General features: G+C 45.3%; 1 non-coding gene and 1 pseudogene across 1 annotated transcript; one reads left to right on the forward strand and one right to left on the reverse strand.

Moving 5' to 3' along the window:
- The first annotated feature begins 22,479 nt into the window (after positions 1 to 22,479).
- On the forward strand, positions 22,480 to 22,699 carry LOC144501614 (U2 spliceosomal RNA; annotated as a pseudogene).
- Positions 22,700 to 31,403: 8,704 nt separating this feature from the next.
- Positions 31,404 to 31,475, reverse strand: trnaq-cug (transfer RNA glutamine (anticodon CUG)). The gene has a single exon. It is a non-coding gene; the product is annotated as a tRNA-Gln (tRNA).
- Between the last annotated feature and the right edge of the window lie 40,614 nt (positions 31,476 to 72,089).

Raw genomic sequence — 72,089 nt, forward strand, 5'->3', positions numbered from 1 at the left:
GTGCCCCTCATTATTTTATAGGCCTCTATAAGATCACCACTCAGCCTCCTATGCTCCAGAGAAAAAAGTCCCAGTCTATCTTGATTCGTAAGTTTGCGGACGACACAAAGGTTGGTGGATTTGCAGATAGCGATGAGGACCATCAGAGGATACAGCAAGATATAGATCAGTTGGAGACTTGGGCGGAGAGATGGCAGATGGAGTTTAATCCGGACAAATGTGAGGTAATGCATTTTGGAAGGTCTAATACAGGTAGGAAATATACAGTAAATGGCAGAACCCTTAAGAGTATTGATAGGCAAAGGGATCTGGGTGTACAAGTACCCAGGTCACTGAAAGTGGCAATGCAGGTGGAGAAGGTAGTCAAGAAGGCATACGGCATGCTTGCCTTCATCGGCCAGGGTATTGAGTTTAAAAATTGGCAAGTCATGTTGCAGCTTTATAGAACTTTAGTTAGGCCACACTTGGAATATAGTGTTCAATTCTGATCGCCCAACTACCAGAAGGATGTGGAGGCTTTGGCGAGGGTACAGAAGACTTATTAGGATGTTGCCTGGTATGGAGGGCATTAGCTATGATGAGCGGTTGGAGAAACTTGTTTGTTCTCACTGGAACGATGGAGGTTGAGGGGCAACCTGATAGAAGTCTACAAGATTATGAGAGGCGTGGACAGAGTGGATAGTCAGAAGCTTTTTCCCAGAATGGAAGAGTCAATTACCAGGGGGCATAGGTTTCAAGTGCAAGGGGCAAGGTTTAAAGGAGATGTACGAGGCAGACTTTTTACACAGAGAGTAGTGGGTGCCTGGAACTCGTTGACGGGGGAGGTAGTGGAAGCGGATTCGGTAGTGACTTTTAAGGGGCGTCTTGACAAGTACATGAATAGGATGGGAATAGAGGGATATGGTCGCCAGAAGGGTAGTGGGTTTTAGTTCATTCAGGCAGCATGGTCGGTGCAGGCTTGGAAGGCTGAAGGGCCTGTTCCTGTGCTGTAATTTTCTTTGTTCTTTGTTCTTTTTCCAGCCTCTCCTTATAACTCAATCCATCAAGTCCTGGTAGCATCCTCGTAAATCTTTTCTGCACTCTTTCTAGTTTAATAATATCCTTTCTATAATAGGGTGACCAGAACTGCACACAGTATTCCAAGTGTGGCCTTACCAATGTCTTGTACAACTTCAACAAGACATTCCAACTCCTGTATTCAATGTTCTGACCGATGAAACCAAGAATATCGAATGCCTTCTTCACCACTCTGCCCACTTGTGATTCCACTTTCAAGGAGCTATGAACATGTACCCCTAGATCTCTTTGTCCTGTTACTCTCCCCAATGCCCTACCATTTACTGAGTAAGTCCTGCCCTGGTTCAATCTACCAAAATGCATCACCTCGCACTTGTCTAAATTAAACTCCATCTGCCATTCATCAGCCCATTGGCCCAATTGATCAAGATCCCATTGCAATTGGAGATATCTTGCTTCACTGTCCACTATGCCACCAATCTTGGTGCCATCTGCAAACTTACTAACCATGCCTCCTATATTCTCATCCAAATAATTAATATGAATAACAAATAATAATGGACCCAGCACTGATCCCTGAGGCACACCCCTGGTCACAGGCCTCCAGTTTGAAAAACAACCTTCTACAACCACCCTCTGACTTCTGTCAAGAAGCCAATTTTTGACAAGCCAAGGCAAGTGAGCACTTGTAGGTGTGCTGATGGGTGGGGTGGTGGATCAGTGCCTCAATGATTGGGGACAGGGGAAAGAGGGGGAGGTGTCAGAAAGCCATCAGAGTCTGGAGGAGATGGGATCTTGTGCAGGAGGGTCCGGGGTGGGGGGGAGGGGGATCACTCTGCCTGAGATCAGTGGGGGGGGGGAAGGTGAGTCTGCTGTTACTCTGCCTGAGATCAATGGGGGGAAGGGGGGAGGGGCCCATGATTGGTGTGGGTCGCGAAGGGGTGGGGGGATAAGTTGGTGTTGTGTAATGTTGTGGGGCAATGTCTGTGGGGGCCAGGGGGAGGCATTAGCCAGCCCTGGAGGGATGTGGCAGGGGAGCGGCATTCTATCATTTTTTTCTGCGCATGCACAGTTGGAGGTGCCAATCAGAGCTGCAGGATCTCGGGCAGGTTAAGCCCCACCCATAGGCTTGTGCAGCGTGATTCGGACTTGCTGATATTTTTGCAGGCAGAGTGCATACGGGGCACCTCAGAACGGGCCTAAAAGCCAGATCTGAAACATACCCTGTTTCAACTTAGAATCAAAATGATAAAATAGGGCCCTTAGAATCATTCTTGAAAAATACCACCCTATATGTGTTTAGTCATTCATATACTTAATTGTCTTAGGGTATTATAGACCTATTCGTGTGTATTGTCTTTTCTTTAATTTAATACATAGTCTTTCTTAATTGTTACACAATGATGGCATTGGTTATACTCACAGGGGTTTCACATGACTCCTCACACCATTCCAAAACTAAAACTACACACCACTATGAAGTGGTGTTTCAAGTTGAGGTGCCCTTGCAGATAACATCCATGTGGTTTGTGACAGCTCTCTCGCTGACTCCTGGAATCCTAGAATATTCTCCCGAACAGTATTATGGGTGTACCTACACCACATGGGACTGCAGCGGTTCAAGAAGGCAATTCACCAGCACCTTCTTAAGGGCAATAAATGCTTGTCTAGCCCACAATGCCCAGACACCATGAACAACAAAAAGAAAGTCTTCAAATTTTGCAAGTATTCTGTTACAGGGAAAATATCTTTGCCAAATCATTTTTCTTTTGAAGATGACTGTTTAAAAGAGTTCCCTCTTCAGTGGGCTTAAATTACATCAGTTATGGATGGGATGGATGACCTTTTCTCTATTATCTTTTATTTTAACAAAGGTTTGTTGCACAGACCAAGGCCACTCAGCTGATTGCACTTAAGAACAAAGAACAAAGAAAATTACAGCACAGGAACAGGCCCTTTGGCCTCTAAATCTGCACCGACCATGCTGCCCGACTTAACTAACCCCCTCCCCTTCCGGGAACCATAGCCCTCTATTTATTGGAATAGTGTAGATTAGAGGGGCTTATTGGAATAGTGTAGATTAGAGGGGCTTTAGATTGGTTCTACTGGTCGGCGCAACATCGAGGGCCGAAGGGCCTGTACTGCGCTGTAATGTTCTATGTTCTATTCCCATCCTATTCATGTATTTGTCAAGGCGCCCTTTAAAAGTCACTACTGCATCTCCTTCCACTACCTCCCCTGGCAATGAGTTCCAGGCGCCCACCACTCTCTGTGTAAAAAATCTGCCTTGTACATCTCCTTTAAACCTTGCCCCTCGCACCTTAAACCTGTGCCCTCTAGTAATTGACCCTTCCACCCTGGGAAAAAGCTTCTGACTATCCATTCTGTCCATGCTTTTCATAATCTTGTAGACTTCCTTCAGGTCACTCAGCAACCTCCGTCGTTCCAGTGAGAACAAACCAAGTTTCTCCAACCACTCCTCATAGCGAATGCCCTCCGTACCAGGCAACATCCTAATAAATCTTTCCTGTACCCTCTCCAAAGCCTCCACATCCTTCTGGTAGTGTGGCGACCAGAATTGAACACTATATTCCAAGTGCAGTCTAACTAAGGTTCTATAAAGTTGCAACATGACTTGCCAATTTTTAAACTCAATGCCCCGGCCAATGAAGGCAAGCATGCCGTATGCCTTCTTGACTACCTCCTCCACCTGCATTGCCACTTTCAGTGACCTGTGTACCTCGAACACTCAGATCATAGAAATCATAGAAATCATAGAAACCCTACAGTGCAGAAGGAGGCCATTCGGCCCATCGAGTCTGCACCGACCACAATCCCACCCAGGCCCGACCCCCACATATTTACCCGCTAATCCCTCTAACCTACGCATCTCAGGACTCTAAGGGGCAATTTTTAACCTGGCCAATCAACCTAACCCGCACATCTTTGGACTGTGGGAGGAAACCGGAGCACCCGGAGGAAACCCACGCAGACACGAGGAGAATGTGCAAACTCCACACAGACAGTGACCCGAGCCGGGAATCGAACCTGGGACCCTGGAGCTGTGAAGCAGCAGTGCTAACCACTGTGCTACCGTGCCGCCCCTTTGCCTATCAATACTCTTAAGGTTTCTGCCATTTACTGTATATTTCCTATCTGTATTAGACCTTCCAAAATGCATTACCTCACATTCATCCGGATTAAACTCCATCTGCCATCTCTCCGCCCAAGTCTCCAACTGATCTATATCTTGCTGTATCCTCTGATGGTCCTCATCGCTATCCGCAAATCCACCAACCTTTGTGTCGTCCGCAAACTTACGAATCAAACCAGTTACATTTTTCTCCAAATCATTTATATATATTACAAACAGCAAGGTCCCAGCACTGATCCCTGAGGAATGCCACTTGTCACAGCCCTCCATTCAGAAACCTTTCCACTGCTACCCTCTGTCTTCTTTGACCGAGCCAGTTTTGTATCCACCTTACCAGCTCACCTCTGATCCCATGCGATTTCACCTTCTGCACCAGTCTGCCATGAGAGACCTTGTCAAAGGCCTTATTGAAGTCCACGTAGACAACATCCACTGTCCTGCCCTCATCAATAATTTTCATCACTTCCTCGAAGAACCCGATCAAATTAGTGAGATAGGACGTCCTTCACAGAACCATGTTGCCTCTCACTAATACGTCCACTTATTTCCAAGTGGGAATAAATCCTGTCTCGAAGAATCCTCTCCAATAGTTTCTCTGCCAGTGATGTAAGGCTCACCGGCCTGTAATTACCTGGATTATTCTTGCTACCCTTCTTAAACAAATGAACAACATTGGCTATTCTTCAATCCTCTGGGGCCTCCCCTGTAGTCATGATGTGGAGATGCCGGCGTTGGACTGGGGTGAACACAGTAAGAAGTCTCACAACACCAGGTTAAAGTCCAACAGGTTTATTTGGTAGCAAATACTATAAGCTTTCGGAGCGCTGCTCCTTCGTCAGATGGAGTGGAAATGTGCTCTCAAACAGTGCACAGAGACACAAAATCAAGTTACAGAATACTGATTAGAATGCGAATCCCTACGGGATCCCTAGGGGTGTTTTTCCCTACTTTAATGTTTCTCAAGAACCCCAATACCTCCGTCTTTTTGATCTCAACATGACTCAAACTATCTAACCATCCTTTCCCAGACTCATCATCCACCAAGTCCTTCTCTTTGGTGAATACTGACGCAAAGTACTCATTTAATATCATGCCCATTTCCTCTGGCTCCACGCATAGGTTCCCTCCCTTGTCCTTGGGTGAGCCAACCCTCTCCCTGGTTACCCTCTTGCTCTTTGTATAAAAAGCCTTGGGATTTTCCTTAATCCTGTTGGCCAATGTATTTTCATGACCCCTTTTAGCCTTCCTTACTCCTTGCTTAAGTTTCTTTCTACTTTCCTTGTATTCCACAGTTGCTTCGTGTGTTCCCAGCGTCCTAGCTTTGACAAATGCTTCCTTTTTCTCTTTGACTAGACTCACAATATCTCTAGTCATCCAAGGTTCCCAAAAATTACCATACTTATCCTTCATCCTTTCAGGAATGTGCTGGTCCTGAATCCCTATCAACTTACACTTGAAAGCCTCCCACATGCCAGATGTTGATTTGCCCTCAAACATCTGCCCCCAATCTACATTCTTCAGTTCCCGCCTAATATTGTTGTAATTAGTCTTCCCCCAGTTTAGCACCTTAAGTTGAGGACTACACTCCTCTACACTTTATCCATCAGTACTTTAAAGCTTACTGAATTGTGGTCACTGTTCCCAAACTGCTCCCCTATTGAAACATTGACCACCTGGCCGGGCTCATTCCTCAATACCAGGTCCAGTATTTCCTAGTTGGACTGTCTACATACTGTTTCAAGCTCTCCAGGACGTTCCTTACAAACTCTGTCCCGTCCACATCCCTGGCACTACGTGAGCCCTCGTCAATATCAGGGAAGTTAAAATCTCCCAACACAACAACCCTGTTACTTTTACATCTTGCCAAAATCTGCCTACATATCTGTTCCTCTATCTCCCACTGGCAGCTGGGCGGCCAATAGTAAACCCCCAACATTGTGACTACAGCTTTCCTATTCCTGAGCTCTACCCATATTGCCTCATTGTATGAGCCCTCTGAGGTATCTTCCCGCAGAACAGTTGTGATATTCTCCTTAACCCAATAGTGCAACTCACCCACCCATTTTACACCCCCTTTATTCCGCCTGAAACATCTGTTTCCTGGAATGTTAAGCTGCCAATCCTGTCCTTCCCTTAACCAAGTCTCTGTAATGGCAACAACATCATAGTTCCTAGTATCAATCCAAGCTCTAAGTTCATCTGCCTTACTAATTATACTTCTTGCATTGAAACAAATGCACTTCAGTCCACCGGACCCTCTTTGATTAGCAACCTTACCCTGCCTGCTGTTTCTCTGAGTCTTACTGGCCCTACTCTCTATTCCCCTTCATCTAATTCACCTTTGCTTTGGTTCCCACCCCCCTGCCAAACTAGTTTAAATCCTCCCGTGTGACACCAGCAAACCTCCCAGCCAGAATATTTATGCCCTTCCAGTTTAGATGCAACCCGTCCTTCTTGTACATATCCCACTTGCCCCGGAAGAGACCCCAATGGTCCAGATATCTGAAGCCCTCCCTCCTACACCAGCTGTTTAGTCACATGTTGCACTATCTTCCTATTCCTAGCCTCACTGGCACATGGCACAGGGAGTAATCCTGAGATTACAACCCTAAAGGACCTGCTTTTTAACTTTCCACCTAGCTTCCTAAACTGCTGCTGCAAGACCTCATCACTCTTCCTATCTATGTCGTTAGTACTAATATGTACCATAACCTCTGGCTGTTCACCCACTCCCTTCAGAATGCTTTCTGCCCATTCAGAAACATCCTGAACCCTGGCACCAGGGAGGCAACGTACCATCCTGGAGTCTCTTTCATGTCCACAGAAGTGCCTATCTGCACCCCCTAACTATAGAGTCCCCTGTAGCTATTGCTCTAGTCCTCTTTGTCCCTCTCTGCTTAATCACAGATGTGGAGATGCCGGCGTTGGACTGGGGTAAACACAGTAAGAAGTTTAACAACACCAGGTTAAAGTCCAACAGGTTTATTTGGTAGCAAAAGCCACACAAGCTTTCGGAGCTGCAAGCCCCTTCTTCAGGTGAGTGGGAATTCTGTTCACAAACAGAGCATATATGCTCTGTTTGTGAACAGAATTCCCACTCACCTGAAGAAGGGGCTTGCAGCTCCGACAGCTTGTGTGGCTTTTGCTACCAAATAAACCTGTTGGACTTTAACCTGGTGTTGCTAAACTTCTTACTTAATAACAGAGCCAGACATGGTGCCACTGCTCTGGCTGCTGCTGCTGTTTTGATGTGGAGATGTCGGCGTTGGACTGGGGTAAACACAGTAAGAAGTCGCACAACACCAGGTTAAAGTCCAACAGGTTTATTTGGTAGCAAAAGCCACTAGCTTTCACAGCGCTTGCTGCCCCTTCGTCAGGTGAGTGGGAGTTCTGTTCACAAACAGGGCATATAAAGACACAAACTCAATTTACAAGATAATGGTTGGAATGCAAGTCTTTACAGGTAATCAAGTCTTAAAGATACAGACAATGTGAGTGGAGAGAGCGTTAAGCACAGGTTAAAGAGATGTGTATTGTCTCCAGACAAAACAGTTAGTGAGACTTTGCAAGTCCAGGCAAGTCGTGGGGGTTACAGATAGTGTGACATGAATCCAAGATCCCGGTTTAGGCCGTCCTCATGTGTGCGGAACTTGGCTATTAGTCTCTGCTCAGCGACTCTGCACTGTCGTGTAGGCCGCCTTGGAGAACGCTTACCCGAAGATCAGAGGCCGAATGCCCGTGACCGCTGAAGTGCTCCCCAACAGGAAGAGAACAGTCTTGCCTGGTGATTGTCGAGCGGTGTTCATTCATCTGTTGTCGTAGCGTCTGCATGGTTTCCCCAATGTACCATGCCTCGGGACATCCTTTCCTGCAGCGTATCAGGTAGACAACGTTGGCCGAGTTGCAAGAGTATGTACCGTGTACCTGGTGGATGGTGTTCTCACGTGAGATGATGGCATCCGTGTCGATGATCCGGCACGTCTTGCAGAGGTTGCTGTGGCAGGGTTGTGTGGCGTCGTGGTCACTGTTCTCCTGAAGGCTGGGTAGTTTGCTGCGGACAATGGTCTGTTTGAGGTTGTGCGGTTGTTTGAAGGCAAGAAGTGGGGGTGTGGGGATGCCCTTGACGAGATGTTCGTCTTCGTCAATGACATGTTGAAGACTCCAGAGAAGATGTCGTAGCTTCTCCGTTCCGGGGATGTACTGGACGACGAAGGGTACTCTGTCCACTGTGTCCCATGTTTGTCTTCTGAGGAGGTCGGTGCGGTTTTTCGCTGTGGCGCGTCGGAACTGTCGATCGATGAGTCGAGCGCCATATCCTGCTCTTATGAGGCATCTTTCAGCGTCTGGAGGTGTCTGTTGTGATCCTCCTCATCTGAGCAGATCCTGTGTCTACGGAGGGCTTGTCCGTAGGGGATGGCTTCTTTAACGTGTTTAGGGTGGAAGCTGGAGAAGTGGAGCATCGTGAGGTTATTCGTGGGCTTGCGGTGCAGTGAGGTGCTGAGGTGACCGTCCTTAATGGAGATGTGTGTGTCCAAGAATGCAACTGATTCCGGAGAGTAGTCCATGGTGAGTCTGATGGTGGGATGGAACTTCATGATGTCATCATATAGTTGTTTCAGTGATTGTTCACCATGAGTCCAAAGGAAGAAAATGTCATCGATGTATTTAGTGTATAGCATCAGTTGAAGGTCCTGTGCAGTGAAGAGGTCTTGTTCAAACCTGTGCATGAAGATGTTGGCATATTGAGGTGCGAATTTGGTCCCCATGGCTGTTCCATGTGTCTGGATGAAGAACTGGTTGTTGAAGGTGAAGACATTGTGGTCCAGGATGAAGCGGATGAGTTGTAAAATTGCATCTGGAAACTGGCAGTTGTCGGTGTTGAGTACTGAGGCAGTTGCAGCAATGCCATCGTCGTGGGGGATGCTGGTGTAGAGTGTCGAGACATCCATTGTGACGAGGAGTGCTCCTGGTTCAACTGCTCCATGTGTGCTGAGTTTCTGTAGGAAGTCCGTAGTGTTGCGACAAAAGCTGGGGGTTCTTTGTACAATGGGTTTCAGGATGCCCTCGACGTAGCCGGAGAGGTTCTCGCACAGGGTCCCATTGCCCGATACGATGGGACGGCCAGGTGTGTTTGCCTTGTGTATCTTTGGGAGGCAGTAGAGATCTCCAACGCGTGGAGTACGTGGGATGAGAGCACGGAGGGTGCTCTGAAGGTCCGGATCAAAGGTCTTGATCAGAGTGTTGAGTTGATGGGTGTGTTCTTTGATCGGATCTGCGGGTAACTGTCTGTAGTGTTCCCCATTGTTCAGTTGTCGGTACACTTCTTTGCAGTAATCTGTTCTGTTCAGTATGACGATGGCCCCCCCTTTGTCTGCCCATCACTTGCGTGGACTTGCAAAATCTCACTAACTGTCCTGTCTGGAGACAATACACAGCTCTTTAACCTGTGCTTAACGCTCTCTCCAACTCACATTGTCTGTATCTTTAAGACTTGATGACCTGTAAAGACTCGCATTCCAATCATTATTTTGTAAATTGAGTTTGTGTCTTTATATGTCCTGTTTGTGATCAGAACTCCCTGACGAAGGAGCAGCAAGCGCTGTGAAAGCGAGTGGCTTTTGCTACCAAATAAACCTGTTGGACTTTAACCTGGTGTTGTGAGACTTCTTGCTGCTGTTTTGTACAGTTTTCTGAAGAAGTTAGCGTTCATTTGCCTTATCCTCAAACTGCCATGAGTTTTTGTTTTCTCAAGGTTATAATATACTGCTACTTCTCCTGAATTTGAATTTTAATTGTGCCTTTAGTGCAGATTAGTTGGAGCAATAAACACGGCAATATTGAACAAGAAGGTTGTAGAATGTATGATGGAGAGACTGTGTGCATGTGAGGGGGAGAGAATGCATGTGTGTGTGTGCGCGTGCGTGTGCGTGCGTGCGTGCGTATGTGTGTGTGTGAAAATGCGCGTGAGGGAGAGAGAGTGTACGTGTGCATGAGGGGGACAGAAAATGTGTGTGTGAACGTAAGTGTGTGTGTGAGAGAGGGAAAGATAATGTGTGTGTATGTGAGAGAAATGTGAGTTTGTTGTGTGTGAGAGAATGTGTGCATGAGGGAGAGTGTGAGCATACATGAGAGAATATGTGTGTGAACGCGAGTGTGTGTGTGAGAGAAAGAATGTATATGTGTGCATCAGAGGAAGAGAGAATGTGTATGTGCATGAGATAGAGAGTGTGTGTGTCTGAAAATGTGTGTGTGTATATGTGTGTGTGTGTGTGTGTGTGTGAGAGAATGTGTGCGTGTGTGTGTGAGAGAGAGAGAATGTGTGTATACATGAGAGAATGTGTGAGTGTGTACGCATGTAAGAAAGCGCGAGCAAGTGCTGTGTGAGAGAGAGTGAGTGGGCCTGATTTTACCATCAAGATGCATCCGTTTTAGGGCATGAAGACCTGGTAAAGTCGGGTGTGAGGCGAGTAGCGCAATCTGCACCCGCCGCCGCGCCAGTTCCCCCTTCACCAAAGGCTGAAAACGGCCGCCGTCAGGTCCGCGCCCGAAACGGGCGCAACGTCAATTTAAATGTATTTGCATGTATTTAATTTGACTTAATGGGCTAAATGCCCAAACTTACCGGCACTTCCCCCTTCACCACCGTGTTCGCCCGTCCAGATTCGGCGCGAAACAGACATAGTCTGCAAAGGTCCGATTCGGGTGCTCTAGCTTCTGAGGAGGGAGGTTCCGAGCGTCCGGCGGCTCTCTGCTTCAGATGGGTGGGGGGGTGGGGAATGGGGGGAGCAAGTCAGATGGCCCTCTGACTCAGATCAGTGGGCGGGGGGGGGGGGGGGGGGGGGGGGGGGGGGAGGTGGGGTGGGTCAGATGCCTCCTCTCAGATCAGTGGGGGTTTGGTGGGGGTGGCAGGTGGGGTCCATTGCCACTCTTCGTGTGATTGGTGGGGGGAAGTGGCATGTCCGCTGCCATTCTGCGTGTGATCGGTGGGGGGAAGGGGGGCAGGGGGCTGCGATCGTTCTGGATAGCTGGGGGTGGGGGCATACGGGGGTCATTAATGTTGTGGGGGTGGGGCAATGTCTGTGGGGGCCAGGGGATGGCATTATCCAGCGTTGGAGCGACAGTGGAGATTTTTTCTTTTTTTTTACCCTTCATGTGCAGTTGAAAGCACCAATCGAAGCTGCGGTGTTTCGGGGGCATTAAGCCCTGCCCACAGGCTTCTGCAGCGTGATTCAGAATCGCTGTTATTTTTTCAGGCAGAGTGCATATGGGGGCATCTGAGAATGGGTCTAAGAGTCGGATCTGAAACACTCTCAGTTTCAAGTTCGCCCAGCACTTTGAATGAAAATGGTAAAATAGGGCCCAGTGCGTTTGTGTATGAGAGAGAGATAGAGTATGCATGTAAGAGTGTGTGAGTGTGCATGAGGGAGTGAGCAAGTGTGCATGTGAGAGAGTGAGCCAATGTGCACATGAGAGTGAACGGGTGTGTGTGTGGGAAGGTGAATGTGAGGGAGAAGGTGAGCGAGTGTGTGTGTGTATGTGTGAGTGGCAGGGGGTGCATTTGTGAGTGGGAGTTGTGGGAAGAGGGGCGTGGGGGAGTGGCTCTCATCAGCTTTCCCACCTTCCTGATGTTCAGTCCCTTGATCAAGCACTGAATGCCTTTGATCGAGGAACCCATCCAACCCCCTGGAGGTGATTAGCTGGCCACATGCTTTTAGCTGTCATGCACGCTTGATGGCAGGTTGCCTGAGCTGGGGTAATACCAGCAGCAGCAGGATGAAGTCCCTAAGTGGTGATTAATTATTTACTTAAAGGCCTCAATTGGTGGCAGGGTGGGAAGGTCGACTGTATGCCTTTCCATTCAGAACTAATTCTGGTGGAAGCAGGAAGATAGCAGGGAGTTCAGAGACTCCACCATCCACTTTCTGCCGATGTCCCCTAATACTTGGGGAGGGCAGGGGGTGATTCTCCCAAAAGTGCTGAATTGATGGGAAAACTATTCTAAATCCCGAATGTTCTGACAGTTCAGCTGCTCACCTGAATCTCTGCACTCTGTGCGCTGAGGAGGTCCCAGTCGTGAATCTCATTAAAACCCAGGGGGGTTATTCGCACTGGCGTTTGACAGTTCTGGAGCTCTGCACATGCGCAGTGGCCCCAAACTGTCAAACTTCCGTTTGCTGGCCCGCCTGATCGCTGGCCAGTTCAGGAACCCCGCAGTGCTGGCCTCTGGGCCCCCCCACGGCCCGATCACAGTCCCCACAGCAATTCCCAGGCCAGCCCTGACCCCCCCTCGTCTCAGGGTACCCCAATGCCCAGGCCCACCCCCCTGCAGTGGCAATCCCCCCACACCCCTCACCCCGGCAAACCCCCCCTTGGGGGCTCCGATTGCCCCCCCTTCATTCCGGCAGGGTCTCCCGTTAGCTCCCCGAACGTGGAGAGCTAGTCTGAACCCTGCCAGAATGACGTACTCCTGGCGTGGGAGACTCGATCAAGGCCTGAAATTTACATATTTAAAATAGATTAAAAGCAGATTTAAATTGCTTACCTGCCTTCCCGTCGGTTTCCAGTGTGGTCTGGCCGGCGACTGTCTGTCGGCTCCGGGAGATGCGCATATGTTCCCGGCGCATGTGCAAATTCCCGTTCAAGACTGCGGACACGCGTCTCCCAGTCGGACCTGCCAGAAATGTGGCAGGCCACAATGGGAGAATCGCAGCCTTGATTTCCTGAGAGACCAAAAATCTGACTATCTCAGCCTTAAATTTATTCAATCATGGAACAACTCTCTGGAGTAGAGAATTCCAAAATTCACAACACTCTGAGTGAATAAATTCCTCCTCGTCTCAGTCCTAAATGATCGTCCCCTCATCTGGAGACAGTATCACCTCCTTGCCGCCCCCCCACCCCATGTTCCAGATTACCCAGCCAAGGAAAATAACCCCTCAGTTTCTATTTATCAACCCTTTTTGAATCTTGTCTAATTAAACGCCTTTCCTGATTCCAATCTCGCCATCAGAGAGCAGAAGTATCTGCCTTTCATCTTCACCTGAATACATTAGAACTGAAGTTGCTGCTGTATTGTAGGCTGAAGCAGCACACCGTTTGCACATTGCCTGATTCCATCGTAGCAAATATGATGACAGCTCATCTGTTTTTGGTAACATTACTGGAGGATGAGAATTGACCAGATCACAAAGAAAATTCCCCACTCTTTGAAGAATGCCATAACCTCGCAAATTTGCCATGGCTAATCCACCTAATCTGCACATTTTTGGACACGAAGGGGCAATTTAGCATGGTCAATCCACCTAACCTGCACACGAAGGAGACACACGGGACACAGGGAGGACATACAGATTCCATACAGAGAGTCACCCAAGGCTGGAATCGAACCCCAAGTCACTGAATCTCTGAGGCAACAGTGCTAACCACTGTGCCACAATGCCACACCAGAAGGAAACCCCTGCAGACATGGGGAGAACATGCAAACTCCACACAGACATCCACCCATTGCCAGAATCAAACCAGGCTTCTTGGGGCTATGAGGCAGCAGTGTTATCCACCATGTTCACCACTGTGCCACTATACCAACCCTCTTTATAGAAAATGCTGGTCATGAATAGATATATCGTTTGGGGGATTTCAGGTACATTTCTGTAATCTATCCTACCACACTACATTTCTGAATGTGTGAGTATACTGACAAAGAATATGTTTTTCTACTAAATAGCCATTAAATCATTCAGTGTTAACCAATCCATTCTGATGACTGTATTTCTGGAAGGTTCGAATGATGTTACTTTCAAATGGTTATGATTCGTGGTCAAACCATTCAGCAGAGTCCAAATTATCTCATATTAGGAGCACCAAAGACCAGTAACTCTTACTTAGTTGGTTCTGTTGGTTGATGGATAGGGATGTAGTCCAGCAGCATAAATGATCCAATGATGTGTCATGGCAGTTCATTAATTACTTTGAGGGCATTTCAACCCCATTGAGGATTCTGGAAACCATTCTGCAGCATAAATAATTAACAACTGATGTTCTTATTCTTTACTGGGGAACAGAATAGGTCAACTTAGTAGATTGGGGCTATACTCATTGGAATTCAGAAGAATGAGGGGAGATCTTATAGAAACATATAAGATTATGAAGGGAATAGATAAGATAGAAGCAGGGAAGTTGTTTCCACTGGCAGGTGAAACTAGAACTAGGGGGCATCGCTTCAAAATAAGGGGAAGCAGATTTAGGACTGAGTTGAGGAGGATCTTCTTCACACAAAGGGTTGTGAATCTGTGGAATTCCCTGCCCAGTGAAGCAGTTGAGGCTACCTCATTGAATGTTTTTAAGGCAAGCATAGATACATTTTTGAACAGTAAAGGAATTAAGGGTTATGGTGAGTGGGCGGGTAAGTGGAGCTGAGTCCACAAAAAGATCAGCCATGATCATATTGAATGGCAGAGCAGGCTCGAGAGGCCAGATGGCCTACTCCTGCTCCTAGTTCTTATGTTCTTATGTTCAACTGAAGGACAAGATTTCCAAATTAATGAAATTATTTCAATTTCCTGATGAAGCTCTGACTTGAGGTCAATTTGGCAAGAAAACTTATTGACTCAACATGTATGGTCAAGGTATGATCCCATCTCACAAATACACTTCTCAGTAACGATACAACCACCAGCTTCACAACCTCAACACACGCTAGAACATAAGAAAGAAAGACATAGGAACAGGAGTATACCCTTGAGTCCCCTAGAGCTTGAAGTGCCATTCAATATGACCCTGACTGATCATCAGCCTTAACTGCACTTTCCTGTCCACTTCCCATTGTCTATCTTAACTTTAAATCTATTCAATAATGGAACACCCACAACACTCTGGAATAGAGAATTCCAAAGATTCACAACCTGTGAGTGAATAAATCTTTCCCCATCTCGGTCCTAAATGATTGTCCCCTCATCCTGAGACATGTGTTCTAGATTTCCCAACAAGGGAAAACAGCCTCTTAGGGCCCACCTTTAAAGCCCTTCAGAATCTCGTATTTTTCTATGAGATCACCTTTCATTCTCCTAAACTCCAGAGTATGGGCCCAATTTACTCAATCTGTCATGATAGGACAACTCTCTCATCGAAGGTGCCAATTTAGTGAACATTTGATGCATCACCTCCAATGCAAGAATATCCTTCCTTCAATGTAGAGACCAAAGTTGCCCATGGATTCCAGCAATGATCTCACCAAAGTCCTGTACATTTATAGCAATACCTCCTTATTCCTGTACTCCAAATGCAATAATGTCAACATACTATTTGCTATACTTGCATGCTAACTTTCTGCATTTCTTTTACAAGTATACCTAAGTCACTATTAAAATAAACCAATAGAAATTCCACTTCTTTTAAAAATATTCTGCCTTTCCATTGTTCCTACTTCCCCAAATTATGCTCCAACTGCACCTTGTTGCCCACAATTAACTTGTCAACATTTTTTTACAGCTACTTTCTGTCCTCCGGAGAGCCTAATTTTACATTATCAGCAAATTCAGGTAGATTACTCTATCTCTTTGCCTAACCCAGGGGTCTCCAAACTTTTCAGTATGAGGGCCACATCGTATATTTTACACATTTTCGGGGGCCAAAGAAAAAAAATGAGTTTTATAAATGAATAAATAAAATTTAAATAAAGGAATAAGTTTTACTTGGATCATCTTTGTAATCAGCATGATATGATTCAGAACAAAAGAGAAATGTGACAATTACAAAGAAACAATGCCATGCTTACACTGAGAAATGATACAAAACGAGTAAAAATGTCAAACATTAGCAAATGTTCTGACAAAACAATCAATTACTTAACTGCAGATGAGAAAAGCAGGCTATTCATTTTTTAATTAATTTTATTTTACTGAAATTTTACAAATATTTACTTGAAATGAGAATTTGCCCAATTTTGTGGCACACAATAAGAAAAATAAACACGCCCCAAGAAAGAACTTCAGCAAAACAAAGCAAAGAACTTCAAAATAAACTTGAACCATTAATAAAGGTCGAACAAAAAAAAATTCAGTCTGCACCTTTCTACACAATTCTGGCAATTGGAGTTTTCAATCGTAACCAACAAATCATGAAGTTTTGCACAAGATTAATGGGAATGATGGAACTGCTTTTTTAATTTCAAAATATTGCTGATCTGAGGTTTCAAGCTTGAGGAGCCAATTATTAGAATGGACTTCAAATGCTCATCAGATAAATTTGCTCGATATTTGGACTTGACATACTTCATTTTTGAAAATATTTGTTCACCCGGGTACGTTGTACCAAAAACTGATACAAATCCACAAGCAAATCGCTTCAAATTTGGAAACTGCTCAGGCTGCAAAGATTTATAAAGTTGGATCAGATTTCCTTCTTTACACTTGTCTTTCAGCATGTCATCTGATTGGAGATCAATAATTTCCATTTGAAACTGACTTGTGAGTGTTTCAACATTGCAGCCAAATGGATTTTGAAACAGCTTTATTTCATCTGTGTTTCCATCAAGATCAGAAAATCATTCCTGAAATTGTTTTGCAAGTCCTTAATGATTTCTGTTGCAAATGAAGAAGGAAATTCTGCTTCACTTTCTTCATGAAATTTTTCACAACATGGAAAATGAACCCAGTTATGAACTTTCAACTGTCCTTGAAATAGCATCAGTTTTGCCCTAATGCTTTGACATGCGCAAATAGATCACAAATCAAATTTGTTTCACCTTGCAACTTCAGATTCAATTGATTCATATGGCCTGTCACGTCTGCAAAAAATGCCAATTTCCAAAGCCAGTCAGTGTTTGATAAAAGTGGTTCAAGTCGACTCTTCTCTGTGAGAAAGGAATCAATTTCCTCTCTGAGCTGAAAGAACCGTGATAGAACCTTTCCACAACTAAGCCATCGAACTGCTGTATAATAAGGCAAGTCACCGAACTCAGAATCAGTTTCTCTCAGAAAATCACGAAACTGGCGATGATTAAGCCCGTGAGATCGAATGAAATTCACTGTTGAAACAACAGGTTTCAGAACGCAAGACATATCCACATATTTTCCGCACAATGCTTGTTGATGGATAATGCAATGCAGAAACATGGGCTTTGAGAATCCACCAACCTCACAAGCTTTTGTGATTTGTCCAACCAAACCTTTCTTCACCCCAGACATGTTCTTTCCTCCATCAATTGTCACGCATTGCAGTTTATTCCACTCCAGGTTATATTCTAACACAGTTTTTTGCAATTCTTTGAAGAAGTCTTCTCCAGTTACTGTCCTGTGCATGGTATGCACTGATGCTAATTCTTGTGTCACCTTAAATTCACTGTCGACGCCACGGATGAATACGAGGAGTTGTGATGTGTCACACACATCAGTCGATTCATCAAGTGCAAGAGAATACAACTGAAAATTTCTTGCTTTGTCTGCAATTTGATGATATATATTGCTTCCTATATCCTCAATTCTACGAGTAACAGTATTTGGCACAAGACTGATGATTTTGAACAGATTTGCTTTTTCTGGGCATAACTCTTCCACTGCTTCCATTATACACTCTTTGATGAGATCTCCATCGGTGAATGGCTTTCCTCTTTTCGCCAACACATAAGCTAGTTTGTAACTGGCCCTGGTTAAAGCTTCATTTTCAGTTATCTTCTGCGTAAAAAAAGCTCGTTGGGAAAGCAACCTGTGTTGCATTGATTCAAATTTTTCCGAACGCTGTGTTCCTGTGAATTGGGAATAACTTGGTTCATATTTGGTCTCATAGTGCCGACGTACATTGTACTCCTTCAAAACTGCAACAGTTTTGTTGCATATGACACACAAGGCTTTATCGCCTGCTTGTACACAGAAGTACTTTACACCCCATTCTTCATTAAACAGGCGGCACTCACTGTCCACTTTTCTTTTCTTTTTCCCGTCCATACCTGAATTGGTCTGAATTGCCGCCATCATTGTCATTGTTCTCGCTCATTTCAGACAGATGGAGCTTACGGATTAGATAGAGCAGCTGTCACTCAGTCAATGCAGAGCGGCAATTGGATAACAGATGTCTCAATTGCTGATTCGTCTAATGAACTGTCAGTCACAGGATGGCAGCTCTGATTGGACAATAGGCTGGTAAAGAGGGCGGGGATTCCCATGGGTCCATCAGACACCATGCGGGGCAGCAGCAAATGTCCGACCTGTGGCTTCCGTCCCCGTGTCCGGATCCTGAGTCAGCGGCGGGGTTCCGGACGCGGGAGTGTTTTCGGCAGCGGGAATCCCGTCCCGCCCCACTGGCTGCAGGCCAGATGTAGCCCGCTGCGGGCCGGATGTGGCCCGCGGGCCGTAGTTTGGAGACCCCTGGCCTAAACCATCAATATAAATTGTAAATAGGTAAGTCCCTGGAACTGATCTTTGCGGCACTCCACTAATCATAGCCTGACAATGGAAAATGCCCCATTTATCCCTTCTCTCTCTGCTTCCTGTCTGTTAACCAATCCTCCATCCACACTAAGATATTACTGTCATCTCCATGAATCCTTGTCTTGTGTATTAACCTTTTGTGTGGCATCTTATTAAGAATGCCTTCTGGAAATTCAAGTACATCACATCAATTGGTGTGCTTTTATCTATCCTAGTAGTTGCACCCTCAAAAACTCCAGTAGATTTGCCAAACGTGATTTTCCTTTTGCAAGACCTTGTTGACTTTGTCTGACCATACAATGATTTTCTAAGTGCATTTTTTAAGACTTCCTTAATATTAGATTCCAGCATTTTCTCAGTAACTGATGTCAGGCAAACTGGCCTGTAGTTCATTGTTTTTTTCTGCCTCCATTCTTGAATATTATGGTACATTTGCTAACTACCAATCAACTTGGGATCCATTTTAGAATCTATGTAACTTTGGGAAATAATAATCAATGCATCCATTATCTCTGCAGCTATCTCTTTTAAAATCCTAACTCATATTTTATTTTTCCCCTATCGACTCTTTGGTGGCCTTTTGCTGAGTTCTAAAACACTCTTGGTTTTCAGGTTTACTACATTCTTTGCCATATTATAAACTTCTAATTTTAATTCAATACTATCTTAAACCTCCTTAAGCTACTTAAGAGAATGAATTTTGTTGAACATTTTGAATTGTGCCTTTAAATGTTTCCACTGTTTGCTTATCGCCACATTTTTAGTCAAATATGTAATTGGTTTTGCTTAAGTTTTAAGATTCTTGATTTGTTGTTTTCAAATTTAACATGCAATTCTGTTGTATTATGCTTACATTTTACCATGAGATTACTAATTAACCCTGTGTAATTGCACAAAACTAGATTTAAATTTCTGAGTTGATTTCACAATGTATTGCTCCAGGAAACTGTCACAAAAGCTCATCTAGAACTTGCCTTCCAGATCATCTTTGCCAATTTGATTGCTCCAGTCTTTGTGAAGATTAAAGGAACATCCCGCCAGTGTTAACAGCCGGAAAACTCCTGCCTAAGTGTGCAGATGGAACCAAAATCAGTGTTGAACCTGTTCATTAGCATGTGGGGTGAACTTCGGACATTAGAAAGCTCTCAGCTCCTTGCTTATTTAAGCATATGCAATGCAACAAATCTTGGACTAGAGCGGGCAAATAGTGGACGCTGCCTCTGCTACCTCATGGGTTCCACGGCCTGGGCATTGTACTTAAAGGGCACCCAGACAGGTAAATCATTGCCTGCCATCCAAGAATGTCTCTCTTCATCACCAAGCGCAACATTTGCTCCCTACCCCCTGCATTTTGCTGTCTGACAACGTGCAGCCCATGTCTTGGCAATGTCTTGCTGTGAATTCTCCTTCAAGCTGTCTGGGAAAGGAGCATACAAACATACAAATTAGGAGCAGGAATAGGCCACTCGGTCCCTTGAGATTGCTCTGCCAGTTAGGAAGATCAGGGCTGATCTGATTGTAACTTCAACCCCACAGTCCTTCATACCCCTGATTATCTTTCACCCCCTTGTTAATCAGGAATCTATCTAGCTCTGCCATAAACATATCCACAGACTCTGCTTCCACAGCCTTTTGAGGAAGAGAGTTCCAAAGACTCATGCCCTCAGAGAAAAACTTTCTTCTCACCTCTGTCTTAAATGAGTGACCCTGTAGTTTGAAACAATGACCCTTAGTTCTAGATTCTCCAACAAGATGAAACATCCTCTCCAAGCCCACCCTGTCAATACCCCTCAGATTCTTAAAGGTTTCAATCAAGTCATCTCTTACTCTTTTCAGTTACTTAATACATTCAAGGGAAATACCAGACAACAGTGGATGCATTATCAAGAATATGGAAAGAGTCAAGCTGGAAGGTTTAAATTTTATCAAGGAGATGGAAGCATATACTTCACACATTATCACTTACCGGCCACTGAGAAGAGGTTACAAGACATTAAGCAAGCACAACAGCAGGATGACAAGTGCATCAAAATAAAATTGTATTGCCAGAACAAATAGCCAGAGTACATTCCTAACAACATCACAATCATTGATGATTTCTTAGTTTTTAATGACAAGTCATTCCTAAAACATTTTGACTTGACTTTCTCCAGAAAATATATTGGGGTCACTTGAGAATAGCAAAATGCTGAGCAAGAGCCCAATAGTCAGTCTGGTGACCAGGCATCAGTCACTCATTGAAAAGTTAATCACAAATTGCCTTATTGTGCAATGAATATCCAACAGCAGAGCGAACCACTGGCACCCTCTACTTTTCCTTCAAGGCCACTCCCAGAGCCTGTGAATGGATTTATTTGGGTTCAAAGGCAAAGTTTTCATCATTGTCATTGATTGTACCAGATGGTTTGAAGTGAGTAAAAAGGCACAGCACTACAGCAAAGGCAGCCATTATGCCACTTCCCAATCGTCCCAGCACATGACATCCCGGATATTGTGGTGTCAGACAATGGCCCTCAGTTTACTAATGAGCTGTTCTGCAACTTTGCACAGGAATATGGTTCATGCAATCAAGCAAAAAAGTAGAAAGAGGATTTCAAACAGTCAATGAATTGATGAAAAAGAATGAATCTATTAATATAGCCCTTCTTAACTAGAACGTTACACCTAAAAAACAGTATTAGAGTCATAGAGGTTTAGAGCACGGAAACAGGCCCTTCGGCCCAACTTGTCCATGTTGCCCTTTCTTTTTTAAAACCCGTAAACTAATCCCAATTGCCCGCATTTGGCCCATATCCCTCTATACCCAAGTGGAAAGATGACTGTGAACTCAACTTCCAGCTCTACAAGAAACACTACAACCTAACATTACTTCAGATAATTGTGAGAAAGTTAGGAGGTGTGTGGAAAAACAAAGACACAGTCAAGCTACTAATTTCAACTTCAGGCCCAAATTATGAGACCGCAGCCTGGGTAGAGAATGTCAAAATGAGATCAATAGAAAGAAGGCATTGTAATAGAAAGATTTTCACAGCTGAGATCTTGTAGAATTGAGATGGACCAGGGAAATGTCAGAAGAAAGGAAGGAAACCAAATTGAAACTTGGACATCCTATTTAGATCCAGACTGTTTTTTCATTCATTCGTGAGACATGAGTGTTATTGGCTAACCAGCATTTAATGCCCATCCCTAGTTGCCTGAGGACAGTTGAGAGTCAATCACATTGCTGTGGCTCTGGAGTCACATATAGAACAGACCAGGTAAGGGCAGCAAATTTCCTTCCCTAAAGGACATTAGTGAACCAGATGGGTTCTTCTGACAATCGTTTCATGGCCATCAGCAGATTCTTAATTTCAGGTATTTTTCTTTTAAATTCAAATCACCATCTGCTATGACAGGATTTGAACCCAGGTTATTAGCTGAGTTTCCAGATTAATGGTCTAGTGATTATACCACTAGGCCATTGCCTCTGCCCAGATGGAAACAATGAGCCAGAAACAAGTAGAAACCTACCACTATCCAGGTGGAAGACATTCCTGTTGAATGATGAGAGAGTGCAGTTCATCCTCAACCTCAAAATGAAATCAAGACCAGATCAGGGAGATTGGCAAGGCACCACAGAGACTAACACTGTGAAGTCTGAGATTTTGTAGAGAGATGTAGGAAAGTGTGCACAGTTGGGATATAGATTTGGGAGAGATGTAAAGGGTTAACATCAGGAGCACCTGAAACTGATGTTGCTGCTGATGTAACTATAATGTAATGAGATATCTGCTGGGAAGCAGAAGTACAACCTTGTGTAGAGTTATATCTGTAAATAAACAACAATGGGTTTTAGCAATAGATGTTAGCAATCTTAGGGGAATAGGCAAACCCTAAAGAAACCCCATCGCTTCTCGGCCTTTTGGCTAAGATCAAGTGTAGTATGGTCGGCAGCCCATGGTCGGCCGCACTTGGTCGGGGTCATTGGGTTACACTGAAGCTTCATATGTTTCATATGAAGCAATTTTTTAAAGCGGCATCTCGGCCTTTTGGCTAAGATGCAAATGAGCTCAAGTCTTGGAGGAGGAACCTCCCCCTTCTCCAATCAGCTTGGCTCATGTAGATCAGGCCCAGGACAGGGTGGTTTGGTCGCTCGTCCTGTCTTGTCAGCCTGGATCTGAAATGTCTCAACTTGTTGAGACTCTGAATTGGATTTGATTTGATTGAATTGGAAAAGTATTTAAAAAAAAGAAACCCCATCTAGAGTCTGAACTCAAGATGAAGCACAAGGCATTTGGCAGCAGCCACTGCCTGTTGAGTCTTGATAGGGCAGTTAGCAAACAGCTTATCAATGAGGTTTGGTTTTTAAAGTTAATTTTCCTCATTTTTTAACTAAGTGTCAATTCAGGTGGGAAAAGTGGTGTGCTGACAGCTGGTTCCACAGTGGGCTTTGCGCGCCATGCTTTCTGAAACTTAATTTTTAAAAATGCTGGAGGCGGGTCCCACAGCATCATGCAGATGAACGGACTCATTTAGAGCACGCCCCACCAGCAATTAAACATTTCTGTTCCCTGCAAGCTTAGCTCCTCACATTAACCACATAGAGTCATAGAAGTTTACAGCATGGAAATAGGCCCTTCGGCCCAACTTGTCGATGCCGCCCTTTTTCTAAACCCCGAAGCTAGTCCCAATTACCCGCATTTGGCCCATATCCCTCTATACCCACCTTACCCATGTAACTGTCTAAATGCTTTTTAAAAGACAAAATTGTACCCATCTCTACTACTACCTTTGGCTACTACCACATGACTCTGTCCCTGTCAATCAACCCTAATCAAAAACTCACATGACACTGCATACCTAGTCTAAAATCCCAGGTGAACTTAAATAAACAAAAGATCCATTAATTCTACAAAGTAACACATTCCTAGCTACAATGAGTTATTATCCTGCTCTCAGCATCTGAGCTGTTTGTTTTCCCAGACAAACCGACTCTCCACAGAAAAACATTGTCTCTTAAAGTAGTCCTCCTTAAACATAGATTATATCAAAATAGCACAATATCATCCCAGTTGAATATAAATCTCTGCTTACTAAAGTGAATATCCAATGCATCCTATGTAGTGAAGAAAGACCCTTCACTACTCTCCTCTGAGCATTGATAATCTTTGACCTTCCTACTGAGCAAGGGATAATATGCAAGCCATAATATGCAATTGTGCCCCTGCTCCCTAACCCCACCGTGCACATACAATCACACACACCGTGGGATCTACTTGAAACAGGGATCACCTTTATTGATCAGATACTTTGGCAACAGCCTGAGATCAAAAAGATGTCCAGGGAAAAACTAAAAAGATGAATTGTCCATTACATATGAGTGAAAGTTCACAAATTGAACATTAATCATTTGACCTTCTTTATAAATCTGCGCGAACTTCAACAGCTAGCCAGAGCCTGCAACTGCAAGGCGGTGTCGGCTACTCAATACACCAATGACCTCATTCGGGACGCGTTCGTGGCGGGAATCGGCTCATCCTGTGTCCGCCTGCGGCTGCTAGAGCAGGGTAACCTGGACCTGGCTAAGACGGTGGAATTGGCCGGCGCAATGGAAACGGCCTCCAGAAGTCTCGAAACCTACCCCACCGACCACGTGGGAACAGCGTGGCAAGCACAGTCGCCGCCTCAGCTGTACTCGGCGGCTCCTCGGAACTGCGCGATGATGCTCCCAACTTCAGACCTGACGGCTGCGGCAGCTCCTGGAGGCCCACGGTGCTTTTTCTGCGGTTTGGCGAAGCATCCTCGCCAGAGATGTCTGGCCAGGATGGTGTTTTGCTCTGCCTGTGGAAAGGTGTGCCGAGCGAAGACCCTTTCCAGGCCCAGCAGTGCTGCGTGTGACTCCCCAGGATCCATCTCCTCGTCTCCGGCCTCGTTGATGTCTTCAGCCACGTGCGATCCACAGGCGCCGCCATTTCCTATGACGACGACGCCAGCCACGTGCGACCTGCGGGTGCCGCCATTTTCAACATCCTCGACCGTGTGCGATTCATGGGCGCAGACACCTTGGTCAACACCGGCCGCAGGGGACCAGCAGGGGTCCTCGTCGTCGGCTATCTCAACTGCCTGCAGTTACGCTCGGGATCCAACGGTGGCATCAATCATCCTGGACCAGGCCAAGCCTCACAGACTCGACAAGTCCATGATGGACATAGAGGTAAACGGGCAGCTGACGCATTGCCTGTTTGACAGCGGGAGCACGGAGAGCTTCATCCACCCGGATGCAGTAAAACGGTGTGCTCTCCGTGTGCAAACTGTCAGGCAGACAATCTCCATGGCGTCGAGGTCCCGATCTGTCCGTGTTCTTGGGAGCTGTGTGGTAACTCTAACGGTGCGGGGCATAGTCTACGAGAACTTCAGGCTCCTCGTGCTACCGCACCTTTGCGCTCCGGTACTCCTGGGGCTAGACTTTATGGTCCACCTGAGGAGTGTGACCCTGCAGTACAATGGGCCACTCCCTCCACTTTCAGTGGGAGAACAGCAGCCTCCAAATTGTCCAGCGCGCTCCACATGCAGCCTCTCAACACTTAAAATTACCCCGCCTTCCCTATTCGAAAATCTCGTGCCCGGCTGCAAACCCATCGCGACTAAAAGCAGGCGTTACAGCGCTGAGGATCGGATCTTTATTCGATCTGAGATTCAGCCGCTCCTCAGGGAAGGGATCATTCAACCTAGCACTAGCCCATGGAGAGCACAAGTCGTGGTGGTCAAGACTGGAGACAAGCCCCGGATGGTCATAGACTATAGTCAGACCATTAATAGGTACACGCAGCTGGACGCGTATCCTCTCCCGCGCATATCTGACATGGTCAACCAGATTGCGCAGTACCGGGTGTTCTCCACCATCGACTTGAAGTCAGCCTACCACCAGCTCCCCATTCGCCCAGAGGACCGCACATACACGGCCTTTGAGACGGATGGCCGTCTCTACCACTTTTTAAGAGTCCCTTTCGGCGTCACTCATGGGGTCTCGGTCTTCCAGCGTGAGATGGACCGAATGGTGGACCAAAACGGGCTTCGGGCTACCTTCCCGTGCCTGGACAATGTCACTATCTGCGGCCATGATCAGCAGGACCACGACGCCACCTCCAGACGTTTTCACGCACTGCGACTCTCCTGAACCTGACCTATAACAAGGGGAAGTGCGTATTCAGCAAGCACCGCCTAGCAATCCTCGGATACGTGGTGGAAAACGGGGTCATCGGCCCCGATCCAGACCGTATGCGTCCCCTCCTTGAACTTCCCCTACCCACTAGCATCAAAGCACTGAGAAGATGCTTAGGCTTCTTCTCGTACTGTGCACAGTGGGTCCCCAATTACGCGGACAAAGCCCGTCCGCTCATAAAATCTACCTCTTTTCCCCTGATAGCAGAGGCTTGCCTAACCTTTGAAGGGATAAAAGCCAACATCGCGAAAGCCACGATGCATGCTGTCGATGAGTCCATCCCCTTTCAGGTGGAGAGTGATGCATCTGATTTCGCCCTGGCCGCCACACTTAACCAGGCGGGCAGGCCCGTCGCCTTTTTCTCTCGCACCCTCCAAGGCCCTGAGATTCGGCACTCCTCTGTGGAGAAAGAGGCTCAGGCCATTGTGGAGGCCGTACGGCATTGGTGCCATTATTTAGCGGGCAAACGGTTTACCCTGCTCACGGACCAAAGGTCCATGGCCTTCATGTTCAACAACACGTTAAAGGGAAAAATTAAGAATGATAAAATCTTGAGGTGGAGAATCGAACTCTCCACCTACAACTATGATATCATGTACTGTCCGGGGAAGCTCAATGAGCCCTCAGATGCCCTGTCGCGTGGAACATGTGCCAGTGTGCAGGAGGACCGGTTACAGGCCCTCCACAATGATCTCTGCCATCCGGGGATCACTCGGCTCTTCCATTTTGTAAATGCTCGGAATCTGCCCTATTCCATAGAGGATGTCAGGTCGATAACTCGATGCTGCCAGGTTTGTTCAGAGTGCAAGCCACACTTCTACCGGCCTGACGGGGCACACCTCATTAAGGCCACTCGCCCTTTTGAACGACTGAATGTCGACTTCAAGGAGCCCCTCCCTTCGACGGATCGGAACGTGTATTTCCTCAACATTGTTGACGAATATTCCCGATTCCCCTTTGCCATCCCCTGTTCTGACATGTCCTCTGCCACGGTCATCAAAGTCCTGCGGAGTCTTTTTACCCTGTTCGGCTACCCCGGTTATATCCACAGTGATAGGGGTTCGTCGTTTATGAGCGACGACTTGAGGCAATACCTGCTCTCTAAGGGAATTGCCTCAAGTAGGACTACAAGTTACAGCCCCAGGGGTAACAGGACAGGTCGAGAGAGAAAACGCTACAGTCTGGAAGGCTGTTTTACTGGCGCTACGGTCTAGGGGTCTTCCAGTCACCCGTTGGCAAGAGGTACTTCCTGATGCGCTCCATTCTATCCGCTCACTCCTGTGTACGGCAACCAACGCTACCCCACATGAGCGGATGTTTGCCTTCCCTAGGAAGTCTTCCTCTGGGACCTCACTGCCGTCTTGGTTGATGTACTCAGGACCTGTCCTCCTGCGGCGGCATGTTAGGGCTCGCAAGTCCGACCCTTTGGTTGAACAGGTCCATCTCCTCCACGCCAACCCTCAATATGCCTATGTGGCATATTCTGACGGGCGAGAGGACACGGTCTCTATCAGGGATCTAGCGACTGCAGGGGACCTGGAAACCCCCGTCACTCCCGCACCCCTGGTTAGGATTCCTTTGCCCATTCTCTCCCCTCCTGACACGGCGCGGGCAGCATCGGGACCTCAACTTAACCCTCTTACTCCCGTGTACAACTTGCCTGAATCCAGGAGATTGTCACCACCTCGAGGTCGGCAGTCGGGAGAGGAACTGGAGGAGTCACTGGACACCACCTCGGAGAGAGGGTCGTCACCACGGTCACCAGAACCGGCACTGGAGCCAGTGCTGCGGAGGTCGCAGAGACGGTGCGGACCCCCGAAACGGCTGAACTTGAGAACATGTGGACAGTTCGTATTGTCTCCTTACCCCACCGGCCTTTGTTTTTAAAGAAGGGGTGAATGTGATGGTTACCACTATGGGTACTTGTACATATGTTACTCTTGTTACTGTTGGGGTTAGGGTTTGGGTGTTCCACCTGTTATTATTGTTTATGTGGTACACTCCATTCGGCTCCGCCTTCTTGCAGGGTTATAAAGGTCACTGCTACTTCCTAGTAGTCTTTAGTCTGGGATAATATTGTTAAGTAGTGTGCTCCTATTTGTCGTGAATAAAAGCCTTTATTCCCGGGTACGTTCTAGCCTCCCGTGTGAATTAATCGCGCATCACAACCTGAGTCAAGGCTTTAAATGAAGGATGTTTACCTCCTTCCCCGAAGCTATGGAAGTGGGCTGTTTTCCTTAGTAGCTGTCCTCTTCTCATAAGAAGAAATTTATCCTGCGACAATGTCACTGAACCCTTTCTCATTTATTCCTGTTCTCCAATCATCTAACCGTGTTTCCTTTGACTTCCTCTTCTTCACTTTTACCTTCATCATATCCTTCCCTCTCCCCTCACTTCTTGTTCTGTCCCATTTTTCAATGCCCCCATCCCTCACCTCCATCCCCCCAATCCCTCCATCCCCCAATTCCCCCATCTCACCTACTCCCCATCTCCCCCATATCCCCCCATCCCCCATTCCCCCCCCCCCCCCCACCCCACATCCTCCCCCCTCCATTAGTGAGTCATCAGTGGCTCTGGATATAAGCAGAGAGTTTTACATTCACACAGAGAGAGAGTCTTGCAAACATGAGACCAGTTCTGGAGAAGATGGGACAGGTCAGACTGGTTCACCTGAACATAGCCAACATTGCTGGGAGAGTTTAAACTAGTTTGACAGGGCCTGGGGACCTGAGGTCGATTTGGTTGGAACAAGATCACAATTGAAAATGGAAGATAAAAAATTAGTGGGTGAGTGTGGCAGGCAAACAAAACAAAATTAGAGTTGTTTTTAAAAAGTTTGGCAGTGCTTAAAGGTATCTACTTTAATGCAAGGAGTATGGCAATTAAAGCAGATAAGCTAAGGGCACGGGTAGAAATATGACATTATATTATATGATATTACAGAAACATGCTTAAGAAGGGAAAAGAATGGCAGCTCCAAGCTCCTGGTTACAGGGTTTCCAGACAAGGTAGAGAAGGGACAAAAAGTTTGGTCAAAGAAACAATTTTGGCTGTGAAGAGTTTGATATGGTAGAAGGATCACCCCCTCTCAAACAAATATGCAGCTTTGGATACTGTTGGGGAAGGCCTCTGAGAGGAAAACAGCAACAGCCAAGTTCATGGCACCACCATGGGTGGTTCTGCTGCACAGAAGAGGAGAAAATGAACAGCAGTGCTAAGGTTATAGGGTATTCAATAGTAAGGGGTACAGACAGGTGCTTCTGTAGCCATAGACATGAATCCAGGATGGTATGCTGCCTCCCTCATGCAAGGGATAATACTGAGCAGCTGCAACACATCCTGGAGAGGGAGGGTGAACAGCCAATGGTCATGCTGCACATAGATAATTAAAATGCAGGACCTCAAAGGTAGTAATCTGTAAGTGCAGTGGATGTTGTCTACATGGATTCGTGTAAGGCATTTGACAAGGTCCCACATGACAGGTTGGTCAAAAAGTAAATGTCCGTGGGATAATGTGGTGAATTGAATCCAAAGTTGGCTTAGTAACAGGATATAAAGGGTAATGTCGATGGCCGCCCTTGCCAATAGAAAGTTGTTTCATGTGGTGTTCCGCAGGACTTGATGTTGGGGCCCCTGCTGTTTTCTAATGTATTAACAATTTGGACTTGAACATGGTGGATGTAATAGGGAAATTTTCAGACGATACAAAAGTTGGCTGTGTAGTGGATAGTGTAGAGGAAAGCTGTAAGCTCCAAAATGATATAGATAGGTTGGTAGAGTGGGCAGGAAAGTGCCAGGTGGAGTTCAACTCTGATAAGTGTGAGGTAATGCATTTGGGGAGGTCAAACAGTAAAAGGGAACATACAATAAACGGGAATATACTAAGAGGGGTAGATAAAGTGAGAGATCTTGGTGTACAAATGCAAAGGTCCCTGAAGGTACAGGTAGATAATGTTGTAAATAGGCACATGGAATCCTCTCCTTTATTGGCAGAGATATAGAATATAAAAGTAGGAATATAATGGTGAAACTGTATAAGACACTGGGAGGCCACAAACTGGAATATTGTGTGCAGTTCTGGTCACCACATTACAGGAAGGGTGTAATTGCTCTGGAGAGAGTGCAGAGAAGATTTACTAGAATGTTGCCGGGGTGGAGGACTGCAGCTACGAGGAAATATTGGGTAGGTTGGGTTGCTTTCCTTGGAACAGAGAAGGCTGAGAATCATAGAATCCGACAGTGCAGAAGGAGGCCATTCAGCCCATTGCATCTGCACCGACCACAATCCCCCTAGCCCCTATCCCCATAACTCCATTTACCCTAGCTAGTCCCTCTGACACCAAGGGGCAATTTAGCATGGCCAATCCACCTAACATGCACATCTTTGGACTGTGGGAGGAAACCAGAGCACCCGGAGGAAACCTATGCAGGCATGGGGAGAATGTGCAAACTCCACACAGCGACCCAGGCTGGGAATCGAACTTGGGTCCCTAGCGCTGTGAGGCAGCAGTGCTAACCACTGTGCCACTGTGCTTCCCTGAGGGGTGACGTGATTGAGGTACACAAAATTGTGAGGGAGAGAGTGGACAGGAGGACCCTGTTTCCCTTGGCTGAGAGGTTAAGTGACAGAAGGATTAGAGGCGACATAAGGAAAAATATTTTTATGCATAGAGTGGTAAATGTCTGGAATCCACTGCCTGAGTTGATGGTGGAAGCAGAGACCCTAAACTCATTTAAAAAGTACCTGGATCTGCACCTTAAGTGCTGTTGGTTGCAGGGCTATGGGCCATGTGCAGGAAAATGGAATTCAAAGGGCATCTGGGTGTCTTTAGGTTGGCATGGACAAGATGGGCCAAATGATCCCCTTCTATGCTGTATGCTGGTTATATGGTTCTATTGGGCGAGATATAGAATATAAGGGCAAGGAGGTTATGTTGGAACTGTATAAATAATTAGTTTGGCCACAACTTCAATAGTGTGTGTAGTCCTGGTCACTTCCTTCCAGAAAGGATGTAATTGCATTAGAGAAGATACAGAAGAGATTCATGAGGATGTTTCCAGGGCTGAAAAGTTATAGCTATGAGGAAAGTTTAAATTGGCTGGGATTGTTCTTCTTGGAACAGAGGAGACTGAGGAGAAATTTGATTGACATGTAAAAATCATAGAAATCATAGAAACCCTACAGTGCAGAAGGAGGCCATTCGGCCCATCGAGTCTGCACCGACCACAATCCCACCCAGGCCCTACCCCCACATATTTACCCGCTAATCCCTCTAACCTACACATCCCAGGACTCTAAGGGGCAATTTTTAACCTGGCCAATCAACCTAACCTGCACATCTTTGGACTGTGGGAGGAAAACGGAGCACCCGGAGGAAACCCACGCAGACACGAGGAGAATGTGCAAACTCCACACAGACAGTGACCCGAGCCGGGAATCGAACCCGGGACCCTGGAGCTGTGAAGCAGCAGTGCTAACCACTGTGCTACCGTGCCGCCCCAATATTAATGTGCGCCCAGGTGTGGAAAGCATTCACAAATCGGCCACTCGGGCCACCCCGCTGATATCCCACTGCCCCATTACTGGTCAATGCCGGCTCCAGAATAAAGGTTCCGCCAAGATTTGAACTAGGATCGCTGGATTCAGAGTCCAGAGTGCTAACCATTACACCACGGAACCACTAAATTGTGAGAAGGATGGGAAGAGCCAATTTAACTTAGCAGAGAGGTCAGTGATTGCAGGTATAGATTTAAAGTGATTGATATAAGATTTAGAGAGGAGATGAGGAGAAATCAGGGCAGCATGGTGACACAGTGGTTAGCACTGCTGTCTCACAACACCAGGAACCCACGTTCAATTCTGCCCTCGGGTGACTGTGTGTGTCGAGTTTGCACATTCTCCCCATGTCTGCGTGGGTTTCCTCGGGTGCTCCTGTTTCCTCCTACAGTCAAAGGTGTGCAGATTAGGCCATACTAAATTGCCCCTTAGTGTCAGTGGGATTAGCGGGGTAAATACATAAGGTTGTAGGGATAGGGCCTGGGTGGAATTGCCGTCGGTGGGGGCTTGATGGGCCAAATGGCCTCCTTCTGCACGGTAGAGATTTTATGAAATATTTTCACCCAATGAGTTGTGGGTGTAGTCAAGGCAGAAACCCTCAATTAATGTAAACTGTGTCTTGATATTCTCTTGAAGTGTCAAAACCTGCAAGACCAAATGCTGGAAAGTGGGATTAGGTTAAGTGTTTTGTTTCCCAGTTAATGCATACACAAGTGGCCTCTTTCTGTGCTGTAAACATCCTATGACTCCACTTCACTATGAAACTTCACTTCGCTATGAAATGCATCCTGGCTCAGCACGTTATATGATTGACTGTCTGCATTAGCCCCTTTTCTTCCAATCTCTACTCACTGCATTTTTTCCATTCCCATCCTCCCATCATCTATTCTTCTTCCTGTGTCCTCCCACATCTACTTCTTTTCATTCCCCTCCTCTCATCTCTCCATCTCTTCCCTTATCATCCTGTCCTCTCTCCCTCCCAGCCTTCTCTCATCTCCCACCCCTTCTCCTACTTCCTGACTCTTCTCTCACCCAGATGCCGTAACCCTCTTGCTTTTTCATGTGCTTGATCCGAATGATGAACTTGATCTTGTCTCCCCAATTGCAATAATACAGTAAATTAAGGTGATAAATAAGTAGAACATATTGATATTTCATAATTTTGTCTGGTGCAGCAGAAGATCAATTCAAAAGTACATTTCAAAATGTCACTTGTGGTTATACAAAAACATCATTGAACCAAATGATGAGATTCCAGGCAGAAATAGTCAGACAAGAGGATACACAGAAAGTAAAATGAACAGATAAATAGCAGGAAAAGAAGAACACACAAACAGGGAATTGGCTTGTCTGTGGGAAAGCAGGCTGGCACACATAGATATTGAGCTATAATCAGAATAGGTATTGAACGGGGTGAAGGGGGCTGGATCTAAAAACAGACTTTCAGCACTGGAGAGAAAAGTTATTATGGAGAATGACTTGTAATACCACTAGATGGGATATTTCGCCTCCACCTGCTACTGGGATCATCCAGTCCTCTGGAAGTCAATAGAATTTTGACTGGCCTGCCTCATCTCCTGCAGAGTGTCCCGCCATAGCAGCATCAGAATATCCCAGCCACAGTGTTGGAATAAAGAAATAAGATGAAATTGGAACTACAAGAGTAGAATTTTATCTTTAGAATTTGGGTAGAACTGAAGGAAGATTGGGTGGGGTCCAATATACTATTTTGGTTAAACCAATTAAGAACAAAGAACAATACAGCATGGGAGAAAGCCCTTCGGCCCACCAAGCCTGCACAAATATGTGGTTACTATCCCTCTGTTCACCTCCCATTCATGTGTCTATCAAGATACACCTTGAACGTTGCTACCATATCTGCTTTCGCCACCTCCACTGGCAATGTGTTCCAGGCACCCACCATCCTCGGTGTGAAAATTTTTTCCCGCACTTCTCCCCTAAACGCACCTTAAACCTGTGCCCTCTTGAAGTTGACTCTTCCACCATGGGAAAAGCCTTTGACTATCCATGATCTCTATGCCTCTCATACTTTTGCAGACTTCTATCACGTCACCCCTCAGCCTCCGTCTTTCCAGTGAAAACAATCTGAGTTTATTTAATCTCTCAAAGAACAAAGAACAAAGAAAATTACAGCACAGGAACAGGCCCTTCGGCCCTCCAAACCTGCACCGACCCTGCTGCCTGACTTAACTAAAACCCCCTACGCTTCCAGGGACCATATGCCTCTATTCCAATCTCATTCATGTACTTGTCAAGACGCCCCTTAAAAGTCACTACCGTATCCGCTTCCCTCATACCTAAAACCCTCCAGACCAGGCAACATCCTAGTAAACCTTCTCTGCACTCTTTCCAAAACATCCACGTTCTTCTGGTAGCGCGGCCACCCGAACTGCATGCAATATTCCAAATGTGGCTCAACTAAAGCTTTGTACAGCTGTAAAATAACTTTGCCAACTTTTATACTCTGCCATGGCCAATGAAGGCAAGCATGCTGTATGCCTTCTGGACCACCTTATCCATCTGTGTTGCCACTTTCAGTGATCCATGGACCTGCACGCCCAGATCCCTCTGTATGTCAATGCTCCTAAGGGTTCTGCTATTTACTGTATAATTTGCACCTGAATTTGATCTTGCAAAATACGTCACTTCGCATTTGTCTGGATTAAACTCCATCTGCCATTCCTCTGCCCAAGTCTGCAATCTATCTATATGCTGCTTTATCCTTTGACAGTCCTTGTCACTATCTGCAACTTTTGTGTCAACCGCAATTTTACTAATCAGACCACTTACATTTTCCTCCAGATCATTTATATGTATTACAAACAACAAAGGTTCTAGCACTGATCCCTGTGGAACACCATTAGTTACTGATTTCCATTCTGAAAAGCACCTTCCACCGCTACTCTCTGTCTTCTATGACCAAGTAAGAAGTCTCACAACACCAGGTTACTGCCGGCTCCAAGTGGAGAGGATCTCCAAGAAGATTGCGCATATCGACACAGACCTTTTTTGACTTTAATCTGGTGTTGTGAGACTTCTTACTGTGTTTACCCCAGTCCAACGCCGGTATCTCCACTTCTATGGCCAAGCCAGTTCTGTATCCATCTAGTCAGCCCACCCCGAATCCCATGAGACTTCACCTTTTGTACCAGCTTGCCATGAGGGATCTTGTCAAATGCCTTACTAATGTCCATGTAGACAACAAATAAATTGAACAAATTGAGGAACAAACGAGAAGAGCAGCTCCATAAAGGGACACTGCATCAAATAAAAGCAAATGGGTTCCATTATAGGTGTGCAATCTGTCATCCAATTATCCTCACTGAGTTTTTCTGAGTGATGCTTAATGCGCAGGTAAAAACTAGAGCTCTGGTATGGGAGGGATGGGGGTCATGTAGTGTGTTTATAAGCACTAAATGACAAATTATCCCCTTACCAAATTATTAAGACTTTAGTAGATTTATTACTTATTAAAAATGTTGTCAGATCATATTATTGGTTTGTCACTTATTTAATAGTTTTGACATGTTTCATATTACAATTGCTTTGTTTGGAACCTTTCCTCATGTAACTATATATTAGCCACCACATCCTTAAGGGCAATTAGGGATGGGCAACATTAAATGCTGGTATTGCCAGCGGAGCTCACATCCCTTGACAGAATGAAGAAAAAATGGGGAAAGAATAATAGATCATAGAAGTATTCTAAGTCTTTAGTGGTACAAATACCAAACAGAGGAAAGTTTCCTGCTGTATTTAGCTTGCTGTTGAGCTGTAATAATGAGACAGCTCGGGTGGTACAGTGGTTAGCACTGCTGCCACACAACGCCAGGGACCTGGGTTCGATTCCCGGCTTGGGTGACTGTCTGTGTGGAGTTTGCACCTTCTCCCCGTGTCTACATGGGTTTCCTCAGGGTGCTCCAGTTTCCTCCCACAGTCCAAAGATGTGCGGGTTAGGTGGATTGGCCATGCTAAATTGCTACTTAGTGTTGGGAGATTAACAAAGTAAATACATGGGGTTGCAGGGACTGGGTGGGGTTGTTGCCAGTGCAGACTCAATGGGCCGAACTGTCTCCTTCTGCACTGTAGGGATTTTTTGTCTCTCTTCTATGAGAAGCTCCCACAGATTGTAAACCAGGACCTTTCAGCAGCTCCTCTCTAGCTAGCTACACAGCAGCCTCTACAATAGCAGTCATTGTTTTCCACTAGATTTGTGAGGTACTGAATTTAATCATCAACTAAAAACCCAATGGAGTAGATCTTGGGCAGAATTTTCTATTTTTTTGACTAACTATGCTGTCAGCCAACTCCACTCCTGGCTTTTCCCGCCATATTTTTTGACACTTGATTTTAAAAAATGCTGGAGGTGAGTCCCACAATGTTACACTGACAGGGCAGGTTCTGAATGGTACCACACCCTGCCAGCAACCACGGACTTCAAAATGTTGGGGTGTCCTTTTAAAAGGATGACCTAATCTAACAAAAATAAAAGCAAAGATGCTCATGGACATGGAGAATACTCTCTCCCCCCATTAGGGACATAGGGAATCCCCTTCCAATGAACACAGGGAAACCCCATGCACCTTCCCCCTCAAGGATTTCCCACCCATGAACATGGGGAACTCCAATATGAACATGTCCCTTCCCCCAAAGGAACCCCACCCACGGACCTCACTATCAGAAGCACTCACTACCCTGCACTGTGCATAACAGTGCTAGGAAGCACTCCCAGGACACTGCCCAGGCTTCACCTTCTCTTCCCAAGGGCTGTACTTATCTTTGTGCCCCCGTGGGTTCTCATCACCAGGTCTCCGTTTGCCAAACGCTTTTGTGGAGGTCAAAGGCTGGGAGGACATGAGTGGAAGGAAGGTGTAAGAGGACATTGATTGAGGGCAAAGGGGTGGTGTTTCAGAGGAAGAGGGCAACTGTGAAACACATGAAAGGTCTGAAGATAAGAGGGTTGGTGGGGATTGAACTGCTGGACATGGCTCCCTTCAGGTAACAAATCTGGAGGCAATGAGAATCTCTCTGGACCTTCAGCCCTGTAGCACCCTGGCCACGTCTGACAAGTGTCCTCTGGGTCCTCCTTGGGATCCTCCTTGGCATCTTCCAGCTCCTCCTCCTGATACTCCTCCTCAGGGACCGCCTGTTCCTCCACCTCCTCCTCCACCATGTTGCCGCGCTGTTGTGAAAGATTGTGGAGCAGTAAGTGACCACAATCTTTGTGACCTTCCCTGGGTTGTATACAGAGCCCCACAGACCAGTCCAGACATCTGAACCGCATCTTGAGAAGGCCTATGCTCCACTCGATGACATTCCTGATGGTAGTGTGGGCCTCATTGTAATGGTTCTCTGCCTCTGTCTGGAGCCTCTGCACAGGTATCATTAGCTATGACCTCAACGAGTAACCCTTGTCCCACACTAGCCAGCCCCTCTGTCGGGAGTGACTGTTGAAGGTACTAGGTACTTCCAGGTTTGCCAGGATGTTGGTGTCATGCAAGCTCCCAGGATAATGGACACAGGTGTGCATGATATTCAGCTGGTGGTTGCATACCAGCTGTCTGCTTAAGGAGTGGAATCCTTTTCTGTTGCGCACTCCATGACAAGATGGTGCTCATGTGGGTGACATGTGCGCCATCAATTGCCCCCTGGACCTGGACCATCCCGATGATCTTACAGTCCGGGCATCCTGATGGGCCTGGTCCAGGTTGAGGCTGATGTAATCTCATACCCAGGCATTCAGGTCGTGCATGACCTGATGAATGCACCTACGCACGGATGATTGAGCGATCACACAAAGGTCCCTGCTCGTGCCCTGGAAGGTCCAGTGGAAAAGAAGTTGAGGGCAATGGTGACCTTTTCAACCACCAGGAGGGGGTGTCCTCCTCCTCCTCTCATTGTCAGGTAATTGAGAACCTGGCACAGGTGCCACACTGCACTGTCTCCCTTTACGGGCACAGTCTTCTGCAGCACATGTAGTCCAGCAGCTCCTTAAAATGCCAGAGCCTCCTGTAGACCACAGATCTATGGTCCTACTATCTCCTTGCCCCCTCCTCGGTCTGTTGGGCAGCCAGCACCTGAGCCTCTGCAGCAGCCCACTGATCTTCTGGACCTGGCTTTGTAGTGCTGGGTAATGCTTGGGCTGGCCCTCACAACCTCCTGCATGCCTTGGCGCTACCAATCAGAACCATTGCTATATGGAATGTTTCCAATCCAAAATCCATCTTCTATCTGTGAGGACATGGAATAGGGATTAAGAGCCAGTTAGCAATGTTATCCATCTTTCACTCTAACCTCCTCCCTTATCTCTGTGGTGCAGCGGCTAGGTGTTGATCAATCCTCAACATCCCACCCCCCCCCCAGATAGCCATGCATTAGAATAGAATCATATAATCATAGAATCATAATAGTGCAAAAGGAGGCCATTCGGCCCATTGGGCCTGCACTGACAGCATTCCCACCCAGGTCCTATCCCTGCAACTGCATGTATTTACCCTGCTAATCCACCTGATGCTAAGGGGCAATTTAGCATGGCTAATCTAGCTAATCCACACATCTTTGGACTGTGGGAGGAAATCGGAGCACCCGGAGGAAACCCACGCAAACACGGGGAGAACATGCACACTCCACGCAGACAGCCACCCAAGGCTGGAATTGAACCCTGGTCCCTGGCGCTGTGAGGCAGCAGTGCTAACCACTGAGCCACCGTGCCATCCCGTACAGCAGCTGCTGTCCACACCATCCAGCTTGTAAAGTGAGGCCTTTGCCCCTTGTCCTCTCTTCCCGCATCATTGCCTCCTGTCCCCATCATCCCTCCCTTCACATTGAAAAAGATGGTTAGAATCATAGAACCATAGAAACTCTGTAGTGCAGAAGGAGCCATCAAGTTTGTGCCGACTCTCCGAAAGAGCATCCCACCCAGCCAGATATTACTGACCTTTTCTAATGAGACTTGTTGGCTCAGAAATTTCAAATGGTACAAAAGTCTGCGAGAGGCCAGGAATGAGATTCTTGCCAGCACAATCTTGCAGTGTTATCATCCCCACCCCATCATTGATATACTGAGTTTCCTGTCCTGGGAACTGCCCCCTTGCACTGCCCCCGGGTGTAGTGCCAAGGGGCAATTCAGGGGTGGGGCTTTCTCTGGGGATCTCCATGGAGGGGAGTTGCCTGTGTCCATGGGAGAGGATTCCCCATGTGCGTGGGGGGAAAGCACATTGCTTTTCTCACCTGGTCCAGCACTTAGAAGAATAAATGGAAAATTCAATCCATTATCTTTAACCAGTTTGGATCACATGATCATCCAGAATGGTTTGAAAGTCCAAAACTAGTATAACCCAACAAAGAATGGTAATGATCTTTTCACACCTGCTTGTGATGGGCTAGTTTCTCTATAGCTTCCCTTGTTGTGTTTTGACTTCTGAAACTGGTAGTCTCAAAGCCCATTGATTTGAAGCTTTTTAGGTCCACAAATAATAAAATATGTGAATTCCACAAATGGTTTTCATTTTAGTTTGACTATTCAAGGGGGACCACACATCATTGTCAATCAATGAGGGACTTCCTAGAGACCTGAGATAGAATCATACAGGCCCATTGAGTCTGCACCGACACGTGAGAAGCACCTGACCTTCCACCTAGTCCCATGTACCAGCACTTGCCCCATAGCCTTGGATGTTATGACGTGCCAAGTGCTCATTCAGGTACTTTTTAAAGGATGTGGGCAACCCGCCTCCATCACCCTCCCAGGCAGTGCATTCCAGACCATCACCACCTTCTGGGTGAAAAGGTTTCTCCTTACATCCCCCCTAAACCTCCTGCACTTCACATTGAACCCATGTCCCTTCGTAACTGACACTTCAACTAAGGGGAACAGCTGCTCCTTATCCACTTTGTCCATGCCCTCATAATCTTGTACACCTCGATCAGGTCGCCCCTCAGTCTTTGCTCCAATGAAAACAACCCAAGCCTATCTAACCTCTCTTCATAACTCCCCTCCAGGTAGTCTGTCTGAAAATTGCAAAAGCCACCAGACCCTTCATCAGCTACCTTAGTCACCTACTAATGCCCATTTTGTAAAAGAAAAGGGCCTTTGCAGGAAATTCTATATGAACATGGTCCATCTTTAAAGTTTTGAGAGCCTTTACTGGCCATTCTTCTTCCCTGAGAATGTCTTTCTCAGCAGACTGCAGCTCAGAGAAGGACCTATCTGCTGAAATAAAAAGTAGCCAATGCCAGTGAGAGGTTGGGTAGGAGCTGATAACAGGAATTACAATGCAGCCTAACAATCTTTCTGGGGTTCATGAAAGGGTACAAATAATGAGCAGAGACAATTTTTGCAGAAACTCCTGACCTCAGAATGATTTGTTCTGGCAGATTTGGAAGTGAAACCCATATCCAATGTTTTCTGTTGCAGCTCAAGCAGGTTTATAATGTTGGCGGGTTCCCTCCTCCTCATGATCCTCTCTCTCACATATTGTATGCTATCTTGTCCTGCAGATAAATCAATATATTCTGCAATACCTCATAAAGCAAAAAACAAAGCAAAAAAATATTTTATATTCAAATGGATGAATAGGTGATAAACTGTGTCCAATCAGTTTTCTCCCCAAAACAATCAGGCAGACGAGCAATGTTGTGCCTGTGACTCAGGTAATGTGGGTGACTAGAGGAGGTAGCAAGTTGCTGAAAAAGAATGGGTCACACGGAGTTGGAGGTAGGGTGTTAACGTGGATTGGGGATTGGCTATCCGACAGGAAGCAGAGAGTCGGAATAAATGGGTGCTTTTCTGGTTGGCGGATGGTAACTAGTGGTGTGCCGCAGGGATCGGTACTGGGGCCTCAACTATTTACCATTTATATAGACGATCTGGAGGAGGGGACTGAGTGTAGGGTAACAAAGTTTGCAGACGACACAAAGATAAGTGGAAAAGTGAATCGTGTGGAGGGCGTAGAAGGTCTGCAGAGAGATTTGGAGAGGCTGAGTGAGTGGGCGAGGATCTGGCAGATGGAGTATAATGTTAACAAATGCGAGGTTATTCACTTTGGAAGAAATAATAGCAAATTGGATTATTATCTAAATGGAAAGAAATTACAACATGCTGCTGTGCAGAGGGACCTGGGGGTCCTTGTGCATGAGATGCAAAAACCCAGACTGCAGGTGCAACAGGTGATCAAGAAGGCAAATGGGATGTTGGCCTATATCGCTAGGGGGATAGAATATAAAAGCAGAGATGTCTTGCTGCATCTGTACAGGGCATTGGTGAGGCCGCAGCTGGAATGCTGTGTGCAGTATTGGTCCCCTTATTTGCGGAAGGATATATTGGCCTTGGAGGGAGTGCAGAGAAGGTTCACCAGGTTGATACCAGAGATGAGGGGTATTGATTATGAGGAGAGACTGAGCAGATTGGGTTTGTATTCGTTGGAATTTAGAAGGCTGAGGGGGGATCTTATAGAGACCTATAAGATAATGAAGGGGCTGGATAGGGTAGAGATGGAGAGATTCTTTCCACTTAGAAAGGAAACTACAACTAGAGGGCACAGCCTCAAAATAAAGGGGGGTCAGTTTAGGACAGAGTTGAGGAGGAACTTCTTCTCTCAGAGGGTGGTGAATCTCTGGAATTCTCTGCCCACTGAAGTGGTGGAGGCTACCTCGTTGAATATGTTTAAATCACGGATAGATGAATTCCTGATCGGTAGGGGTTATAGGGATCAGGCGGGTAAGTGGAACTGATCCACTTCAGATCAGCCATGATCTTATTGAATGGCGGGGCAGGCTCGAGGGGCTAGATGGCCTACTCCTGCTATGTTCTTATGAAATCCCAAGCAGGCTTTAACTTTGTTTGTAGAGGCTGGAGGAACAGTCTTCCTCTTGACCCCACAAAGAAAGTGAAGCCAAATATTTTTTAAAATAAACCTTTTTGCCCTTTTCTTGCCCTGTCTCTTCATCTCACCTGGCAGGAAAGCCACAACTGTTCCCCTCTTGAAGCCCACAGTTAAAATTCTGATTGTGGCCTAGTGACATCACTGGAGCCCAATGTGTCCAGTTTCCATCAGGTGATTTCTTGTCTTCTTAGAAGAGCAGATTGCTGAGACACTTCAACTTGCTCCACGGGATTATCTATCTGCCTAGTTTCTGCTGGACGGGAAAGGTTAAAATTGACCCTCTAGTGTTCTTTCTTTTGTAATTTATGGAGCCGCAGGGAATATCCTTATTTACTTGAAAGTTGGCAGTAAAAGCAACATAATATTCTTTGTTCTTTGTTCTTTGTTCTAATATGTAAGTCAATATAATGCAAAATTATAAGAATAATTTAAAGAAGGTAAATGCTGAATATTAGCAGATCATATTTCTCTGTTATTTAAATAGAAAAACTCAAGAGAGATGAGGTTGAACAATGAGTTTAACATTTGATCCTTCATCTCTGGGACTTACGTCTTAATAAAGTCCAGTCTGATGGGGTGAAAGTTTTTCTTCAAGGTGTGAGATGAGTCAGTTTGTGAAAAAAAATTATTTTTGTCAGCAAGTTTGTTGCTCTTAAATTTCCCTCAAGGACCTAATTATGTCATTCGATCCTGATTTGAATGTATTCACGGGGCACTCAGCTGTTTCTCATGGGCACATTTGCCAAATTAGTCAGGCACTGAAATAAAATGGCGATAAAAGTATTCCCTGCAGCAATGGGGCAAGGAGGCAGTGGATTGATTTTGTTTACAGCCTCTCCAGTTTCTGGGTTGAAGGAGTCGAGTTAAGTAGAGTTAGTCATGGAAAATCGTTCATTGATTTATCATGCTTTTATAATAAAGAGAAAAAAGTAGCACTTGAATTTTCATTCCTCTTTTCACATCCTGCAGCATTTCCTAATAAAGTATCTTCTAAGTGTAGTCATAGAATCATAGAAACCCTACAATGCAGAAGGAGGCCATTTGGCCCATCGAGTCTGCACTGACCACAATCCCACCCAGGCCCTACCCCCAGTAGTCACTGTTGTAATGTAGAGCAAAACGGCAACCAACTTGCACATCACAAAATCTCACAACATCAATGATTGGAATGACCAGATATTTAAGGATATTCATTTTGCATGAATGGGGAAGTACAGAGAACCCTGGATCTTGGGCACAATGAAAATAGCATTGTTGGAGAAACCTAAGGAAGAGGAATGCACACGGATTCAAAGGCAAGGGATGGCTATGTGGAGGGACTGTGCAACCTGGGTTGGGGGCAAGGGTCACATAACTGGTGGTGAGATCTCAGGACTATGGAGGATGTGAGTAGACTTATTGGGAGTGGGAGCCAGTGGTCAGCAGTTCCCTATAGTGTTGGTAGTGGACAAAGTAAGATTTGGAGTGATTGGGCCATGTGGCCTGGGCTTTGTGGTAAGAGGTACATTTGGGGCTCAGAAAGCAAGGCGAACATGAGAGACATTTTTCCAATTGTGGGACTGTGAACTCTTTCCAGAGCCACACTGAATGTGAATAACTCACCTCGTGCGTTGGCAGGTGTTCATCGAGTAAGTTTCTCTGAGTGCAGTCTTAGGAAGATGTCATAGTGCCTGAAATTCGAGCACTACTTATCCCAATGACTAGACCAGTCTATTTCATTGATGTTGATTGAAGGAGAAATGTCGAGCAGATCTGCACATTCTTGAAAAACAGCAGTATAAATGACATAAAATATGAACCATGATTATGTGAAATTAGAAGAGTAATTTAAAGAAAATAAGTGCTGAATTTCAGGAGATCATATTTCTCTGTTTATTATTTAAGAAGAAAAAACTTGAGAGAAATTAGGTGGAACAACGGGTTTGGTACACTGATCATTCATATCTGGGGCTTATGTTTTAATCAAGTTCAGTCTGATGGGGTGAAAGTCTTTTTGCAAGATGTGAGATTTCTGCTTGAGATAAGATTTTGCAGATTGTACTCAGTTCCTTATGAATAAACTGTCTTTCGACAAAACCAATTCCTGACATGGCATAAGATGACAAGTTTGCTCAGAGAAGCTGCAAGGATGATAGGTGTAGGAATGGGAAAAATACACATGTAGAGAGTTTAACTGGCGATATGGTTCAGCAGTTTGGGGATCAAAGCAGGAAAATCCTCTAGCCCCTGAAGTATAAAGCACAGAAGAATTTGGCCCCACTTTTAATTTTAGGACTATTGGAAGCAGGGGTGTTGGGGAGTGGGGTGTATCCAATAGTTGGCAGGAAATTGGGAAGTAAGTTCATCATGCGTGGAATTTTCCATTCTGGTGACCAGTCTTGTCAAGTCCAGTCTTGGGTGAGAAAGTCGATGTGATTCCCGCTGGGCGGTGGGATAGTTGAACATGCACAACTTCCACAGTCCATATAATTAATTATGCATCTGCGAAGATGAATCTCATGTCAGGATAGGCAGCAAGTTGCCAGCTTACAATAGGTTTTCTCGCCTTTTTTTAGCGAGGTAAGTTATGTCAATTTATTGCACTCTGTGCAATACAGAAGCCATTAGATGACACTAAACCGGCTGCTGAGTTCGAGGGGCACGATTGTGCAGGTGCCCCAATCTCCCAGTATACTATGTACACTGGGAGATCTGTCAATCCCACTGCATAGAAACATAGAAACATAGAAGATAAGAGCAGGAGGAGGCCATTTGGCCCTTCGAGCCTGTTCCGCCATTCATTAAGATCATGGCTAATCATCCAACTCAATAGCCTAATCCTGCTTTCTCCCCATAAGCTTTGATTACACTTGCCCCAAGTGCTATATCCAGCCGCCTCTTGAATGCATTCAATGTTTTGGCATCAACTACTTCCTGTGGTAATGAATTCCACAGGCTCAACACTCGTTGGGTGAAGAAATGTCTCCTCACCTCCGTCTTAAATGGTCTACCCTGAATCCTCAGACTGTGACCTTTGGTTCTGGACTCCCCCACCATAGGGAATGTCCTCCCTGCATCTATCCTGCCTAGACCTGTTAGAATTTTATAAGTCTCTATGAGATTCCCTCCTCATTTGTCTGAACTCCAGGAAGACAATCCTAACTAGTTAATCTCTTCTCATACATCAGTCCCGCCATCCCCGGAATCAGTCTGGTAAACTTTTGCGGCACTCCCTCGAGAGCAAGAACATCCTTCCTCAGAAAAGGAGATCAAAACTACAGACAATACTCTAGGCATGGCCTCACCTGTATATTTGCAACAACACATCCCTGCTCCTGTACTCGAAGCCTCTCGCAATGAAGGCCAACATACCATTTGCCTTCTTTACTGCCTGCTGCACCTGCATGCTTACCTTCAGTGACTGGTGCACAAGGACACCTAGGTCCCACTGCACACTCCTCTCTCCCAATTTACAGCCATTCAGGTAGTAATCTGCCTTCTTGTTTTTGCTTCCAAAGTGAATAACCTCACACTTATCCAAATTATACTGCATCTGCCGTTGATTTGCCCAATCACCCAACCTGTCCAGATCTTTCTGAAGGATCTCTGCATCCTTGTAATGGTTCACCCTCCCACTCAACTTGGTATCATCTGCAAACTTTGAGATGTTACATTTTGTTCCCTCATCCAAATCATTAATATACATTCTGAATAGCTGGTGTCCCAGCACCGATCCCTGTAGCATCCCACTAGTTACTGCCTGCCAACCTGAAAAACACTCATTGATTCCTACTCTTTGTTTCCTCGCTGCCAACCAGTTTTCTATCCATCTCAATACATTTCCTCCAATCCCATGTGCTTTAATCTTGCACGATAATCTCTTGTGCGGGACTTTGTCAAATGCTTTCTGAATGTCCAAAAATAACACATCTACAGGTTCCCCTTTGTCATCTCTACTCGTTACATCTTCAAAGAATTCCAGCAGATTTGTCAAGCATGATTTCCCCTTGATAAATCCATGCTGATTCTGTCTGATTCTGCCACTGCTTTCTAAATGCTCTGCTATAAAGTCCTTGATAATGGATTTGAGAATTTTCCCCACTACCGATGTTAAGATTTCTGGTCTATAATTCCCTGTTTTCTCTCTACCTCCCTTTTTGAATATTGGAATGACATTCGCTACCCTCCAATCTGCAGGGACTGTTCCAGAGTGTGTAGAATCCTGGAAGATGACCACCAATGCATCCACTATTTCTAGAGCCACTTCCTTAAGTACTTTGAGATTATCAAACCCTGGGGATTTATCCGTCTTCAATCCCATCAACTTTTCCAATACCATTTCTCTACTACTATTGATCTCCCTCAGTTCTTCCCTCTCACTAAATCTTGCATTCTCCAACATTTCTGGCATCTGATTTGTGTCCTCTTTTGTGAAGACAGAACCAAAGTATATATTATTCAGTTGCTTGGCCATTTCTTTGCCCCCTATTGTACATTCCCCTGTTTGTCATCACCAACCTCTTTCTCTTCACGTATCTATAGAAACTCTTAGTGTCAGTCTTTATGTTCCCTGCAAGCTTACTTTCATACTGTATTTTCCCCTTCTTAATCAATCCCTTGGTCATTCTTTGCTGAATTCTAACCTGCTTCCAATCCTCAGACCTATTATTTTTCTTGGCCAATCTGTATGCTTCTTCCTTAGATCGGATACTCTCTCTAATTTCCTTTGTAAGCCATGGATTGGCCCTCTTTCCCATTTTGCTTTGATGCCAGACAGAGTTGCTGCAGTTCCCTCATGCGTTCCTTGAATGCTTACCATTGTCTATCCACTGTCATCCCTTTAAGTAACTCTCCCCAATCTATCAAGGCCAACTGACGCCTCATATCCGCATAGCTTCCTTTATTAAGATTCAGCACCCTAGTCTCCGAATCAACTACTTCACTCTCCATCTTGATAAAAAATTCTATCATGTTATGGTTGCTCATCCCCAAGTGGTCTCCTACAGCTAGATTGGCAACGATTCCCTTCTCATTACACAGTACCCAGTCTAAGATGGCCTGTTCTCCAGTTGGTTCCTCCACATATTGCTCAAGAAAACTATCCTGCATACATTCCAAGAATTCCTCCTCTATGGCATTGTGGCTAATTTGATTTGCCCAACCTATGTGCAGAGTAAAATCATCCATGATCACTGATATTCCCTTATCACATGCTTAATGCCATTCACTAATTTCATGTTTAATGCCATTCCCAACATCACCACTGCAGTTTGGGCGTCTACATATGACACCCACTAATGTTTTTTGCCCCTTGGTATTTCTCAATTCTATCCATACAGACGCCCCGTTGTCAGAGCCAATATCCTTTCTCACTATTGTGTTAATTTTCTCTTTAACCAGCAGTGCCACTCCACCACCTTTTCCTTTATGCCTGTCCTTCCTAAATACTGAATACCCTGGGACATTCAATCGCCACCCCTGGTCACCCTGCAGCCATGTCTCCATAATCCCAATTATATCGTACCCGTTTATATCTATCTGCACGATTAGTTCATTCACTTTATTGCAAATGCTCCACGCATTAAGGTACAGAGCCTTTAAGCTTGTCTTTTGAACATTGTTTGTCTTGATCCCAGTATTTTTCTCTATAGCCCTGTTTGAACTTTGCCCTTGGTTTCTCTGCCTATCACTTTTCTTATTCTCTTTTCTACCTTTTGTTTTTGTCCTAGCTCCCTCCTTCTCTGACACCTTACATAGGTTCCCATCTCTCGGTATATTAGTTTAAACCCTCCCCAACCATTCTAGCAAACACTCCCCCGAGGACATCAGTCTCAGTCCTGCCCAAATGTAACCTGTCCAATTTGTACAAGTCCCACCTCCCCCAGAACCGGTCCCAATGCCCCGCAAATCTGAAACCCTCCTCCTGACGTCAGCACTTTAGCCATGTATTTATCCGATATATCCTGTCATTTCTACTCTGACTAGCACGTGGCACCAGTAGTAATCCTGAGGTCACTACCTTTGAGGTCTGATTTCTTAACTTCCTAGCTCCCTGTATTCTGCTTTTAGGACCTCATCCCTTTTTTTAACCTATGCCGTTTGTACCAATGTGTACTACGACCACTGGCTGTTCACCCTCCCTCTTCAGAATGTCCTGCAGCTGCTCTGAGACATCCTTGACTCTAACACCCGGGAGGCAATATACCATCCTGGAGTCTCGTTTGCAGCCACAGAAATGCCTATCTGTCCCCCTTACAATTGAATTCCCTATAACTATTGCATTGGCACACGTTTTACCCCTCCCCTCTGCAGCAGAACCAATCATGGTGCAATGAGTTTGGCAGCTGCTGCTTTCCCCAGAGAGGTCATTCCCCTCAACAGTATCCAAATCGGTATATCTGTTCTGTAGGGGAATGGCCACAGGAGATCCCTGCACTACCTGCCTATCTCTCTTGCTCTGTCTGGTGGTCACCCATTCCCTTCCTGCCTGCGGAGTCTGAGCCTGCGGTGTGACCACCACTCTTTCTGTGCAATCCACGATACTCTCTGACTCGTGGATGTTCCACAGTGTCTCCAGCCACCGCTCCAGCTTTGAAACTCGAGCTTCCAGAAGCTGTCGCTGGAGACACTTCCTGCACACATGCTGACCCAGGGGACTGGAACAGTCCCCAGCCTGCCACACGGAGCAAGGGGAGCAAACCACGGCTTGGAGCTCTCCTGTCATGTCTTACTGCTTTAAATTAAACTTTTGAAAGATACTTTGTTTCAGATTATATCCAATTCTCTGGAGCCCTTCTTTCCTGCTCCCCGTTACTACCAAATATAACCTTTACAAACTATAAACCACAGAAATGACACGGAAACACTATTGTAGTGTAAAACAACAATAACAACAACAATGCCAAGAGTAAAAAGAAAAGAAAAAATTGCTTACCAGTCACCAACCAATTATTTACCTGCTGGCTGTGATGGCATGGTTCAATTTCCTTCTACCTCACACTTGCCCTCGGGTCTCCCTCGCAGGTCCGCCTCTTCCGAAGATGAGCACCTCTTTCCCCTCGGCACCAAATTCCCGAAGCCCTCACTCTGGCTGAAACTCACTCCGGCAGCAGTCTCTCTCCCACTGGTGTGCACAGGCTCCTCTTCCAAGGAAATAACACTGCCCTGGCTGATTGCCCCCCTACTCCCTGATCATGCCCCAACTGAACATCGTTGTTACCCCCCCCCCCTCTCTGAGAGGCGAGAAATAGGGCAAAAGCATAATTTTTCATTTCATCCCCTTCCATTGCATGTTTACGGTGGTGGTGGTTTTTGAGAAATCCATGGAATCTGCTGAAGTGGGGAAAAATATACAGATGAGTACACTTTAAAAAATGACTGCCTGGCACATAAACAGTCACCTGGGAAAGAGACATTAAACAGGCACTGACTTTTAGTACAGACAGCCACTTGAGATTAAAACATAAAGGACAGACAGCTATTCAAAGTTAAACATGCAGGAATCAGATCCTGCAGGAAGCCAGCCAGGGCTTGAGGGCACTCTTTAGCGTAAGGACAATAGGGTTGGGTAAAGAGATTAGCTACAGGTGGGATCAGGAATACATAACTGCCGGAAAACCAATGACTGTAAATTACTGTATGAATAGACTAAAACTAAAACCATTGATGGTCACTGACGAAGGAAATGTATCCATTCATGGAACAATGCGATGTTAACATGCTTATGTCTGTATCTGTCTGTATTTGTCTATAACGATGTGTTAACAATCGATCACCGACTTGATTACAACGATGTGATAATGGCTAGATGTCCGGTCCATCTATTGTGTAAAGGGTATAAAGCTGGACTGCTCCTATTGTCTCATTGAGAGAAGGTTTTGCTGCTTGTTAGTGCCTTTTCTCCACGAAGCTTCGTTAAAATAAAACTGTATTCTTGAAACCTTCAAGCCTGACTCATTGGTACATTTCCCACAACAATTGGCGTAGTCGGCTAGAATCCTATTACTGGTGAGATCGATTGGCCACGATCGGAGCCGGGGTAGAGATCACTGAATCTGTGAGAGTCAGACAAGGTCAAGAATACACTTTGCAAGGGGTTAAACTTAAGGAGTATTTGTAGTAATAAGTATTGTTGTATATGATATAGTTGCTATAGTTGTTGTATGATATAGTATATATATGATATAGTATGATATAGTATATGATATAGTGGGCGGCACGGTAGCACAGTGGTTAGCACTGCTGCTTCACAGCTCCAGGGACCTGGGTTCGATTCCCGGGCTTGGGTCACTGTCTGTGTGGAGTTTGCACATTCTCCTCGTGTCTGCGTGGGTTTCCTCCGGGTGCTCCGGTTTCCTCCCACAGTCCAAAGATGTGCGGGTTAGGTTGATTGGCCATGCTAAAAATTGCCCTTAGTGTCCTGAGATGTGTAGGTTAGAGGGATTAGTGGGTAAATATGTAGGGATATGGGGGTAGGGCCTGGGTGGGTTTGTGGTCGGTGCAGACTCGATGGGCCGAATGGCCTCTTTCTGTACTGTAGGGTTTCTATGATTTCTATGATTAGTGATAAGTACTAACTGCTGATAGTGATAAGTAACTGTTGCTTGTGCTGACCGACAAAGAGGACAAGGTAGTGCCTGTCTCAAAACCCTGCCTTAGACCGGCTGTTAAGAGGAGAAATCTCCCACACGAAGGTCAGGAGATTGAAGTGGGTAAAGAGACACCAAGGGCACTTAGGATTGTGAAGCACAAGTGGCAGAGGTCGGTTAACATCACACACACTCTGTAGTGGCGAACAAACGCAGAGTCGCCATCTGATTGCATGAAAGTTTGAAAAGTTGGGAACTGTACTGTCAATGTTGTGAAAAGCGGGGCGGAAAAGGAGCTTGATCAACTCTGACCTAAACTGGACTCCGGTGGAGAAGCACATTGCCGAGGTGGTAATAGTGGAAGCCGTGAGTATAACTTGAAACCCTGAGATGGTAGTGAAACACGGTGCTAGAGTAGTAATAGTGGCCGGGGGTGGTGAAGTCTCTACGGTAGAGAGCACACTTTACTAGGGAGTAATCGTGGCCGGGGTTAGTGAAGTCTGCGAAATGGCAGATAATGAAGTTAAAAGGGGACCTGCAGGATCCCTCATTCAAGTTTACATGACAGACAGGAAAGAGTTAATAAAGAGAATGCAAAAGGATGGCTGGGATATTTCTCAGACCTTAGAGCAGCAGAGAAAGTGGATAGATAAGGAAAAGAGAAACAAGACAAAGAAGATAGGAGTATTGTTAATACATCAGTTAGCTGGTCTAATTGAGCAAGTAGTCGCCTCTACTAGGAATGAGCTGAAAAAGGGGCTTAGGAGAGCTGGGAGGGGACATGAGAAGTCCTTGGCGGGTCGGATCAAGGAAAACCCCAAGGCTTTTTACTCTTATGTGAGGAATAAAAGAATGACCAGGGTGAGATTAGGACCGGTCAAGGACAGTAGTGGGAACTTGTGTATGGAGTCAGTAGAGATAGGCGAGGTGATGAATGAATACTTTTCTTCAGTGTTCACCAAGGAGAGGGGCCATGTTTTTGAGGAAGAGAAGGTGTTACAGGCTAATAGGCTGGAGGAAATAGATGTTCGGAGGGAGGATGTCCTGGCAGTTTTGACTAAACTGAAGGTCGATAAGTCCCCTGGGCCTGATGAAATGTATCCTAGGATTCTTTGCGAGGCAAGGGATAAGATTGCAGAGCCTTTGGCTTTGATCTTTGGGTCCTCGCTGTCCACGGGGATAGTGCCAGAGGACTGTAGAATGGCGAATGTTGTTCCTCTGTTTAAGAAAGGGAATAAAAATGACCCTGGTAATTATAGACCGGTTAGTCTTACTTCGGTGTTTAGTAAATTGATGGAAAAGGTCCTTAGGGATGGGATTTACGACCATTTAGAAAGATGCAGATTAATCCGGGATAGTCAGCATGGATTCGTGAAAGGCAAGTCGTGCCTCACAAATTTGATTGAATTTTTTGATGAGGTAACTAAGTGTGTTGATGAAGGTAGGGCAGTTGATGTCATATACATGGATTTTAGTAAGGCGTTTGATAAGGTCCCCCATGGTCGGCTTATGATGAAAGTGAGGAGGTGTGGGATAGAGGGAAAGTTGGCCGATTGGATAGGTAACTGGCTGTCTGATCGAAGACAGAGGGTGGTGGTGGATGGAAAATTTTCGGATTGGAGGCAGGTTGCTAGCGGAGTGCCACAGGGATCAGTTCTTGGTCCTCTGCTCTTTGTGATTTTTATTAATGACTTAGAGGAGGGGGCTGAAGGGTGGATCAGTAAATTTGCTGATGACACCAAGATTGGTGGAGTAGTGGATGAGGTGGAGGGTTGTTGTAGGCTGCAAAGAGAAATAGATAGGATGCAAAGCTGGGCTGAAAAATGGCAAATGGAGTTTAACCCTGAAAAATGTGAGGTGATTCATTTTGGTAGGACTAATTTAAATGTGGATTACAGGGTCAAAGTTAGGGTTCTGAAGACTGTGGAGGAACAGAGAGATCTTGGGGTCCATATCCACAGATCTCTAAAGGTTACTACTCAAGTGGATAGAGCTGTGAAGAAGGCCTATAGTGTGTTAGCTTTTATTAACAGGGGGTTGGAGTTTAAGAACTGTGGGGTTATGCTGCAACTGTACAGGACCTTGGTGAGACCACATTTGGAATATTGTGTGCAGTTCTGGTCACCTCACTATAAGAAGGATGTGGAAGCGCTGGAAAGAGTGCAGAGGAGATTTACCAGGATGCTGCCTGGTTTGGAGGGTAGGTCTTATGAGGAAAGGTTGAGGGAGCTAGGGCTGTTCTCTCTGGAGCAGAGGAGGCTGAGGGGAGACTTAATAGAGGTTTATAAAATGATGAAGGGGATAGATAGAGTGAACGTTCAAAGACTATTTCCTCGGGTGGAGGGAGCTATTACAAGGGGGCATAACTATAGGGTTCGTGGTGGGAGATATAGGAAGGATATCAGAGGTAGGTTCTTTACACAGAGAGTGGTTGGGGTGTGGAATGGACTGCCTGCAGTGATAGTGGAGTCAGACACTTTAGGAACATTTAAGCGGTTATTGGATAGACACATGGAGCACACCAGGATGATAGGGAGTGGGATAGCTTGATCTTGGTTTCAGATAAAGCTCGGCACAACATTGTGGGCCGAAGGGCCTGTTCTGTGCTGTACTGTTCTATGTTCTATGTACTAAGAAGTGGAGAGAAGATAAAGAAAGGATTAGAGAATTAGAATCCCGAGTGAGGGAACTGGAGAAGCAAAACCAGGTTTTAGAAGAAAAGCAATGGAGAGGGGAAACTGTTCCTCTACCTCCTTATGAGTCCACACAGCAGGGACCAACCGCTCCTCCAGAGGGGTGGGGAAGCGCTAGAACACAACTTAGTGCCAGTAACTCGAGGGGGAACAGATGCACAGCCAAAGGCAAATTATAAACCATTCACCCCAGGTGAGAGACAGCAGGTAATGGCTTCCCTGGCTAAATTACAACCTAGAAGCGCAAACACTAAATTCTGGGAAGAATTAGACACAATCTGAGTAGGACACCAATTATACCTGAGAGACGTACACCAGCTGGTCATGGCAGCCTGTCCAGCAGACAAGTGGAGGCAGGTAGCAGGTGGACCCGCCGTTCCTCCAGCACAGGATTATAGTGGGGGACCGTGGACACATGCAGTCACCCTAACATCGGAGATAGATGCCCAACAGGCACCCTTCACCCAGTTTAAAGCAGAGATTCAGAGGGTATTAGGGAATGCTCCCACTAACTGGAGCAGAATTACCACAACAAAACAGTTAAAAGGGGAAGGAGCTTCTGAATATGGGGAATGGTTGTTCCAGGTATATCAAGATTGCTCAGGACAAGGGAACCCAGGTCGAGGGGATCGAGTGTTCATCCAGGCTTTGAAGGATGGACTCTGTAGTGCTCACCAGGTCATCCTAAAAATGGGAGTGATTATGTCCCAAGATTACGATGAATTCGTAGAATGGGCTTGTGGGATACCTGGAGGTGGATAGGAGAGATCTTAGTTTTTGTATTTCAGTGTGTTTGTGTGATCTGAAAGCTTGTCGAATGTAGGTGGTTGTTGTTGTATTAGATTGAGAGCAGGAGCTGAAGCCTGTTTGTTCCTGTGGAGTGTTTGTTGCAGGCAGTGGGTGCAGTGCTTTGCACCTTGGTTTAGCCTCAGGGGGGCTGGGGAAGTGTTAAGACTGTTAAAGATTAAAGTGATAAGATTTCTTGAATTTACTTCTGTTTCAAGTTTAATTACAGTTTGGAAGAAAGAAGAATAAAAGTGACTGTCTTAATCAACGTTCTGTATTCTCTTTGAGTGTTTTACTCTCATCCCAGTTTGAAATGTTAAGTTTGAATGAAAAAGGATGTGCTGTGGAATGAATGTTGGAAGCTTCCATGTGTGTCTGTGTGTGTTTAAACAAAGTGGTTGCGTGGATGTTTAGTTGTTTTTTTCTTTAATGTTTTAATGTTAAGAAAGGATTTAAACCTTGGAAGGAACCATGTGCTCTTTCCTTTGTCTTGAAGTAGAAATTATAAGAGTTAGTTGAGAAGTTAAGAGAAGAAAAAAAGTAATTTTGTGGAAAGGTAGAAAAGCAGGAACAAAAGAATGAGGTAAATATATTGTCTATGAGTCAGTTTAAAGTATATCAAGTCAGTGAAATACCGTATTAAAGTCCGCAGAATATCGCGATTTACGAACGTCGGATAGTTTAGTATTCTGTAATTGGTTAAGATTATGTACTGCCGTCAGAAGTTCATGTGCCCTCTATTGTTCAAGGTTTGCCAAATATAAAAACACTGCAAAGCTTAAATTCTAGCCAGTTAAGAATCAAACCAAAATGTTTCTAATCAAATAACTAGTATGTATTGTACCTACTTTGATTTTGATTCAGTGTCTGGTATTTTCCTAGAGTGCGGGGGTTTTGATTTGGAACTCAGTTTAAAAATGGAAATGGCTTGAATTAAAAGGGTTTGGATATCACGGTTACGATGTGTGAAGTGGTATGATACAACTGCCGCTTGATTATTTTTATTATACACTACAGCACTGCCATATAGACCCGAGAATAACATCAAATCCTGAAAAGCCTTAACCAACTTTGTATGATATATTTATATACTATATATTGTGTATCGAATTAGAGATAATGTAAGAGTACATCATATAAAGATCGGAGCTGTATGGCATGTGATTTTAATGGGGAAAGTGATGTATTTGGATAAGATTACAAACAAATGAATGGATGTCCAGCTGCAGCCAAAAAAAAGGCGAGTCAAAGTGTTATTTGATTCACACTAAGCTTTCTATGGAAGGGGGATATGTAATTAAATGTAAAATGCACCAGCTAAAGCCATACAAACATTGGGAAAAATGTGGACAGAGGTATTGCCCACTATACTAATGAGATTAAGAGCTACCACAAACCGGACAACCGGATTAACCCCTTATGAGCTAATGACAGGACGGGCGATGCAATTACCAGAGAGCATCATAACAGGTGGGACCGATGTAGGTCCACTAAAAGATAAAATCAGGAGATATGTTTTGGAACTGAGCACCCAGCTAAAAGGGATGCGCAAATTGGTAAAGGACAATCAGGAAATAAAAGACGCAGAGAGAGAGCTTGAAATGCTCCCTGATGTCCCAACAGCGGGAAGTCGCGTCCTAACCTGACATACAAGGGTTTGCACCAAAATGGAATGGGCCAGATGAAGTTATAATTAGTGGAGACACATGTGCCTGTATAGACATAAGAGGGAAAGGGGTCTGGAAACATTGGACACAGCTAAAATTACACAAGGGAATAAATAAGTACTTAAATTGATAAACTAACAGAACTGCTTTCCTCAACACAGGCAAAGACTGCAAGCAAGAGCGACTGGCGCGCGCGGGTTGATAGATAATATAACTTGTAAAGATAATATGAATTATAGTGTTAGGTTTGATATTTGATCGTTGTGAATATGTATGTAATCGCGTATGTAACTGGACTACTTTGCGTTGTCACGACTAAATTTAACTGGATTGGAGGATAACTTGTTTTACAAAGCTCGCATACATTTACACGGGAATCGAACTGTATGTTACCCATTAGCACAATCGGTAGAAGCCCTATTTGTAGCCACACCTGGGTGGACCCCCTCATGACTTATATTCTATAGATACATCAGATACACCCTGTAAGGGACAAATTGGCAAATATAAAAGAGGTATACAGGGGAGATGTGTGGGACTTGTAAACCCCGCAGATCCTGTGTGCACGGGATTCCAACAGGTGGGAAGAACAGCTTGTTCAGATACTGCAAGCTATCCGCTTTGTTTTACGGGGCAGGGATGGGGATGTGCCTATGCCTTGGTCCCTAAGAATGATTCCTGCGTACAGACGCAGTGTGTCCATCAACATTGTTGGGTTAATAAGGGACAGTTTACTTGCACTTGTGATGAACAGAAATGTCTGAATATAACCGCGGGAAGGCAGCTTATTTGTGGACAATGCAATGGAACTCACATAAGCTCAGACAAATGGACATACCCATTTGATACTTAGCAGGTGGTGGGATCAAACGCGGAGTCAAGTAAACCGAACAATTGGCAACATGAACAAACTCATAATCAAGACACTAAATGTGACCGGGCTAAGAAGGGATATGTGTTCCTCTTCAATGGTACCTACATGACAGAAACACCAAACCTCCCAAACCGTTTTGCAGGAGGAACAATCGGACCACTGACTGTTCCATGCCCCCAGAATAGTAACTCGGGCTATTAGCAAAGAATTCTGCGCTGACTGGGAAGCCCCGGGCACAATGGGATCCTCACTGGGATATGGGTTCCTTGGAGCCTTATCTCTGGGCGGGGCAGCAGGAGTGATTAGTGCAAAGAATAGGAATCATATTGTTTGTGGACTAACAGTCCTGGGAAACAGCACTTCGAAAGCACTGGAGGCTGTTAACCAAGAAATGGCCGAACTGAGATTATTTGCACAACAGACACGACACGAAGTGGACTATCAGTTAGCACAACAAAGGGAAGTGTGTACAATTATAGGCAATAAATGCATAACCCATGTCACAGACGAGTCCTATAACATTACACAAGTCATCAATAGCATCAGAGAACAACTTGATAGCTTCAGACAGGGACTCAAGAAAGGAAGTAACTGGCTGGAATGGCTAGTGGGGGGTCCTGGGAATCTTACTTATTACATGGATTGGTCATGCTCATTTCAATTGTAATTGTCTGTTGTCTCATTGTTGGATGACTAAAAGTCTGTTGCAAGGTGATGGTGATAAGAATTGTGCCAGGAGCCAGTGTATCCATCAAAGAAGAAACCCTGATGAAGATCCCCGAAGACATCAGAAGAAACGAAGAAGGAAAGAAGAAGAACAAAGAATTATACATATAAAAATTGTTGGTTTCGGGATTATTAAAGTCATAATCCGACCAGAAGTGTGGACTGAAGTGGGGAAAAATATACAGATGAGTACACTTTAAAAAATGACTGCCTAGCACATAAACAGTCACCTGGGAAAGAGACATTAAACAGGCAATGGCTTTTAGTACAGACAGCCACTTGAGATTAAAACATAAAGGACAGACAGCTATTCAAAGTTAAACATGCAGGAATCAGATCCTGCAGGAAGCCAGCCAGGGCTTGAGGCACTCTTTAGGAAAAGGACAATAGGGTTGGGTAAAGAGATTAGCTACAGGTGGGATCGGGAATACATAACTGCAGGAAAGCCAATTACTGTAAATTACTGTATGAATAGACTGAAACTAAAAACCATTGATGGTCACTGACGAAGGAAATGTATCCATTCATAGAACAATAGAAATCATAGAAACCCTACAGTACAGAAAGGGGCCATTCGGCCCATCGAGTCTGCACCGACCACAATCCCACCCAGGCCCTACCCCCATGTCCCTACATATTTTACCCACTAATCCCTCTAACCTACACATCTCAGGACACTAAGGGGAAATTTTAGCATGGCCAATCAACCTAACCCGCACATCTTTGGACTGTGGGAGGAAACCGGAGCACCCGGAGGAAACCCACGCAGACACAAGGAGAATGTGCAAACTCCATACAGACAGTGGCCCAAGCCGGGAATTGAACCCAGGTCCCTGGAGCCGGGAATTGAACCCAGGTCCCTGGAGCTGTGAAGCAGCAGTGCTAACCACTGTGCTACCGTACAATAAGAACATAAGAACATAAGAACATAAGAAATAGGAGCAGGAGTAGGCCATCTAGCCCCTCGAGCCTGCCCCGCCATTCAATAAGATCATGGCTGATCTGACGTGGATCAGTACCACTTACCCGCCTGATCCCCATAACCCTTAATTCCCTTACCGATCAGGAATCCATCCATCCGCGCTTTAAACATATTCAGCGAGGTAGCCTCCACCACCTCAGTGGGCAGAGAATTCCAGAGATTCACCACCCTCTGGGAGAAGAAGTTCCTCCTCAACTCTGTCTTAAACCGACCTCCCTTTATTTTGAGGCTGTGTCCTCTAGTTTTAACTTCCTTACTAAGTGGAAAGAATCTCTCCGCCTCCACCCTATCCAGCCCCCGCATTATCTTATAAGTCTCCATAAGACCCCCCCTCATCCTTCTAAACTCCAACGAGTACAAACCCAATCTCCTCAGCCTCTCCTCATAATCCAAACCCCTCATCTCCGGTATCAACCTGGTGAACCTTCTCTGCACTCCCTCCAATGCCAATATATCCTTCCTCATATAAGGGGACCAATACTGCACACAGTATTCCAGCTGCGGCCTCACCAATGCCCTGTACAGGTGCATCAAGACATCCCTGCTTTTATATTCTATGCCCTTCGCAATATAGGCCAACATCCCATTTGCCTTCTTGATCACCTGTTGTACCTGCAGACTGGGCTTTTGCGTCTCATGCACAAGGACCCCCCGGTCCCTTTGCACGGTAGCATGTTTTAATTTGTTTCCATTGAGATAGTAATCCCATTTGTTATTATTTCCTCCAAAGTGTATAACCTCGCATTTATCAACGTTATACTCCATTTGCCATATCCTCGCCCACTCACTCAGCCTGTCCAAATCTCTCTGCAGATCTTCTCCGTCCTCCACACGATTCACTTTTCCACTTATCTTTGTGTCGTCTGCAAACTTCGTTACCCTACACTCCGTCCCCTCCTCCAGATCATCTATATAAATGGTAAACAGTTGCGGCCCGAGTACCGATCCCTGCGGCACGCCACTAGTTACCTTCCTCCAACCGGAAAAACACCCATTTATTCCGACTCTTTGCTTCCTGTCGGATAGCCAGTCCCCAATCCACTTTAACACACTACCCCCAAGTCCGTGTGCCCTAATCTTCTTCAGCAGCCTTTTATGGGGCACCTTATCAAACGCCTTTTGGAAATCCAAAAACACCGCATCCACCGGTTCTCTTCCATCAACCGCCCTAGTCACATCTTCATAAAAATCCAACATGTTCGTCAAGCACGACTTTCCCCTCATGAATCCATGCTGCGTCTGATTGATCGAACCATTTCTATCCAGATGCCCTGCTATCTCCTCTTTAATAATGGATTCCAGCATTTTCCCTACTACAGACGTTAAGCTGACCGGCCTATAGTTACCCGCCTTTTGTCTCCTTCCTTTTTTAAACAGCGGCGTAACATTAGCCGTTTTCCAAACAATGCGATGTTAACATGCTCATGTCTGTATCTGTCTGTATTTGTCTATAACGATGTGTTCACGATCGATCACCTACTTGATTACAACGATGTGATAATGGCTAGATGTCCGATCCATCTATTGTGTAAAGGGTATAAAGATGGACCGCTCCTATTGTCTCATTGAGAGAAGGTTTGCTGCTTGTTAGTGCCTTTTCTCCACGAAGCTTTGTTAAAATAAAACTGTATTCTTGAAACCTTCAAGCCTGACTCAGTGGTACATTTCCCACAACACTGCCTTGGCCTCATCTGCCATTTTTTTCTATAGTTTTTCTGATAATTCACATGTACTTCATGTTAATTCTCAATATTAGAATATAAGACAGATATTGTAAATTGTTTTATATTTCTGGCCTTGTATAGTAAAGTTTATTTTTATTTGTTCAAAACTTGAGAAATCCTTTGGCTTTATTCACTTTGAACAAATGCAGTATCAGTCCCTAACAAATCGTACCAAGTAAAGGAAAACTGCCATCTTTATCTGGTCTGGATACTGCATTTCAGACCTAATGTGATTGATTCTGACCTGCCATCTTAAATGGCCTGCCAAATCACACAACTCAAGGGCAAAAAGGAATAGGCAATAAATACTGACCTTACCAGTGACACCTACAGTCTATGAACAAATAAAACTAAATCCTCAACAAGCAGCAGAACATGCAAAAGTGTGAGGGCCAAGTTTTTCAGAAATTGCACTGGATGTCTTGCTGAAAGAGAAGGAAAGGAGAGATATCCTGCATTCCCAGTGGGGGAGTATAGGCACTGCAGACAGATCCTCTGGAAACAGTGGAAAAAACTTCGGCAGTGTTCACTGCCAGTTGCTGCAAGAAACTGAATGCAGTCAAGAATAAGTTCAACAATGTGATATGAATATTCAAAATCTCTGAATTGATCTTCTAATTACATATTCTAACAAGCTGCATCATTCAGCTCTTCCATCGCTCAATTCTCTACACCATCACCCACCTAACAACCATCTCTTTCAGTCAGTAAGCAACTCTTCAGTTCTAATGTTGAGTGTCAGTTGGGCTCCTTGATGCTACATTCAAAGTCAAAGGCAGTCACTCTCACCTCACCTTTTTCAGTTCTTTTGTGCAGGTTTGGACCAAGGTTGTAATGAGATCTAGAGCTGAGTGGATTTGGCAGAACCCAAACTGAGCACTGGTGGGCTGGTTAAGTGACATGTCAATGAAATCTTCCATCATCTTGCAGTTTTGAGAGTAGGCTGATAGGGCCATAACTGGCTGTTGGTCAGAGGATGGAAATTCTTCAGCAAGTAACTGACCTCCCAAATCCCCAAAGCATATTCACCATCTATACAATCCAAGAATGAAATGGAATCTTTCTATTTATCTAGATGAGGCAGCTCCAGAAACATTCAAGCAAGATTGTCTATTAAATATTTGAGTCATGGCCAGACTGTGATAGATTTTGGAAAACAGAAAATCATTCCATGAACAAATAAATCACGGGCTTTAACAGGTTGTATAAAATATTGATGAAATTCAGTTTGGAAATCCTTAGTTCAGTTTATGCCTTTAAATTGCTGGATTGTGCTAATATGTCTCTTCTGAACAGACTGCTGATTCTAATCAGCATTCAGAGGGAGACCTTGTTGGATAAAATGTCTGTTGTCTTGAACTAATTCCTGGGAAATCTTTCCTTCAGCATTCGTGGAAACTCGCCAGTGACACAATAAATGGAGAACACAACGATTGCCAGATTTCAAAATGGTTCAAGTACTGTAGTCAGGTATTGATTAAATTGAAGGACTAAAGACAAGCAGAATAAGGATGACATCTCTTTTCACAGATCAGGATGTTACAGGCGTTTAATTTAATTTGCTTTGAAATTTTGGTTGTTTATATAAACCCTTTTTTATTTCAAAAATACTTGTGACAGCTCTTCATTTTCTTAGCTTCCAAGCTCAAAGACAACTTTTCCCATTTTCATGGTCACTGCTACCAAAAATATGATGGACCGATGCATCTGCAACAGGTGCTTTGGTAAGGATGAAGTCACATAGCTTCTTGTTAATTTTCAAGTCAGCCTTTGCAGCTCTCTTTTTGGTAGCTTTGTGCTTCAGGATCCAAACAATTCAGTAAGTAGTGGTGTTATTGATCTACTCTTGGTGATGGACATTAAATCCCACCCCCCCCCCCCGCCCCTCCCCCATCCAGAGTAGATTATGTGTGCTTGATAGATTCAATATTCACCAAGTGGTGTTTTAAAATGGAGGAATACTGATTGATCAACTGAGGGAGGGCAAAAGATTATAATCATCAGGAGATTTCCTTCTCCCTGTTTGACCTGATGCCATGTCTTTATGGAGTCTAATGTCAACATTGAGCACTCCCATGGCCACTCCCTCCTATCTGTGTACTACTTTGCCTGCCGTTGATGCAGAAATGACCCACGGATGGTGATGGTGGACTCTGGGACATTGGCTGAAAAGTATGATTCTTTTCTATAACTGTGTCATGCTTGACTAATCTGTGGGACAGTTCACCCAATTTGGGCACAATTTCTCAGATGTTACTGAGATTTGCAAGGTCGATTGAGATGGGTGTACCTTTGCAGTCTCCATTTTCTAGAACAGTGTCAGGTGGTCTGTACAGTTTATTTCTTACGATAGATTTTCTACACAGTCTGATACAACTCAGTAAATAAAAGCAAATTACTGCGGATGCTGGAATCTGAAACCAAAAGAGAAAATGCTGGAAAATCTCAGCAGGTCTGGCAGCATTTGTAAGAAGTCTCACAACACCAGGTTAAAGTCCAACAGGTTTATTTGGTAGCAAACACCACTAGCTTAAAGCTAGCATCTCCACAGCATTTGTAAGGAGAGAAAAGAGCTGACATTTCGAGTCCAGATTACCCTTTATCAAAGCAGGTATTGGATATTATTTAGAGTCCAGGTCCAGATGACGTTTTGACAAAGGGTCACCTGGACTCAAAACGTCAGCTCCTTTCTCTCCTAACAGATGTTGCCAGACTTGCTGAGATTTTCCAGCATTTTCTCTTTTGATACAACTCAGTGATTTGCTGAGGCATTTCAGAGGACAGTTAAGAGGCAAACACATTGCTGTTGGTCAAGAGTCACAGATAAGACATGTTGGCTAAGGGTGACAAATTTGATTCTCCACAGGATATTAGTGAAGCAGATGCGTTTTTATGACAATCCAGTTATTTCATGGCTACCATTACTGAAATCAGCATTTTATTGCAGATTTATTTCTTGAAATGAATATCATTTCCCAGCTGTTTTGAACTTATGTATCCAGCTCATTTGTCCAGGTCTCTGGATTAATGCTCCAATGGGAAGAAGGCTAGGCTACTGATTTGTGAAATATAGTAGATGGAGCCTCGACAATAGTCCTTTCTCCTGGCCTCACACAGAACTTGGAACTTTTTTTTGCTGGCACAACAGCATCACAGAACATAGAACAGTATAGCACAGGTACAGGCCCTACAGCTCACGATGTTGTGCTGAACATGACACCAAATTAAACTAACCCCTTCTGCCTGCCTTTGGTCCATATCCCATATTCCTTGTATATTCATGTCCTTATCTAAAAGCCCCTTAGACGCCCCATCATATCTCCCTGCACCACCTCCCCTGGCAATGAGTTCCAAAATGAGTTCTCTGTGCAACAAACTTGCCCCTCACATCTCCCTTGAATTTTCCCCCCCTCACCTTAAGTCCATGCCCCCTAGTAGTAAACATTTATATGCAATACTGTAAGTGCGGCCTAACCAAAGTTTTATAAAGCTGCAACATGACTCATTTCATAACAAATGTTCTCAGTTGCAGAAATCATTTTGTTGTCCTACCTATGCAATAGGACCTTTTGGGGCAGTCTTACCAGGATTTGGCAGAGTGTTGGTTCCAGTGAGAAACGGCGCATCATGGTGGCGCAGTGGATGGCACTGCTGCCTCATAGTGCCAGGGATCCTGGTTCGATTCCGGCCTTGGGATACTGTCTGTCTGGGGTTTGCACGTTCTCCCTGTGTCTTCGTGGGCTTCCTCGGGGAGCTCTGGTTTCCTCCCACAGATTAAAGATGTGCAGGTTAGGTGGATTGGCCATGCGAAATTGCCCCTTAATGTCCCAAGATGTGTACATTAGGGGAATTAGCCATGAGAAATGTGCAAGGTTACAGATATAGGGTTGGGGAGAGGGCCTGGGTAAGATACACTAACAGAGAGTTGGTGCAGACTCGATGGGTCAAATGAACAAACAAAGTCCAAAGATGTGCGGGTTAGGTTGATTGGCCATGTTAAATTGCCCCTTAGTGTCCTGGGATGCGTAGGTTAGAGGGATTAGCGGGTAAAATATGTAGGGGTAGGGCCTGGGTGGGATTGTGCTCGGTGCAGACTCGATGGGCCGAATGGCCTCCTTCTGCACTGTAGGGTTTCTATGACTTCTATAACAAAGAACAATACAGCACAGGAACAGGCCCTTCGGCCCTCCAAGCCTGCACCGATCATGTGTACCTAACTAGACCATCCGTTTGTATCCCTCTATTCCCAGTCTGGTCATGTGGCTATCTAGATAAGTCTTAAATGATCCTAGCATGTCTGCCTCAACCACCTTGCTTGGTAGTGCATTCCAGGCCTCCACCACCCTCTGTGTAAAATACATCCCCCGCATATCTGTACTGAACTTTGCCCCCCTTACCTTGAACTTGTGACCCCTTGTGTTGGTCATTTCTGACTTGGGAAAAAGCTTCCAACTGTTCACCCTATCTATGCCCTTCATAATTTTGTAAACTTCTATTAGGTCGCCCCTCAACCTCTGTCTTTCCAGGGAGAACAACCCGGGTTTGCTCAATCTCTCCTCATAGCTAATACCCTCCATACCAGGCAACATCCTGGTAAACCTTTTCTGCACTCTCTCCAAAGCCTCCACGTCCTTCTGGTAGTGTGGTGACCAGAACTGGATGCAGTATTCCAAATGTGGCCTAACCAACGTTCTATATAACTGCAACATCATATGCCAAATTTTATACTCTATGCCCCGTCCAATAAAGGCAAGCATGGCATAGGCCTTCTTCACCACCTTTTCCACCTGTGCTGCCACCTTTAAGGATCTGTGGACTTGCACACCCAGATCCCTCTGTGTGTCTATACTCCTGATGGTTCTGCCATTTATTGTCTAGCTCCCCCCTGCATTAGATCTACCAAAATGCATCATTTCGCATTTATCTGGATTAAATTCCATTTGCCATTTCTCCACCCAATTTTCCAGCCTATCGATATCCTGCTGTATTCTCTGACAATGTTCATCACTATCCGCAACTCCAGCAAAGGAGGAATGGCCTCCTTCTGCACTGTAGGGATTCTATACATAAAAACAGCATGTTTCTCTCCAGAGAAACAGGCCAGTTTTCTCTCCAGACCTTACTACCTTGCCACAAAAAGAAACAGCTGAGCACATTTCACAGTCATATAGAGGGGCTGGGCCTAAACACACCGGCAAAGCCCGACTGCACATGTTGGCACTGCCAGGTTGGCATTACAGGCTGGCATGGTGTCAACCTGTACCAGGGGGAAGTGCCGGGGGCATTGCCAGGGCACTGACTGGCCATGTCCCTCTCCCTTGTGGGCTATATTCAACTCTATGCCCCCAGGGGGACCACCACGGCAGGCTCACGTCTGGGTGAATCTGTTGTAAACCGCCACAGGAATCAATGTCTGGCTGCGGGAATGGGGGGGGGGGGGGGGGGGGGGGGGGGGACAGCAGAGCGGAGGCATGTTAATCATATTAAAACTTATTGAAATGTGTCTAGATCATGATGGGCATGAACCCGATTACGCTGTGAATTCCACGACTTCCGGGTTTTGACGCATCCTGAGCCTATGCTGGCAATCTCATGGACGGCATGAGTGGGCTCAAGATCCCACCCTTTATTTGTCAGAAATCGTGAGGCTCCTGCCATTGGCATGTTGCCTGACCTACCCAGAAAGCCATGGAAATTGGGCTGCTTTAACTCTAATTCCTTGAAGGAATTAAATCCACCCCCAAGAAAATAAGATGAAGGAGCTAAAAGTCTCTGATATTTCCTGCCCTCTGCCCCTTTGTCATTCTGGTCATCATGATCTCTTGTTCATGCTTGGTGTTCAGTGTTGCTATTTTGATCAAGAAGTGCATTGAAATGTTTTTGTTTGCCACTACAGCCTTTGCAATTGTTCAGAGCAATGGATTACACAGACAATGGTGATTCCTTCAAAAAATCACCCTCTTCAGTTTTTTAAGAGAAATTGCAGCAAAACTCATAGATGTATTTCAGTTCCACCAAACTGTTGAATATCTTAGAGAATGTTTCAGAGCATGAAATGCAACAGAGCTGCCACTGTGAATATTAATGGAAATCCTGGAGAAAATATGTCAAGAATAATTAGACCACAATTTAGAACATAGAAGAACATAGAACATAGAAAAGCTACAGCACAAACAGGCCCTTCGGCCCACAAGTTGCGCCAAACATGTCCCTACCTACTAGGCTTACCTATAACCCTCTATCTTACTAACTTCCATGAACTTATCTAAAAGTCTCTTAAAAGACCCTATCGAATCCGCCTCCACCACCACTACCGGCAGCCGATTCCACGCACCCACCACCCTCTGAGTGAAAAACTTACCCCTAACATCTCCTCTGTACCTACTCCCCAGCACCTTAAACCTGTGGCCTCTTGTGACAACCATTTCAGCCCTGGGTAAAAGCCTCTGAGAATCCACACGATCAATACCCCTCAACATCTTATACACCTCTATCAGATCACCCCTCATCTTTCACCTCTCCAAGGAGAAAAGACCTAGCTCTCTCAACCTATCCTCATAAGGCATGCCGCCTAATCCAGGCAACATCCTTGTAAATCTCCTCTGCACCCTTTCTATGGCTTCCACATCCTTTCTGTAATGAGGTGACCAGAACTGGGCACAGTACTCCAGGTGGGGTCTGACCAGGGTCCTATACAGCTGCAGCATTATCTCCCGATTTCTAAACTCAATTCCTCTATTGATGAAGGCCAGTATTCCATACACCTTCTTAACCACAGCCTCCACCTGCGACGCTGCTTTGAGCGTCCTATGAACCCGGACCCCAAGATCCTTCTGATCTTCCACACTGTCAAGCGTCTTACCCTTAATATTATATTCTTTCATCCTATTCGACCTGCCAAAATGAACCACCACACACTTATCTGGGTTGAAGTCCATCTGCCACTTCTCCGCCAAATCTTGCATCTTATCTATGTCTCGTTGCAACTGCTGACATCCCTCTACACTATCCACAACACCACCAACCTTTGTGTCATCAGCAAACTTGCCAACCCATCCTTCCACTTCCCCATCCAGGTCATTTATAAAAATCACAAAGAGCAAGGGTCCCAGAAGGGCACTCCACTGGTGACTGATCTCAATGCTGAAAAAGACCCATCTACAACCACTCTTTGCCTTCTGTGGGCAAGCCAGTTCTGAATCCACAAAGCAATGTCCCCTTATATCCCATGCCCCTTCACTTTCTCAATGAGCCTTGCACGGGGCACCTTATCAAACGCCTTGCTGAAATCCATATAAACTACATCTACCGCTCTTCCCTCGTCTATGTGTCTAGTTACATCTTCAAAAAATTCAATTAGGCTCGTAAGGCATGATCTGCCCCGGACAAAGCCGTGCTGGCTATTTCTGATCATACTATTCCTCTCCAGATGTTCATAAATCCTGCCTCTCAGGATCTTCTCCATCAACTTACCAACCACTGAGGTTAGACTCACCGGTCTATAATTTCCCGGGCTATCTCTTCTCCCTTTCTTGAATAACAGAACTACATCCGCAATCCTCCAATCCTCTGGAACCTCTCCCGTCTCCATTGATGATGCAAAGATCACCGCCAGAGGCTCAGAAATCTCTTCCCTCGCCTCCCACAGTAACCTGGGGTACATCCTATCCGGTCCCGGCGATTTATCTAACTTGATGCTTTTCAAAAGCTCCAACACATCCTCTCTCCTAATGTCCACATGCTCAATCTTCTCAGTCCACTGCAAGTCTGCACTGCAACTACCAAGATCCTTTTCCACTGTGAATACTGAAGCAAAGTATTCATTGAGTACCTCTGCCATTTCTACCGGTTCTATACAGACTTTGCCACTGTCACATTTGATAGGTCCTACTCCTTCACATCTTATCTTCTTGCTCTTAACATACTTGTAGAATACCTTGGGGTTTTCCTTTATCCTGTCTGCCAAGGCCTTCTCATTACCCCTTCTTGCTCTTCTAATTTCCCTCTTCAGTTCCTTCCTACTAGTCGTATACTCTTCTAGATTTCTAACAGTACCTCTGCTTCATTCAGCACCATTATTTATGATCTTGGTTGAGGCTAGTAACTTCTTAAAATAAATTAGAACTTGGCTGCGATTATTCATGAAGGCCCACCTTTCAACCTTGCCTCATGCCTGATGTTTGTTGACCCTCAGGTTATAAGACCACCAATTATCTTTCCCCCCCAAAGTGGGGGGCACTAGTTAGCACTGCTGCCTCACAGTGTCAGGGACCCAGTTTCGATTCTGGCCTTGGGTCACTGTCTGTGTGGAGTTTGCACATTTTACCCGTGTCTGTGTGGGTTTCCTCCGGGTGCTCCGGTTTCTTCCCACAGCCCAGAGATGTACAGGTTAGCTGGATTGGCCATGCTAAATTGTCCCTTAGTGTCCAAAGATGTATAGATTAGGCAACTCACTATTCAAAACACCCCTTCTCGAGATGGACTTAACTGTTTTCTTGCTCGGTGACTTCAAATTCAAATAACACCCATGTTTCTGATGGCCCCTTGCTATTGGTCTCTGCTGTTTCCAAGCAACCACTGCTGGCAGCTTTCTCTTTCCGCCTGTTTCCAAATTATTCCGGATCCAGGAGTAAAATGCCCATTTCTGTGAGAAAAACACAGAGATAAACCCAACCAAATAAAAAAATCTATCCTGCAATCCATCCTCTTGGCAACATTCAAGACAGAACCACAATGGTGTAGGTCAGGAGACCCAGATGTTCCAGATAAGAGATTTAGATTAATTATCTTTACCTTTGAAAACATCACCTTGATTTGGGACCCATATGAATAATTTACACCCTCTATGTTGACATCCTGTCTTCTCTACAACTCCGAAAGGGCCCTCTATTTTTATTGCTTTTACCCTTCTAACTCTAAAACCTTTGAGTAACCATGGATCTTTGAATTATAATTATCTTGGGGGTGCTTACCAGTTTCTCAAACCGAGGGGTGGCATCTGCTGATCCTACTCTCTCTGGGTGCCCAAGGGCTGACTTGTTGAGGAGAAGGGGCAGCTGGAGTGAGATTGAGCTGGCCCATCCCGCTCTTGCATAGCCATTGGTAAATGCCACCAAGGCTACAGAGACGGAGTGCTACTCCTGCAGTAGTGCAGGACTGATGCCCTGGATCAAGATCTCCATGGCAGCTGCCATCTTGCCAGTCTTGACACTGGCACCCGAACATTATCACCTCAGAGTGAACATGGATAGACCTTTCATCGTTCATTGCAATCTATAGAGTGCAGCTCATATCTCTTTCTGATATTCCCTTGACTCTCACTTCAGTTCCAACAACTGAGCTGTCACTGAGTCCAGAGGCTCATCATCTGACTCGGACTGAACAGAATCATGGTCTCCAGCAATCCTCAGAGTGCCGGGAACTTCTGAAGTCCCAGCTTCCACCTGCTGTGGAGCAGATTATGTGCTGTGCTCACCAGATTGTGAATCCATGTCTGCTCGAGATCTACATCCCACTTGGGTGTGCTTTTCTGCTGGTGGAGAGTGTGGGTGATCACTGTGATGGATCCGTGAGGGTGATATCACTGGGTTCCTCATCCGAGGTGTCCTTGGAACTGGAGCTGGAGCCTAGCTTAAGGGTGTCCTCGGAACTGGAGCTGAGGGCCTGGCTTGTGGGTGTCATCAGAATGGAGCTGAGGGCATGGTACAGCAAGCAGTAAAGAAGGCAAATGGTATGTTGGCCTTCACAGCAAGAAGATTATAGGGATAGGAATGTTTTGCTGCAATTATATAGGGCGTTGGTGAGACCATGCTTGGAGTACTGTGTGCAGTTTTGGTGTCCTTATCTGAGGAAGGATGTCCTTGCTATAGAGGGAATACAGCGAAGGTTTACCACGGTGATTACTGGGATGGCAGTTCTGTCATATGCAGAGAGATTAAGTCGGTTAGGATTATATTCACTGGAGTTCAGAAGAGTGAAAGGGATCTCACAGAAACTTATAAAATTCTAACAGGGTTAGACAGGGTAGATTCAGAAACAGTGTTCCCAAGGTGAGGGAGTCCAGAATTAGGGGTCATAGTTTGAGGATAAGGGGTAAATCTTTTAGAACTGAGGTGAGGAGAAATTTCTTCACCGAGAGGGTGGTGAATGTGTGGAATTCACTACCACAGAATGTAGTTGAGGCCAAAACATCGTGTGATTTCAAGAAGAAATTAGATATAGCTCTAGGAGCTGGATGTAAGGGGAAGTGGGGGCCAGGATATTGAATTTGATGATCAGTCATGATCAAAATGAATGGCAGAGCAGGCTCAAGAGCTGAATGGCCTAACCCTGCTTCTAGTCTCCATGTTTCTATATTTCTATCCCAAGTAAGAATGCTCCGCTCCCCTCTGTCTTCAAGGGGGTATATGATGTGGCTCCGCCTGGAGGTTGGCAGAGATAGACACATAGGTTTTCAGGTAAGGCTCATCACTCTCAGTCAAAACAACGGTCTCTGATTATCTAGGGACAGGCCTGGCAGATCTCTACATGGTGCTGGCATCTGGGAGTGCTGCTGTGATATCTCCATCATTCTCCTCATATTCCTCCCCTTTAACCTCACCTGAGGAAGGTAGCAGTTCCTCCATTGCCTGACTGACATTTCTTCTTCTCTTTGCAATACGTTCCACAGATATGTCAGGATTCTTGTCTGCTGTGCCTTACATAAGGTGATATTGCAAAGTGCTGCAGGTCAAGGCAACACTTGAGCATTTCTAGCAATCCTATGGTCTGCTCTATGATTGCCATCACTGAGCAGTGGGCAGCATTGTAATGCTCCTATGTAAACCTATGGGGTGGCGCATCCATGTCATGAGCTATGTTCCAAACAGATAACCCTTGTCACCCAGGATCCAACCTTGCATTTGGGGAGGGGCCTGAAATAGTTGGGGCTGCTGGGATTTCTTTATGTGTCATGACAGCTCCTTGGAAAATGAACAACACCAGCATCATTTTTTCTGGTGGTTAGAGACACCTTAAGGGAGTGAAACCCCTTCGAATTCATAAATGCTCATACTCCTTCACTCCAAGGAGAACAAGCCCAGCTTCTCCAACCTTAACCTTGTAACTAAAATCCCCTCATCCCTGGACCCATTTTGGGAAATCTCCCTCTGCACCTCCTCCAGCACCCTCTCATCCTTCCTAAAGTGTGTTGACCAGAACTAAACATGATACTCGAGAAAATGGCTTACCCCAAATGGCTAACAAGAATTATCTAAATGGTCTTGCCAGCAATCCCTAATAGTCATTGTGTGCAGTGGATTACACCCTTTATCTGTGGGAACCATGAAATGGCCCTGAAGGCAGATATTAGTGGTCCAGCTATCAACATCTGTTGAGAATCTGATGAATTTGTTGGCCCTTCTGAACAGGACATTTATCATCCTCAGAGACCATTGTCCTGCTCCCCCTCCAGCTGGATTTCAGACTCAAGCTCCCTTCCCTGACTGTTGGCCTGCCCTGTATGATACAGCTTCCTCCCTGTTATTACATAGGATTATACCTATGTAATAACAGGCCCTGGGTATAGGCCAGACCTTGGATCCATTCAGACAACTCTTATCTTAAATCTATGCCCCTAGTAATTGACATTTCTACCCTGGGAAAAAGACTCCGTGTGTCCATTCTATCCATGCCTCTCATAATTTTGTAAACTTCTATCAAGTCACCCCTCAGCTTTCGACATTCAAGTGAAAACAAACAAAGGTTGTCCAATCTTTCCTCATAGCTAATAACTTCCAAATCAGCAACGTTCTGGTAAGCTTTTTCTGTACTCTCTCCAAAGCCTCTACATCCTTCTGGTATGTGGTGACCAGAACTGTATGCAACATTCCAAATGTGGCCTGACTAAAGTTCGATACAGCTGCAACATGCATTGCCAATTTTTATCACACACAAAAACAGAAAATGCTGGAAAATCTCAGCAGGACTGATAGCATCTGTGGAGAGAGAATAGAGCCAATGTTTCGTGGCTAGATTCCCCTTCATTAGCTCACTGCATTAGACCTTCCAAAATGCATCACTTCGCATTTGTCCAGATTAAATTCCATCTGCCATTTCTCCGCCCAAGTCTCCAGACAATCTATATCCTACTGTATCTTCTGGCAATCCTCCTCACAACCTGCAGCTCTCTCAATCTTTGTGCCCTCCGCAAACTTACTAATCAACTGCCTACATTCTCCTCCAAATCATTTATATATGTTATATACATGGCTTGTAAATTGGTGGCTGATCACAGTAAGCTATCCAGGGAGAAAGAATTGTTTGATTCTAAATTGTAACAAACTGCTAGAGGAAATGCAGAGCATATTAGTTTGTGTGAAAGTAAGTTACAGCTCATACTTGAATCTCATTAGCAAGTAATAGTTACACTCAAATCAGTGCTGAAGCAGAGGCCCAAACTACAGAGTTCTATATCTGTAGCTGAAATATCCAATACAGGGTTTTCATCTACCTCCTGGTCTGGATGTTCAAGTCATTGTTGAAGATGGTGTAGTCTTATCTTTTTATGCTGATACCATCACCTACAGTGGAGTCAGAGGTGGATTTACAATGAAACACATCATGCCTAGGCACAGGGCCTGAACAATGGGGGAGGGCCCATGCTGGACACTGGCTTAGGGGCACCAATCAAAGCTTGAGAGCTCTGAATTTGCTAATAGGCTCACAGCAACCAATGCAGAGCAACATTGGCTCTGATTGGTGTAGACAGCAGGAAAACAGTGTGCAAGACCGTTGAGAGTTTGGTGACTTCGACAGAGGGCCATAGTAACGAGG

This window comes from Mustelus asterias, chromosome 1 (genome assembly GCF_964213995.1).
Source record: "Mustelus asterias chromosome 1, sMusAst1.hap1.1, whole genome shotgun sequence".
Lineage (NCBI taxonomy): Eukaryota > Metazoa > Chordata > Chondrichthyes > Carcharhiniformes > Triakidae > Mustelus > Mustelus asterias.